The 72,089-nt window shown below is 46.6% G+C and overlaps 1 protein-coding gene and 1 long non-coding RNA gene across 12 annotated transcripts; both read left to right on the plus strand.

The window, feature by feature from the left end:
- Positions 1–16,316: 16,316 nt before the first annotated feature.
- On the plus strand, positions 16,317–23,222 carry LOC123086673 (uncharacterized). Of its 11 annotated transcripts, none has more exons than XR_006441056.1 (5): positions 16,317–16,827; positions 16,890–17,568; positions 17,894–19,764; positions 21,096–21,293; positions 21,416–22,326. It is a non-coding gene; the product is annotated as an uncharacterized lncRNA (long non-coding RNA). The 11 variants fall into 11 exon arrangements; XR_006441061.1 differs by having other exon boundaries at positions 21,189–21,293; XR_006441054.1 differs by having other exon boundaries at positions 17,894–18,034; positions 19,653–19,764; positions 21,096–22,326.
- Positions 23,223–38,132: 14,910 nt separating this feature from the next.
- Positions 38,133–38,634, plus strand: LOC123082189 (uncharacterized). Its single transcript, XM_044504573.1, has one exon. The coding sequence runs from the start codon at positions 38,214–38,216 to the stop codon at positions 38,442–38,444; it is 231 nt and encodes a 76-aa protein (XP_044360508.1). The 5' UTR covers positions 38,133–38,213; the 3' UTR covers positions 38,445–38,634.
- The last annotated feature ends 33,455 nt before the right edge of the window (positions 38,635–72,089 follow it).

The raw sequence follows: 72,089 nt of genomic DNA on the forward strand, positions 1-72,089 counted from the left end.
TCATCGAAGTCAATCCCTTCAACTTGAGTGTATCCTTGAGCAACGAGACGAGCTTTGTTTCTGACAACTTGACCATGCTCATCTTGCTTGTTGCGATATATCCATTTAGTGCCTATTATATTGTGCTTACGAGGATCAGGACGCTTAACCAGTTCCCATACATTATTCAGCTCAAACTGTTGAAGCTCTTCTTGCATAGCTTGAATCCATTCAGGTTCCATGAAGGCTTCATCAACTTTCTTGGGTTCAGATATTGAGACGAATGCGAAGTGCCCACAGAAATTTGCTAGCTGTGTTGCCCTTGAACGAGTGAGTGGACCTGGTGCATTGATGCTATCAATTATTCTCTCAATCTGTACTTCATTTGCAACACGAGGATGTACAGGACGAAGATTTTGCTCTTGCTGATCATTGTCATCGTTAGAAGGATTGTCTTCAGGCTGAGCATTGTCTTCAGGTTGATCAGGTGCGGAGATGATAAGTTCCTCTTCAGGCTGAGCTTCAGATGGTATGATTTCTCCAGTTCCCATAAGTTTGATTGATTCACTGGATGGAACTTCATCTAGCACATTTGGCAGGTGCTCTCTTTGCGAGCCGTTAGTCTCATCGAACCGCACATCCACAGTTTCAACCACTTTATAGTGAAAGAGGTTGAAGACTCTGTAGGAGTGCGAATCCTTTCCATATCCAAGCATAAAACCTTCATGTGCTTTCGGTGCAAATTTTGAAGTGTGATGTGGACCCTTGATCCAGCACTTGGCACCAAATACTCTGAAGTAACTGACATTTGGCTTCTTGCCAGTAAGGAGCTCATAGGATGTCTTGTTGAGAAGCTTGTGAAGATAAACACGGTTGATGATATGGCATGCAGTATCAATGGCTTCAGGCCAGAATTTTCTTGGAGTCTTGTATTCATCAAGCATCGTCCGGGCCATCTCAATAAGTGTTCTGTTCTTGCGTTCCACGACGCCATTCTGCTGTGGCATGTACGGAGCTGAGAATTCATGTGTGATGCCCAAAGTATCAAGTTACGTATCTAGGCTAGTGTTCTTGAATTCAGTGCCATTGTCACTTCTGATGTGCTTTATCTTGACGCCATAGTTGTTCATGGCTCGATTGGCGAAGCGTCTGAAGACATCCTGCACTTCAGTCTTGTAGAGGATTATATGCACCCAAGTATATCTTGAATAATCATCAACAATGACAAAGCCATAGAGACAAGCAGTAGTAGTAAGAGTTGAGTAATGAGTGGGACCGAAAAGGTCCATGTGGAGCAGTTCGAAGGGTTGAGTCGTTGTCATGATTGTCTTCGAGGGATGCTTGGCCCTCGTCATCTTTCCTGCTTCACAGGCACCGCATAAGTGATCCTTCTTGAACTTGACGCCCTCGATGCCTATGACATGCTTCTTTCTTGCAAGAGTGTGCAAGTTCCTCATGCCAGCATGCCCTAGCCTCCGATGCCAGAGCCAGCATTCTGAAGCTTTTGCTAGAAGACATACGGCAAGTTGTGGTCCTGCTGAGAAATCTACCATGTACAAATCATCTTTCCGATACCCTTCAAAAACTAGAGACTTGTCAGATTCCATTAGAACAAGGCAACGATATTTTCCAAACATCACAATCATGTTTAAATCGCAAAGCATTGAGACAGACATTAAGTTGAAACCAAGGGATTCAACAAGCATGACTTTATCCATGTGTTGATCCCTTGAGATTGCAACTCTACCTAGACCCAATACCTTGCTTTTACCAGTGTCAGCAAATGTGATGTGACTTTTGTCAGATGGACGTAAGGTTGAGTCCATAAGAAGACTTCGCTTGCCAGTCATGTGATTAGTACACCCACTATCAATAATCCATTCTGAAGCAGCTGGTGTCGTACCCTACAGTGCAGTTAGGGGGATAGGCTTCACGAAGAGAATTGTGAAGCATAAACATTTGACGAGCAAGTGGATTATGAAAGCTTAGATCAAGGTTAGGACTGATAGGGCAAGTAGCAAGCGACTCAGGAACAAAATACATAATAAGACCATTTGGGCATTTGATCTTGCGCCCTACAAGATGTTTAAGGTCCCAGCAATAGCTTCAGACGATTTTGGTTTTCGGCTGGAGACCTTTCCCTGCAAAAGAGAGTTAAGCTTTCTTAGCCACCCACATCTTCAAGGGTGGCTTCGAAGCAATGAGTCTAAGTGCAGCATCTGAGAACTTTGGCTTTGGAGCCCTAGCAAAAAGTCTTGCAGGTGGACAATAGTACTCATAAGAATAAGCAGAGTAGTTCTTGGTCTTATGAACATGGCGGTTTGATGAAACGCGCTCATATTCATAGGCCTGAGTAAGGTTTCCCTGCAAAACATTTGCGTTAGTGCGACTCAGGTGAGTCCTCTGTCTGTATGAAGCCTTTGGACCGTATGAAGCCTGTGGTCTGGGGTTTGTCTTCTTCATGTGTGGTGTCATGACGACATTCACAGGAAGATTCTCCAAACATCTTTTCGGCACCCAGACTTTCTTCATAGGCGGCCCATTCCTGCAGTTAGTACCAATATACCTGGCAAACACTTCACCATTCTGATTCTTAAACAGTTTATAGTTTGCATCAAAGGATTCATCAATAACAATGGGATTAGCACAAGTGAAGCCAGATAGGGTGGATGGATCCGCTGAAGGTTCCTTTGCAGCAACCCATGTGGTTTTGGGGTACTGCTCAGGTTTCCAGTAAGAGCCATCAGCATTCATTTTCCTTTCGAACCCAACACCCTCTTTCCTAGGGTTTCGGTTCAGGATCTGCCTTTTGAGAACATCACATAGTGTCTGATGCCCTTTGAGACTTTTGAACATCCCTGTTTCAAGCAATGTCTTCAACCTAGCATTCTCATCAGCAATAGCAGTGGCATCCTCAGCAGAGGGGTTAGTTACCACATCAGCAGTTGAAGATATTGCAACAGTAGCAGCAGTAGAACATTCAGCAACAGAAGTAGCGTTATCACGCTCAATGCATTTAAGACATGGTGGTTCAAATCCTTCCTGAGCGGAACTGATCTGTTTGGCGCGAAGTGACTCGTTTTCCTTTTGAAGATCTTCATGAGCCGCTCTCAATTTCTCAAGATCTTGCTTCCTTTGAAGATAATCATAGGAAAGCTTTTCATGAGTTGTTGAGAGCGTTTCATGACGACTTTCAAGTTCCTCATACTTAACATGAAGATTTTTTATGTCTTCAATTAAGGACTGAGATCGAGTCATTTCAGCGTCTAACAGGTCATCGCTTTTGTCTAATAGTTTTTGAATATGTTCCATAGCTTTCTGTTGTTCAGTTGCAATTTTAGCAAGTGTTTTGTAGCTGGGTTTGGAACCACAATCAGAGTCATCTTCACTTGATGTTTGATAGTGAGTGGCGCGTGAGTTTACCTTGGCACCGCGTGCCATGAAGCAGTAGGTGGGAGTGGAGTTGTCCTTGTCATTAGCATCGGCGTTGGTGACGGAGTCATTGTCTTCAGTGTTGAAGATGGACTTGGCAACGTAGGCTGTAGCCAGACTTGCAACGCCAGAATCGGACTCCTCCTCAGACTCCACCTCCGCCTCCTCAGAAGCGGACTCCTCTTCTGAATCCATTTCCTTGCCAACAAACGCACGAGCCTTGCCAGATGAGCTCTTCTTGTGTGATGAAGACTTTGAGGAAGACTTGGAAGAAGACTTTGAGTATTTCTTCTTCTTCTTGTCGTCAGAATCATACTCCTTGCTCTTCTTTTCTTCTTGTTCTCATTGTCCCACTGCGGACACTCAGAGATGTAGTGGCCAGGTTTCTTGCACTTGTGACATGTTCTCTTATTATAGTCATGAGCAGAAGCTTCATCATTCCTTGAGCTTGATCGTGAAGACTTTCTGAAGCCTTTCTTCTTAGTGAATTTTGGAACTTCTTCACAAGCATAGCAAGCTCCTTTCCAATGTCTTCAGGATCATCAGAACTGCTGTCAGATTCTTCTTCAAATGAGGAGACAGCTTTTGCCTTCAAGGCACGAGTTCGCCCATAGTTGGGACCGTAGATGTCTCTTTTCTCAGAAAGCTGAAACTCATGTGTTTTGAGCCTCTCAAGTATGTCAGACGGATCGAGTGTCTTGAAGTCAGGACGTTCTTGAATCATCAGGGCTAGGGTGTCAAACGAGTTGTCAAGTGATCTCAGGAGTGTCTTGACGACTTCATGCTTGGTGATCTCAGTAGCGCCGAGGGCTTAAAGCTCATTTGTGATGTCAGTGAGTCGATCAAACGTGAGCTGGACATTCTCATTGTCATTTCTCTTGAAGCGGTTGAAGAGGTTGCGAAGGACACTGATTCTCTGATCTCTCTGGGTTGAGACGCCTTCGTTGACCTTGGAGAGCCAGTCCCAGACTAGCTTAGATGTTTCCAAAGCACTCACACGGCCATACTGTCCTTTGGTCAGATGACCACAGATGATGTTCTTGGCAGTGGAGTCCAGTTGAACGAACTTCTTGACATCAGCAGCGGTGACACCTTCACCAGCCTTGGGAACGCCATTCTTGACGACATACCATAGGTCGACATCAATGGCTTCAAGATGCATGCGCATCTTATTCTTCCAGTAGGGATATTCAGTTCCATCGAAGACGGGGCACGCAACGGAGACTTTGATTATCCCTGCAGTCGACATAGCTAAAACTCCAGGTGGTTAAACCGAATCACACAGAACAAGGGAGTACCTTGCTCTGATACCAATTGAAAGTGCTAGTGATCGACTAGAGGGGGGTGAATAGGCGATTTTTATGTAAGTCTTCAAAACATGGAAGTTTCGAAGACAAACGATAGAAATAAACCTATTACCATGCAGCGGAAGGTAGACTACACTAAGCAAGCCATAGTCAAGTATTCAATGAAGTGAAAGCACAATGACTAATAGCAGCTAGGCAGTATAGATCAGGTAGGAAGATAGTGTGAAGCCAATCAGAACAATCAGTTACTCAGTGAAGACAAAAGATAATGCAATCATACAATGACTTCACCAAGGCCAACAGTAAGTAAAGGAATGGGAAGGAGGAAACCAGTGACTCGTTGAAGACAATGATTTGTTGGACCAGTTCCAGTTGCTGTGACAACTGTACGTCTGGTTAGGGCGGCTGAGATTCAACTCAGAAGACCGCGTCTTCACCTTATTCCCCTTGAGCTAAGGACACCCAGTCCTCGCCCAATCACTCTGGTAAGTCTTCAAGGTAGACTCCCAAACCTTCACAGACTTCGTTCACCGGCGATCCACAATGACTCTTGGATGCTCAGAACGCGACGCCTAACCGGCTGGAGGATTCACAGTCCTCAAGTGTAATAAGTCTTCAGATCACACAGACAGGAAGACTTCAGTGATGCCTAACACTCTTTGGCTCTGGGTGGTTAGGGCTTTATCCTCGCAAGGAATTCTCTCTCAAAGGCTTCGAGGTGGGTTGCTCTCAAACGACAAAAGCCGTACACTAACTCTGAGCAGCCAACCGTTTATGGTTGTAGGGGGTGGGCTATTTATAGCCACTAGGCAACCCGACCTGATTTGTCCGAAATGACCCTGGGTCACTAAGGAACTGACACGTGTTCCAACGGTCAGATTTCAAACACACGCGGCAACTTTACTTGGGCTACAAGCAAAGCTGACTCATCCAGCTCTGGATAAGATTTGCTCTCATTGTCTTCGCTCGAAGACATAGGATTTTGGTTGAGCATCACTTCAGTCACTCTGACTTTGTTCACTTGGACCCCACTTAACAGTACGGTGGTTCCTATGACTCAACAAAGAAGAAAAGGAGACAACGAAACAACTAAGTCTTCGCGCCCCATAGTCTTCACGCAATGTCTTCTCTTGTCATAGTCTTCAATGTGAATATCTTCACATACCACCATTGTCTTCAATGTCTTCATACATTTTTAGGGGTCATCTCAGGTAGATAAACCGAATCAATGAGGGACTACTACCTGTGTTATCCTATAATTCTCACAAACACATTAGTCCCTCAACCAGGTTTGTCGTCAATACTCCAAAACCAACTAGGGGTGGCACTAGATGCACTTACACATGCAGATCTTTGTGAAGGCTCCACCACTGCGCCAACTCAGCTGTCTGCCTGCCTACATGGCACCGCACGCATCCCCGGCCGAGGTGCGTGTCGAAACGAGGAGGAGCGGTGACGGACGGGACGGGCCTCGCCCCCGTCCCCGATAAAGCAAGAGGACACCTAAGCGGTGCATTAAATGCACCTTGTCTTGTAATACGAGGGATAACCTCATGCCACTGTAGACCTTTCCACCTCCTGTATGCCACTGTGGCAACCCCTTTTTCCTATAAAAGGAGGCCCGAGGCGACAAGGAGAGGGATTCGGCTCTTTGGAACCACACGCTGACCACAGCTAGTTCGAGAGCTCAAGAACTCTCAGAAATACACCCACCAAAGCAGGACTAGGGTTTTACGCATCCTTGCAGCCCGAACCTTGGCAAACGATCCTTGTGCTGTCTACTAGCCCTGCTCTCCTCGCAACCCTGTGCCTCGGCAACCGTAGTAGGGATTCTTGTGATCCCATAGGTGTCATTCCACACCGACATCCTTGGCGCGCCAGGTAGGGGGACGCAATTGTGAGAATCTGGTCTAGTAGTTAGCCTAGCAGTTCTTCGTCGCCATGGCCCCTAAGAAAAAGACGGCCACGGCGGTCGATTCATTGGGAGCCGAACGACCCGTGCCGGTGCGGACGAGCAGCGGACCGGTCGCAGACAGGACCTGGGCCGCGGCCCGCGAGCACCAGCATCGCCCAGGCAGGCGGAGCCTGGCAAGCGGCATCGTTCGCGCGCCAGACGACCGGCTACACGTTGCCGGATCCAAGGACGGAGCCGGGGCCCCTGCAGGCGGCGCGGGGCCCTCCATGGGCGTCGTTGTGCCGACTCCGGGCGGCGCGGCGACCTCCAGGACACCTACACTGGCGACCGCCGCGCATTCTTCCCATGGTGTGCGCGCCGAGCAGCGTCACCATGATGGTGACCCTGGGCACCGCCGTGGGAAGAGCCTTGTGCGTCATCGGTAAGATGAGGGGGTTCAGCACGCTCACCGAAGCGCTGGCGAAAATGGCGCGCATCCGCTGGGTCGTGACGGAGCTCCTTCTAACGTAGTTAGAAGTCGAAGCACACTGCGATCCACGCAGTTGTCGCCGCCGCCCACGCCAGCGGAAGCTTTGGCACGCGCACAGCTGCTCCTCGACTTACCTCCTGCTGCGGAGAAGCTCGACGAGCGGAGGGCCACCATCCGGAGCCTCGTCGATGTCGCAAACAAAGACGATCTGCGACCAGCAGGGCCCTCGGGCCAGCGCTCCACCGAGCCACTACATGCTAGCGCTGGGAGGACCGGGGGAGCTGCAGCCATGGTACACTCCCCTCCTCCTCGCCGGCCGCCGCGGGCGTCGGCCCGTCGCGACGATGCTTGTGAGAACATCTCCATAGCGTCGTCCGATCCGCGGACCCTCCGCGACCAGTGCCAGGTCCTTCGGGAGCGAGCTCATGAAGACGCTTGAACCACCTTCGAGCACCGGCGTGAAACACGCTGCCAGTCGGACAAGCGAGCGGGACCCCCTATGGACCACCCGTCATCAGGGGGCCACGGCGGCCTAGCTTACGAGGTGGGCTGCCCGGCTTTTACTCGTGAGCTGAGGCAGTTCCAGTGACCGTCCCACCGCATATTCAAGCCCGACGTTGGTGAGAAGTACACCGGCAAGACCCATCCGTCTGAGTTCCTCAGCATCTACACCATCGTGATGCAGGCCGCTGGGGCTCGCGACGACAAGGTGCTTGCCAACTATTTCCCGCTGGCGCTCAAGCCCAATGTGATGTCTTGGTTGATGCACTTGCCGGCAGATTCCATTTCTTCCTGGTCAGATCTGTGCCATGAGTTCGTTGGCGCCTTCACAGGAGGCCACCAAGCTCATGGCCAGGCCAGTGATCTGCATATCATTCCCCAGAAGGAAGGGGAGACCCTGCACAAGTACATCCAAAGATTCAGCCGGGTGCAGTACAACATCCTCGACGTTCATCCCGCCGCTGTGATTAGCATGTTCCACCAGAACATACGCAATTGCAAGATGCGCGAGGAGCTGGCGATGACCAAGGTTAAAGATGTGGCCGAGCTCTACGTTCTAGCCGATAGGTGCGCCCGGACTGAAGCGGGAAGGAAGTGCCCCCCCGAAGACGCCGGCACGGAAACCAACTCTACTGATGAAGACGCCGCCACCCCGACGAAGACGAGCCAGCATCGCAACAGGAAACGCAAAGGCAAGGCCATGCCTGCCATTGAGGAATCTGACAATACCGGTGCCGGCAAGAAGGTCAAGGCAGACGCCCCCGGCAAGGAGATTGCCGGGTGCGTCGCCTGCCGGGCCCTGGCGGCTACCGACAAGCCAGGAAGCTCTGGCAAGCAATACTGCAAGATCCACCGCACCAAGGGCCACGACCTCCAGAACTGCCGACAAGTCGAGCTGCTTGCTGAGAAGCAAAAGGCTGAGTACGAAAGGCGGGACAAGGAGAAATACCAGGACGGTGCTGAGGGATCCGGCAAGAAGCGTGGCGGCAAAGGAGGCCACCCGGGCAAGGACAACCAGCAAGAGAGGCCCGCCCGGGGCCGCAACAAGAAACAAGAAGACGACGGTCATGGCGAGGACGACAAATCTGGTGAGCAAGGGTTCCAGAAGGCTACGGAAGCCATGTGCGTCGATGGCGGTGCCTCGCTGCATACCTCTCACCGCCGGCTCAAGCAGTGGGCGCGTGAGATTACAGCAGCAGAGCCGTCGTTCGACGCTCAGAAGCCGCTGAAGTGGTCCAGCACGCCCCTCATCTTTGACGCCGAGGACCACCCTGACCGCACTACCGCGGTCGGGTGTTTTCCATTGTTGGTCTCGCCAAAAATACGCAAGCTCAGGGTGAACAAGATGTTGGTTGACGGCGGGGCCGGCCTGAACCTGATCTCGCCTGCCATGATCAAAAGGTTGCAAATCCCTGATGGAGACCTCGAGGAAACGGGCACATTTCAAGGGGTCAATCCAGGGAGGAGCCAGCCGAAGGGAAAGGTCACACTTCCCGTGGCATTTGGAGGAGAGTTGAACTACAGGATGGAGAGGATCGTGTTCGACGTGGCCGAGATCCCCTTGCCCTACAACGGGATCCTCAGCCGCCCGACATTGGCCAAGTTTATGGCGACGTCACACTACGCCTACAACATGCTGAAGATGCCCGGGCCGTTGACCATCATCTTCGTCCCCTCCGACAAGAAGGACGTGTTGATCTGCACCGACTAACTCTACTGGGAAGCAGTTGCAGCAGCTACCGTCAAGGCACCTGCTCCTGCCGCTGACGGCCCGGGAGGGAAAAAGGAGCCCGGCAAGACCTCTTGCACCCACTCCGGCAAGCGCACCTCCTCGGTGTGTTGTGCTACCGTTGAGGACGTGCCAGAGAACTCTACCGACAAGAGCAAGAGATCCAGAGCCGAGCCGCCGCAGACCAAGAAGGTGCCCGTCGGGGAGGATGGCATGGGAGGGGCCTTCATCATAGGCTCCACCCTCATCAGAAAATAGGAAGGCGCGCTCATCACCTTCCTGCGAGCAAATGTCGACGTGTTTGCATGGCAAGCGTCTGACATCCCCGGTGTTCCCAGGGAGGTGATTGAGCACCACCTAGTTGTCTGCCCCCACGCGCGGCCCGTCAAGCAGAAGGTCAGAAAGCAGGCTTTGGAAAGGCAGGAGTTCATCACAGAGGAGATCAGGAAGTTGGAAGCGGCAGGTTTGGTGAGAGGGGTGCTTCACCCGACGTGGTTAGCCAATCCAGTAGTGGTGCGCAAGGCGAATGGGAAGTGGAGGTTGTGTATTGATTACACAGATATTAACACGGCTTGCCCTAAGGACCCCTTCCCGTTGCCGTGCATCGACCATATTGTTGACTTCACGGCCGGGTGTGATCTGTTATCATTCCTCGATGCCTACTCAGGCTACCACCCAATCTTCATGACAAGAGAGGATGAAGAGAAGACGACATTCATCACCCCATGTGGTACGTATTGCTTTTTACGGATGCCTTTCGGGTTGAAGAGTGCCAGCTCAACGTTTGCAAGAGCAGTCCAAATTGATTTTGAACCTCAGCTCCATAGAAATATGGAGGCCTACATGGATGACATAGTGATCAAAACCAAGGACGGGCCAACTCTTGTGCAAGATCTGGAAGAGACATTTGCTAACCTACGCAAGATCAACCTCAAGCTGAACCCTGAGAAGTGCGTCTTCGGCGTTCCGTCCGGCAAGCTTCTCAGATTCTTTGTGTCGCAGCATGGGATCAAGGCAAACCCAGACAAGATCAAGCCTATTGAGCAGATCGAGGCGCCCAAGCGGATCAAGGATGTGCGTTGGCTCACCGGCTACGTTGCCGCCATGAGCCGGTTCATCTCCAAGTCCGCCGGGCGCGCACTTCCCTTCTTCAAAATCTTGAAGAAGACAGGCCCAATAGAGTGGACACTAGAAGACGAGGCAGCACTGTAGGATATGAAGAAATACCTTTCCTCCACGCCGATACTGGTTGTGCCTAAACCACAAGAGCCGTTGTTGCTGTATCTGGCGGCGACGAATCAAGTGGTCAGCATCGCACTGGTGGCATAGAGGGAGGTCGACGAGGAGGCAGCAATGGCGGCAGAACCAGCGGATGGCAAGCCAAAGATTCCCCCCGCAGGGCCTGGTGCCGACAAGGCACGGCCCCCGGCAGAGTCTGGTGCCACTAAGGCAATGCCCGCGCAGTCGAGTGAAGTGGTGCCAAAGAAGAAGATGATGCAGCACCCGGTTTACTTTGTCAGATCCCTCTTGCAGAGGACTAGGTCGAGGTATTCTGGCAAAAATTGCTCTTTGGCCTCCTTATGGCCTCGAGGAAGCTGCATCACTACTTCTAGGCCCACGAGATCACTGTCGTCACCCGCCTCCCATAGCAACGGATACTGCACAACCCGGACACAACCGGAAGGATTTGTGGAATGGGCCTTGGAGCTGTCAAGTTTCGGTTTGAAGTTTGAAAGTACCTTGACAATTCAGAGCAGAGTCTTGGCGGAATTCATCGCAGAATGGACCTCGACGCCCGACGAAGAAGTCCAGGAGACCACTCTTCCCGGCAAGGAAGCAGACCATGACTGGATCATGTACTTTGATGGGGCCTTCTCGCTGCAAGGCGCCGATGCCGGTGTGCTACTCGTCACACCCACCGGAGAACACCTCAAGTACGTGATCTAGATGCACTTCTCCAGGGAGATGTCTACCAACAACACCGCCGAGTACGAGGGATTTCTTGTCGGTCTCAGGACCGTGGCAGACCTCAAGTTTAAGAAGCTCATCATCAGGGGCGACTCGCAGCTCGTTATCAGGCAGGTCAACAAGGATTATCAGAGCCCATTGATGGAAGCCTACGCAGATGAGGTGAGGAAGCTGGAGGAACGCTTTGACGGTATCCAGGCGGAGCACGTCCCCCGAGCGGAGAGTGACATCGCCGATTACCCGTCAAAGCATGCCACATTCAAGCTACCTGTGGAACCAGGTACCTTTTTGCTGCGGTTAACTCAACCATCTGTCGAACCATCAATGGGGTAGAACAAGCAGAGGAAATCAGGTCCCGGCAAGTACTTTCCTACCGAGCCCCTGGGGCCGCCAGCAAGGATGCTGCCGTGGACACTGAGCCTGCACAAAAGCGACTGGCTCCGATAGGGCGTCAAGCCCTGGCCATAGAGACAGTCGCTCTCATGGCGTAAGAAATGCCTTTGGTCCTTACCGTCGAGCCCCAGGCTCCGTCATGGGCGCAGCATACCGTCCACTTCCTCCAAACAGGGGAGCTTCTTGAGGAGCAGGAAGAAGCAGAGAAAGTAGCCCGTCGGTCCGCCCTGTACCAGTTCGTCGATGACGTCCTGTACCGGAGGAGGCCAAACGGTGTGAAACTCAAATGCATCCCCCGGGAGAAAGGACTGGAGCTGTTGGCGAAGATACATGGGGGCATATGTGGCTCCCGCATAGGGTCAAGGCCCTTGCCGGGAAGGCATTCCGGCAAGGTTTCTTCTGGCCCACCGCCCTCCAGGATGCGACGACACTAGTAACCAAGTGTGAAGCGTGCCAGTTCCATTAAAAGAAGCTTCATCAGCCGGCTCAAGCCCTTCAAACAATCCCTCTCTCCTGGCCATTCTCGGTCTGGGGGCTCGATATACTGGGCCCTTTCCCCCGCGCTGTCGGGGGCTTTGAGTACTTGTACGTTGCAATCGACAAGTTCACAAAGTGGCCGGAAGTGGAAGCAATGAGGAAGGTGACTGCTCAGTTAGTTGTCAAGTTCTTCAAAGGACTGGTCTGCCGTTTTGGTGTGCCAAACAGAGTCATCACCGACAACGGCACGCAGTTCACAAGCAACACCTTCATGCATTACATCCAAGACCTCGGCAGCAAGGTCTGTTTTTCTTCCATGGCACATCCACGGAGCAACGGCCAAGCGGAGAGGGCAAATGCTGAAGTGTTGCGAGGCCTGAGAACGAAGACCTTGACAAGCTGCACAAGAGTGGAAGGCGCTGGATTGTTGAGTTGCCGGCGGTTCTTTGGTCGATCAGGACAACGCCAAATCGAGCCACTGGCCAGACACCTTTTGCCCTGGTATACGGGGCAGAAGCAGTTCTCCCCATGGAACTCATATACGGGTCACCTCGAGTGCTCTCTTATGATGAGCTTGAGCAAGAGCCGTTGCGCCAAGATGACGCGACGACGCTCTTTGAGGAAGATCGTCTTCGGGCGGCTGTGAGAGCGGTACGCTACCAGCAAGCCTTGCACCACTATCATAGCCGCAAGGTTCATGCCCGAAGCCTCGAGGAAGGCGACCTTGTTCTTCGACGTGTTCAGTCGGCCAAGAATTTCAACAAGTTGACGCCGAAGTGGGAAGACCCTTATTGGGTAATGCGAGTCACCAGGCCCGGCGCAGTCCGCCTGGAGACCGAAGATGCCGTCCCAGTGAGCAACTCCTAGAACATCGAGCATCTTCGCAAGTTTCACCCATAAGGCGCGGCTTGCCGGGCCTCCTGGCAAGCCACCTTTTGTACAAGCTTTGCCGACAAGGCATGTGACCCTTTGTACAAAGCCAGGCGTAGACCCTAAGCATAAATAAATGAAGCGCTGGCGCCCTAAGTTATAGCATGCATGCTAGGTCGAGTCTCTTCCTTGGTCAGGGTTGGTAGAGCTTAGCGGCGACTAACCCCTAGCCTAGAGGTCGAGTGTGCGTCTGTCTGTTCCTTTTTTGTCCTCCTTTGGTTCGCAGGACACGTGAGCACTTCTGATGAGCTACTCGGAAAGAAGGAAACGGACTGACGCCCCGACCCCGGCAAGCCAGAGTTGCCGGGGGCTGCAAGCACAAGGATCCAACCGTGGCAAGATGAGATTGCCAAGGGCTGCAGATCCAGATAAGTCTTTTATCCTCTGTCATGCATTTTGGAACCGGACTGGGGCATGTGAAACCTCGTTTTTATCTCTAGGCTGTCGTGCTCCCCTTTTTCCTATACCTAGGGATTATTCCCTAGGTCCGGATTTGGTCGTAGACGCGGCGGCAAGGGGGTGGGACGAGGAGCCTAAATCCCACTTCATCCCTGCCACCGCCAAGAGCGTGAGAATGGTTGAGTGGAGTGGGGGGCGGCAAGGCCGGTTGCCAGGCGAAAAACGTTTATCTTAAAACAATAATAAGGATTCGCTCCTTGTCACGGGATTTACCCACGAACGAAAAACTCGGCAATCATCCTTTTTTCATTAAAAAGATCCCATATAGGTACAGTTCGTGCGAGATGAAAAACATGAGCAAGGGGATTACAAGTTTTAAATTTAACAAAGGCCCGCAGGCTTACAAACTAAAAAAGAGATAAGATGCCCGTAATCCCTTTCTTGTCCCTCTCCTCAGGAGGCAGGTCAAGGAGGCGAAAGGGCAAAAGGGACGCCTAGGCGAGCTACGAGCAGCAGAAAGCACCAAGAGAACATCTCGGTGGCCACCCATGGGCGGGCTGGTGATGACGCTGCCGGAAAAGGAGCTGGAAGACGAGGCGGCAGGACCGAAAATACGCGATGAAGGCGTCGGTGCCCGCGTACTCCGAGTTGACGGCCTTGCCGCCCGCCCTCTTCCTCTTCCACAGCCTCCAGACGCCAGCCGCCCAAGGAGACAGCCCCGCAAGGTTCAAGGAGCTGGCCCTGCCCCCGGACAGCTTCTGCCGAAGGAGCGTCCAGGTGCAGATGCTATTGCCGCACCTGCCCAGGCGCGGGGCGTCCGACGCCTAGTCAGACTCGTCCCCACTGTCCGCCCCGTTGTCCTCCTCATCACCGTCGCTCGAGGACGAGCTTCCATCGTCAGAATCTCCATCAGAGGAGCTCTCCACACAACATTTCAAACGAGTTCCCAAGTCTCCGAAGACCTTGACGGAGAGCAGGTCGTCCTCCATTAACTTGAAGTAGAGGACGAGCCCCGCCGTCAGGCTATGGATGCGGGCGAACGTCTTCCATCCACGGTGAAGATACATAACTCGAGGAGCCGGGAAGTCGACGTCGACCCACGTGCCCCCGTTCCCGCAGCCCCTCATGTGCAACCTAAGGGTCTGGGGCGGGGCACGCTCCATCACCCGAGAGAACGGAGTGAGAAGATGAAGACGACGACGTGGGGGGCCGACGGAGCCTGATGAAGAACTCGCAAGGCTTGTCTTCAATGTGGCCCTCCATCGGGAAGGGCATCATTGGCAGGGCGAGGCTGGCGCGCTGCCCCGTCCTCCTCTTCCCCGAGCGCTACGGCCTCTGCCCCGGCCTCGCCCCCTCCCCCTTCCCCTCGCGGTCGGTTGCACCACCACGGGTTCAGGAGGGGGAGGGACGCGTTGTCGAGCGACGACCTTCGCCGCCACCGTCAAAGGACCAGGGTTCCCTTTCTCCATGGCGGATGAGATGAAGGAGCAAAAGCAGAAAGAGATAGAAGATGGAATAATGTGGGGTGCCGTTTCCCCTTTCTCCTCTTTATAAAGGAACGGGGTTGAGACTCGGCCGTCCCGCTCGGCCAATCCAGACACCGGAGGCGCGGGGAATCAGGACCGACCCGCCGCCCAACCAGCGGCGGCCCAGTTTCTCGCCTCCACCATTTGCCACCACAAGGACGCGTGGTAGACGTGCAAAACTAAGGGGACGGGTGAGGCAACCTCTCCCCACCCCGTGATCGTGAGGAGTGGACGTCTTGAAGACCGCACCCCGACTCCGCTTAGTAAATGAGCCGCGCCTCCACGCCTCCCTCTTTTTATGGGGAAGACGCGAGCCGCCTCTTTACTGCGATGTGACACATGCGTGTGGAAACCGTCCCACGCATGCCGCCCATGTCACGCACACCCTTCTACGCCACGCCTCGCGCGCGGGTCATGGGAGGCGGAGCGCGCGAAGAATCTTACCACGGTAAAAACCACCCCACCTGCCCGCGCACCGTTTTGGGCCTGGCCCAACAACGCGTCGCGCTTATGTGTGGCCCAGACCAGGGGGCTCCTGTTGGTGTACAAAAATAGGGGCGCATCTTTGTACCCCTATTCCTGTGCACGAGCAGTCAGAGCCGCGCCCACGGCCACACCAAGCAGAACGAGGGAGGTGAGCCAAGGTAAAATCGAAGCCCAAGGCAATCAAAGCAACGCCAAGGCCAAGACCACAAAGAGCAGAGGGACGAAGCAAGTTCCCCCGGCAAGACCCTTGCCGGGTGGCCTCAACGACCCCGGCAAGACTCTTGCCGGGGCAGCTCGCCCCACACCAACAGAGCGAGCCACTCTTGAGCCCACGGCCCCCAGTGCCATCATCAGCGTGGGGCCAGGACTCGGAAAGGCACCCTTGTGGTGGCATATAGATCTTTATGAAGACATATTCAAGATCAAATCAGAAGACGATGATTCTCGGCAAGATCCTTGCCAAGGAAGGCCACCAGACCCCCGACAAGATCCTTACCAGGGACGACAACACGCCACGGCGAGACCCTTGCCGGGCCACCCGGCAAGGCCCTCGCCAAAGACGCCGGCAAGGCCATCGCCAAGCCCACGTCGACCAAGCTTCCACCGCCGTTCACATGCAGATGCCAGCCCAACCAGCTGGGCGGGCACCTGCGTGGCAACATGCAGCTCCCAGACCAACTCATCAAGCGCCAGCGTGGCGGCATGTAGATTTTTGTGAAGGCTCCACCACTGCGCCAACTCAGCTGCATGCCTGCCTACATGACACCGCACGCATCCCCGGCCGAGGCGCGTGTCGAAACGAGGAGGAGCGGCGACGGACGGGACGGGCCTCCCCTGCCTACATGGCACCGTACGCGTATTGGGGAAAAGAGAGGGAGAGAAATGGAGCTCGTCCTCCCGCACATGCCGCCTCCTCATCTCCCCCGCGCCGCCGCCGCCGCCCCCCGCGCCGCCTACTCGCCCTCATCTCCTACCCGTCTGGCTCGTCGGAGCAGCGGCCGGCAGAGAGCTGCGGTGGTCCGCACTGGAGAAGCAGCAGCGGCCGACGGCGGCGGACACGATGGCCGTCACGGGCAGAGCAGCGCGAACCCGGCGCGGCTGCCGGGCACCATCTGGAGAGCCGGTGGCCGGTGGTGCGCGATCTGGGCGATTTGGAGGCGAGGCGACAAAGTTGACTAGGACGTCGACGGAAATCTTCATCGTGCCGCTTGGAGAGGTGCTCGTCCGGCTCGTCGACGATCCCCTCTTCTCGACGGATCCGCGATGGAGGTGCTCGAGGAGGAGCTTCTTCTCTGGATGCCATGGAGATCGTCAAGGTGCTCCCCCACTCCCCCTCCCTCTGTCTGGGTATTTGTACTGACCGCCTCCGTCCTCGCAGCGCCTGAGATCACCGGCCCGAGCAAGGTGCCACCGAGCACTGCTCCTAGGTCCTCGCAGCTAAGACACATACCCTCTACAGTTAGATTGGTACAATGATCTCTGACTTGGTGACTTGTGCTACATCTGAATTTTGCAAGTAATTGAAAATCTGATCTCTCCTGTTGTACTGCGAGCTAGAAAGGTGGGTATCTTAATTCAGAATGTTATTAGAATCTTATGGACTGCCATTTACTTGCACAACATATGCAGTCATCTTATTTGATCCTTCACTGTCATATCACGTCAGGCTGGGGGAATTGTAACAGGAAAAAACCTGGGTTGTCTCTCCTGATTGCAATGATTTTAGCCCACAATTTTCATTTGATTGATGTTCTGAAGTAGCTTACTCAAGTCCAGGTTCTCCAATGATGTGCAGAACTCTTGCAGGCACCTTTGTAATTGCAAAAATTAAGACAAGCTATGAAGGGACCTTTTCTTGATCCCTTCATAGCTTGTCTTAAGTTTTGTTATGAATCTGTTCTTGCACTAATATCATATCATCCTAAATGTGAAACCCAGCTACATGAACTAAAATTTCTCATATCGAAAGAGTCGAGAAGGGAAGCTACTCAATATTATGTTAGGCACTTTGTCATGGTTCGTCCTCAGAAGCTTCTATACATCGCCATTGGTAGCTGGTACGCATTTCGGATCTTTGTTATGGAGGGAATTCTCTCGCTGATCTTTTCCATTTGATGTAATTCATATGGTCATATACTCTGGTTTAGTGGTTGAAATTAGGACTGCTAAATATACTTAACTCGGTTACTCATTAGGAGTGCCAAATATACTTTATCATGCAGAACTTCTTGCCATAATACAACTATGTAATATATATACGATAATATGATAGTTCGTCCTGATGTTTACACTCGCATGATGGTTTCCTTTAGTGTTGTAATTGAAGTTATCATCAGTGTCTTGGTTATACTGAAGTTTGCCATCTTTCTGAAATATATGCAGTTGACTGTTGCAAGGACACGAACCATATCACAGTTGCAAGAGAGAATTCGATATTATCATCGGGTTTGAAGGAAAGATGTTGCATGGCCCTCTTGTTTCAATTGTGTCCTGGTAGTGATTTAGAGGGCACTGACATCAAAGGTAATGAATCTCCATTTTGGTTTTTGGTATTCTTCTCAGGTATATAATAAATTGTTCGGTTCCTCCAATTTTCTTCTTGTTATTTTTCTGAACACAGTCGCCCCTTCCCCAGTTCTGTAAGGATGTGCGGTTTCTGTTGATGACCTCGTGGTTGATTGCAGCTTGACGGAACACAGTTTCATCAATAAATATGTCCGTGTTGCTACCCTGAGAGTTAGCTTGTTTGGTAGTTGACTCATGATAGTTCTTTTCCTTTTAAACTGTTTTTTGATCAGTAGTTGATAAACCATGTGCAAGATTGGGAGATTAAATAAAGAGCTAGGCTGAGGTTTCACCGCTCAGCCTATCAGTTTGTGTTTGGCTGACAGAAACAATATTGTTTGGTTTATACAATGATTACCTGACAAGTTCATCTTCCTCTTTGCAAATATTACATAATAAGTAATGGGACTGCTATATTTAATTCTTTCATGGCAATCAGGCTAGGCACATACAAGAGCGCACACCTCCGCCTTAGGAGTAAGAGGCGTGTGACATGTGTTTTAGTTTCTAATAGAAACACAAAATATGTCTATTTCGCTCGTTAGATAATTGTTTTTCATTGTGTGCGCGCGTTGCACACTCATGTCATGACCGTGAATGGAAATGCACAAAGCAAATGCATTATGACCCGATGTTGTAATTTATAGCACCTATTGGTCTGGTAAGATATGCGTTGTTGCAAATACAGAAATCCAACACAATAATGTGCGGGAGAATAGCGCCTCCTTGCGCATTCCACCTCATCGTTTTTTACTGTGCTAGCGAGAGAGAGAAAAACTGAGAGGGTAAAAAGGGGTGGACACTACCTAGCGGGGACGCAATTGGGCGAGAGGAGGAGGCGCTTCTCCTGCTAGATCCGTGGCCATCACGTCGCCATCGACATCCACCCTCCTCAACAGATCGATCGACCGGACGTCGCCGTGATGTCTCTCTTTGTTGCGGATTCATGTGTGTTGTATGTTCAATCCAACCCTTACTGCAGGGCCTAGCGAAGGGAATGAAGAGGCACACCCTCAGCCACGACTCTGTCCTTCAGCTACAAAAGCTAGATAGATTGTAATCAGTTGCGTGATTGAAACAACATTTAGGTCATCACAAAGGGCTCAAAATGTTATTAAGCCAAACCATTGATTTTGTGTTATTACAATATTATGTATTAGAGATGTGATGTGATTCGCCATGTCCAGCTCATCCATTTGTATCTAAGTTCAACTGGCTAAAAAAGAAGCTAGATTTGGTACAAGTGTTTTTTGGGAGATATGTCCATGATAATCGTAGTAATCTTAGTTCTTGGCCTTTCATTTGGGAAAAAAGCTAGATCTATTCATGATAATCGTAGTTCTTACCTTTCATTATTTATCTTTAGGTATGCAAAGAGGTTGGCTTTGGTACAAGTCTTTTTTGGTAGATTAGTTACACTGAAATTCGATAAACATTTGCTGAATATACAGTATCACATGAATCCTTGTATTAGCTTGTTTCCAAATGCTCAGATTTATGAGAGGAGGATTTTAGATGGTTCAAATGTCCTGCCTCCTAGCTATAACAAGGATTATACATGCCTCTTGTTTGGCAGCTACACTCTTATAAATGACAGGATGGAAGGGAAGACAAGGAGGGCACAGGAAACAGTCGACAAAACATGGTTGAAGTTGTTGTTCTGCACCTCATCCAAACCATCTTTAGATGTATGTCTTGAGCTGAACCCTCACTTTTCTTGCAACCTTGGTATATCATGCCTCGATGTCCTTGGTAGTTATTAATTTGTTTCTATATTAAGTGACTTCGCTGATATAACATGGCATCTTTAGAAGCTTATAGGGTCTTCCTTTCTTGTATTACATGTCGCATAACCTTCATTGATAGAAAGGTGATCACACAATACTTTGTGTTCAACAATCCAGTTGTTACCTGTGTATATCTTGTGTTCTGTTAACTCCATCAATCTGAGTTTATGAAAATCCAGTTCCCTGTGTATATTTGTCAGCAAGTCCACTGTCATCTATTTCCTTGTTTAATAGATAATGTTACATATTTTTTTGCAAAACTGAGAACATTAAGTAGATGACATGAAAGATGAAACATAGCTCTATGAGAGTTGTTGGCCACTACATGTACTCCCTTTTTGGTAGTATTTTCTTTTACCTTCAGAGCTGAAAAGTGATGTTGTGCTAGTTGTAAGCTGACACAGAATCAACTTCAGTTTGCTAAAGAAAATTCTCCTTTTCTTTTTGTTTAATGCCGATCTTTATAAAGCACACGTGATGATGTTTAATCAGTTTGACTTTGACCATACTTTCATGTGATCCCTCTAGGTGTGCTTTTCTTTTCCTCCTTATCATTTTATTAGTAGTTTAGGTTGTAGATTTTTCCTGTTTTTGACAGTACCTTGGGTGGCTGCCAAATTTGCACCATTTTGTAGCATTTTTGAACCCATGCTCGTGAATTTTTTTTAAGTTGGTTTGGTTATGCACATTTAGTGTACTGTAATGCAAACCACATGTATGCATATTAGTCTGATATGACTCATGCTTGTTGTCCAAGGAGTACTGAGTTTATTGCATATACAGTTTCTTTATAACATGTGGCTTTTTGTGTGGTCATGAACAAATGTGTGTCTACTTCTTGGAGTCATCCATGTGGTTCACTTGTCTCTGTTATGTTGTTTGTAATTAAGATTTGCAAGGGCATGTGCTATTTTGCCTCATGCATCTCTCTCGCGTCCCTCTCGTCGTCGGCTTTGTGCCTCACGATTCCCGATTAGAGAAGATTGGGAGAATGTCATTATGTCAGTTCAATTGGAGAATAGAATGGTGGTGATTACTGATTAGGACAGAATGTCATTATCTCAGTACAATTAGAGAACAGGTGGATTGTGCATGAACCGATTAGTTGTGGAGTTTTAGGAAACAAAAGAGATGTCTTTTTGTGCCTGCTTGTGAGTTTTTGTGGTATGAAAAACATGTACGATGAACTTCTTTACTGAAATAATAGTTATATGTTTCTTTTCTACATCTAGAAATGCTCTTACTATGCACTAGAAGGCGCATTGAGAAGGCGCAGATCTACTCGATGCACGCTTCTGATGGATCGGTGCCTTCACCTCTTATAGTTTGTTCACCACATGATATGCCAAACACAATTTTTGATGGAATCTGGATGGTGTTGCACCTCGGCTTAGCGATGAACAAGGCGGTGCGCTCATGTTGTCTCCCTGGTATGGCCCCTCTCACTTCTGCAGCATTTATCTCAACTTATAAATATCCCGCGTTCTTAAGCTTTTGGCCATACTCAATTCTTTTACCTATTTTCCATGGAAACATCCGATCGGCATATCAGGGCTTGTTAATCTTGCAATGAGGCGCAGACCAATGGGCACTACAGCAGTATAATGGGAGACAGAGGTCCTGATAGAGTATAAGTAGTTCATTAATTGAATATATTCAGGGGTGATATGCCTTGCATTATGTTTGGCGCATGCATGTGTGGAACACTGTATGTCCAGTTGCTGATGATAAAAAACCAAGGTAATTGTAACTAAGCTAGATGAACTTACTGGCAAAGTAGATCATCTGAAAGGATGGCAACCACACAACCTGATTTCTGTGCTAAGCAAGCTTTATCAAACCCTTGAATGCAATGTATGAGATCTGTCCGGCATATAAACAATGCACTTGCTGCAATAAAATAAATCTCTTAAATATTCTTAAAGGATGTAAGAAGAAGAACCTAAAATATCAGTCTTTGTGTTGTATCCAAGTCATTGGATTGGAAATGGTTAGAAAACTATCAGATGATTTTAATTGCACACTGTCCAATAGACGTAACAAGACTAGGTACTTAGGTTGGTCAATATAACTCATTTTGTCATTCTATCGACTATAACTATTAATTATGATTCATTTCAATCATGTTTATACACAGCAAGCTTGTGCTGATAAAAGTCCTATGTCAGCTGATGGAGCACTTGCAGGTTCAAGTTTGTTTAAGATCATCGTGGAGTCACATTTGAAGGGTACAAACCTTTTCATTTGAAGTTGCCCTGCCCTCGAAGACATTGATAATTATGCTTATAGAGTGTTTCATCTGTTGTTCTCATGTTGTGCTACATACTGACTGCGCTTCTTTTCTTTTACATAGTTGCTGTTGATTCTGCATTTGAGGATAATGATGATGCTGAATACTTTCGTGTTTCTGTTTCAAGTATGTTGAAATTTTTAATAAATATTTCCTATTCAGAGCACCCTCCACTTCGTGGCTCCTTCATTTATACTAATGAAGTACTTCTTGGTGCACAATGTGATGAGCAATTGGCCTTGTATGCTCTGATTGCACGCGTAGCTGCTGACACCACCATACCCTTGAGCAATTGTTTTGTGAGTGATTTGCATGGCTAAGTCAGGTCTCCTTCTTAGCTTCATCTTGTGACTTATCTTGGTTCAAAATTACCTATGTGTCCCTGCTATAATAGCCTTCTTTCCATGATAATGATCCCACTCATACATTGGAGAAGATGTATTGGCTGTTTTCTTAGCTGAAAACAATGAGAGAATCTATCACTATGGCATTTCAATTAAATAAATTAATGTCTGTACATCAAGATTACCAGCCATGTCCTAATTTATTCAGGCGAAGGAGAAACACTGCTTGTAGATAATTCAAAGCTTCCTTCTTTGTACTTATGTTTTCATTTTTTTATAAACTATTTGCAGTTCCATCTACTTCTCATAGTTTCTGCAATTTTCAAATTTGAATTGTGTTATAGGCTTTAGTTCTTGTAACATATGGTACTCGATTGATCATCGTGTATATTGTGTAAACATAAAATGATGCACTGAATGCACTATGCTCTTTCCAATTGTTAATTGTGTTTTTCTCTATCCGCTAAGATAAAAATCACAACTCTCAAAGTTTTAACAATTAGTTATTTTTGTCACAGATTTCTGAGGCTTTACATTATGGATTCACCAATGCAGTTGAAGTAGCTCAACATCCTGTAGTTACATTTTTTCATGGTAGTAATGTTTGCTTAATGGTGGCTTAATAGAGCTAGATGTTTGCTAGAATACATTAAACGCCTCATTTTATACCTGGTAATGTATGTGTCATCGCATGTTCATACAAATGTAGTGTGCTAATGAGTTCACATGTCATGGAGCTGACAAAAACGACTGCCAGATGAGTGTGTCCTACCCTGGCCTGGCCAGTACATAGTAGAAGGACAGTACATGATATATATAGGAAAGTGAAAGATGCGCATCCCACCCGGTACCGCCCCAACTTCCTCTCAGGCGGCGCATGTATACACTAGGAAATATGCCCGTGCGTTGCAACGGGAGAAAAATAATATCTCAGCATTCCTCATATCCCCACACACACTCTTCCACGTCCTCTATGTGAACACATCGCCTGATCTATATTGTCGCTTATCCTCCTTGCCATCATCGGCGATGGTAGTTCAATCTTGTGTCTCTGAAACGACATGTGCGGCGGCCGTCAATAATGGGAGGAGATAGTCGGCAATAGTGCATGGCCGTGTCGGTTGGGTGTCGTCGGTTAGCTCCTCACCCATTGTCACCTCCTGCAGCGCATAAATTTTATTTTGTTTGACTGGCATAATTGGCACATAACCAGACATGAATGTCCCTTCATTAATAGGGTTTATTCTTTTTGGCTATTTTTGCGCAAAACCAACATATTATCTTTTATTAGCACATGCCCACAATTTTTTGCAATTATAGATTATAGCCAACAAGCATATTGTCTTTTATTGGCACGTGCAAGTTACCTCTGGCAATAATTTGTGGAGTGTCGCGTTCTGCACATGATTCTCGAGACAACTTTCATATTCTCACACAACCTTCTTATTTAACGACTTAGGGACATATAAAAACTTGTGTGATGTAGTATAAAATTCCAAGGTGAGATTGTTCCTATCATAATTGCAAGCTAGTTGAGTTGGCTTTGTCCGTCGGTACAATAGGGAAGGTTCATAGTTCAATCCCCTCGCGCCCTTAATTTTTTGCTGCTTTTCAGTGTGATAGAAAAAGAAATGCATCGTAGGCCCAGTTGGGGATAAATAAATAAAAATGGGAAACTACGTGTGGAATGGGTGAAACAAAATCTATACGTATATTTTTGCTTTTTCTTGGGGCAGCTGTGTGGGAGCTACTATATGATGCTAGTTGTGTCAAATAGCGCGTGGAAGGCACAGCCGATCGCATTTGGGCCAGCTACTGCCAGGCACTGATATGATCTGTGTTTGCAAGGCACGAGTAATAATCCAAAAAACGACTAGTTGAACAATCGAACACATGGCCTTAAAGACTCGACCAGATGTTGTTGGCCATGGCAACAAATGCCTATTGCTAACCAATGGCCGACGCGAATATTAAAGAACATACTGCAACATTAGATTTTTTTTTGATTTTTTAAATATGAATTGCCAAATATTTTTGGAAAATATAACATTTTGATATTACAAACAATATTTATAATATTCCACCCATTTTGGAAAAACATGAACAAAATTTGAAGCAACATCATTTTCTGAAGACATGAATCTTTGATAACAACACAATCATTTTTTGAAGTTCTACCGACTTTTGAAAATGGAACATGTTTTGAACATTCAGAACAATGTTATAAAATGTGTTTTTAAACACGGACATTATTGAATTTCGGAACATTTTACTAAAACAAGAAAAAAATTTGAATTTTGAATATTTTTTAAAATGTATTTTTTGGGAATCCCGAACAATTTTCAAAAATACAAAAAAAATATGTCCTAAATTTCGAAAGAAAATCAGAACGAGAGAAAAATATATTTTTTCCAAACATTTTTAAAAACGGGAACACAATATTTAATTGTAATATTTTCCAAAAATTTTACAAAAATAAAATGCTGATTTAAAAAAAATTATTACAAAATAAGTGAAAATAAAAATAAATTTGGAAGAAAAAACGAAACAGGCTTGCACAGATTTGGGGTCCGTGTGTGAATCTCTGACTATCTACCGCGTAGGGCGACAAATAGAGTTTTTGCATCTTCATGAGCGAGCAAATAAGTGGGCTGGCTTGGCTGGGCCACAGGGTCTGCGGCCCAAGTCGAAAATCTGGATTGTAATATAAAAAACAGACAGACAGACAAAAATTTAGTACCACCTCGGATAGAAAAATAAATTTCGACGGTGAACAGATGAAAATTTTGGCAAAACGCACCTTGCTTTATTACTAGGTATAGATGGAATCGATTTAGATGAAGTTGTTGGGGAACATAGTAATTTTAAAAAAAATCCTACACACAGGCAAGATCATGATGATGCATAGCAACGAGAGGGGAGAGTGTTGTCTACGTACCCTCGTAGACCGAAAGCGGAAGCGTTAGCACAACGCGATTGATGTAGTCGTACGTCTTCACGGCCCGACCGATCAAGCACCGAAACTATGGCACCTCCGAGTTCTAGCACACGTTCAGCTCGATGACGATCCCTGGACACCGATCCAGCAGAATGTCGGGGAAGAGTTCCGTCAGCACGACGGCGTGGTGACGATCTTGATGTTCTACTGTCGCAGGGCTTCGTCTAAGCACCACTACAATATTATCGAGGACTATGGTGGAGGGGGACACCGCACACGGCTAAGAGATCAATGATCAATTGTTGTGTCCATGGGGTGTCCCCCTGCCCCCGTATATAAAGGAGCAAGGGGGGAGGCGGCCGGCCTAGGAGGAGGGCGCACCAAGGGGGGAGTCCTACTCCCACCGGGAGTAGGACTCCTCCGTCCCTTATTGGGGTAGGAGAGAAGGAAAGAGGGGGAGAGGAACAAGGAAAAGTGGGCTGCACCCCTTGTCCAATTCGGACCAGAGGGGGGGCGCGCGCCTCCTTTCTTTTGGCCTCTCTCCTCTATTCCCGTATGGCCCAATAAGGCCCATACACTCCCCGACGAATTCCCGTAACTCTCCGGTACTCCGAAAAATACCCGAATCACTAGGAACCTTTCCGATGTCCGAATATAGTCGTCCAATATATCGATCTTTACATCTTGACCATTTCGAGACTCCTCGTCATGTCCCCGATCTCATCCGAGACTCCGAACTCCTTCGGTACATCAAAACTCATAAACTCATAATATAACTGTCATCGAAACCTTAAGCGTGCGGACCCTACGGGTTCGAGAACTATGTAGACATGACCGAGACACGTCTCCGGTCAATAACCAATAGCGGAACTTGGATGCTCATATTGGCTCCCACATATTCTACGAAGGTCTTTATCGGTCAGACCGCATAACAACATACGTTGTTCCCTTTGTCATCGGTATGTTAATTGCCTGAGATTCGATCGTCGGTATATCAATACCTAGTTCAATCTCGTTACCGGCAAGTCTCTTTTACTCGTTCCGTAATACATCATCCCGCAACTAACTTTTTAGTTGTAATGCTTGCAAGGCTTAAGTGATGTGCATTACCGAAAGGGCCCAGAGATACCTCTCCGACAATCGGAGTGACAAATCCTAATCTCAAAATACGCCAACCCAACAAGTACCTTCGGAGACACCTGTAGAGCACCTTTATAATCACTCAGTTACGTTGTGACGTTTGGTAGCACACAAAGTGTTCCTCCGGTAAACGGGAGTTGCATAATCTCATAGTCATAGGAACATGTATAAGTTATGAAGAAAGCAATAGCAACAAACTAAACGATCAAGTGCTAAGCTAATGGAATGGGTCTTGTCCATCACATCATTCTCCTAATGATGTGATCCCGTTAATCAAATGACAACTCATGTCTATGGCTAGGAAACATAACCATCTTTGATCAACGAGTTAGTCAAGTAGAGGCATACTAGTGACACTCTGTTTGTCTATGTATTCACACATGTATTATGTTTCCGGTTAATACAATTCTAGCATGAATAATAAACATTTATCATGAAATAAGGAAATAAATAATAACTTTATTATTGCCCCTAGGGCATATTTCCTTCACTCTCCCACTTGCACTAGAGTCAATAATCTAGTTCACATCGCCATGCGATTTAAGATCAATAGTTCACATCGTCATGTGACCAACACCCAAAGGGTTTATTAGATTCAATAATCTAGCTAGTTCACATCGCTATGTGATTAACGCCCAAAGAGTACTAGGGTGTGATCATGTTTTGCTTGTGAGAGAAGTTTAGTCAACGGGTCTGCCACATTCAGATCCTTAAGTATTTTGCAAATTTCTATGTCAACAATGCTCTGCACTAAGCTACTCTAGCTAATTGCTCCCACTTTCTATATGTATCCAGATTGAGACTTTGAGTCATCTGGATCAGTGTCAAAACTTGCATCGACGTAACCCTTTACGACGAACCTTTTGTCACCTCCATAATCGAGAAACATATCCTTATTCCACTAAGGATAATTTTGACCAATGTCCAGTGATCTACTCCTAGATCACTATTGTACTCCCTTGCCAAACTCAGGGCAGGGTATACAATAGGTCTGGTACACAACATGGCATACTTTATAGAACCTATGGCTGAGGCATAGGGAATGACTTTCATTCTCTCTCTATCTTCTGCCGTGGTCGGGTTTTGAGTCTTACTCAACTTCACACCTTGTAACACAGGCAAGAACTCCTTCTTTGACTGTTCCATTTTGAACTACTTCAAAATCTTGTCAAGGTATGTACTCATTGAAAAACTTATCAAGCGTCTTGATCCATCTCTATAGATCTTGATGCTCAATATGTAAGCAGCTTCACCGAGGTCTTTCTTTGAAAAACTCTTTTCAAACATTCCTTTATGCTTTGCAGAATAATTCTACATTATCTCCGATCAACAATATGTCATTCACATATACTTATCAGAAATGTTGTAGTGCTCCCACTCACTTTCTTGTAAATACAGGCTTCACCACAAGTCTATATAAAACTATATGCTTTGATCAACTTATCAAAGCGTATATTTCAACTCCAAGATGCTTGCACCAGTCCATAGATGGATCGCTGGAGCTTGCATATTTTGTTAGCACCTTTAGGATTGACAAAACCTTCTGGTTGCATCATATACAACTCTTCTTTAATAAATCCATTAAGGAATGCAGTTTTGTTTATCCATTTGCCAGATTTCATAAAATGCGGCAATTGCTAACATGATCCAGACAGACTTAAGCATAGATACGAGTGAGAAACTCTCATCGTAGTCAACACCTTGAACTTGTCGAAAACCTTTTGCGACAATTCTAGCTTTGTAGATAGTAACACTACTATCACCCTCTGTCTTCCTCTTGAAGATCCATTTATTTTTTATGGCTTGCTGATCATCGGGCAAGTCAACCAAAGTCCACACTTTGTTCTCATACATGGATCGCATCTCAGATTTTATGGCCTCAAGCCATTTCGCGGAATCTGGGCTCATCATCGCTTCCTCATAGTTCATAGGCTCGTCATGGTCAAGTAACATGACCTCCAGAACAGGATTACCGTACCACTCTGGTGCGGATGTCACTCTGGTTTACCTACAAGGTTCGGTAGTAACTTGATCTGAAGTTTACATGATTATCATCATTATCTTCCTCACTAATTGGTGTAGTAGTCACAGGAACAGATTTCTGTGATGAACTACTTTCCAATAAGGGAGCATGTACAATTACCTCATCAAGTTCTACTTTCCTCCCACTCACTTCTTTCGAGAGAAACTCCTTCTCTAGAAAGGATCCATTCTCAGCAATGAATAACTTGCCTTTGGATCTGCGATAGAAGGTGTACCCAACATTTTCTATTGGGTATCCTATGAAGATGCACTACTCCGATTTGGGTTTGAGCTTATCAGATTGAAACTTTTTCACATAAGCATTGCAACCTCAAACTTTAAGAAACGACAGCTTAGGTTTCTTGCCAAACCATAGTCATACGGTGTCGTCTCAACGGATTTAGATGGTGCCCTATTTAATGTGAATGTAGCTGTCTCTAATGCATAACCCCAAAACGATAGTGGTAAATCGGTAAGAGACATCATAGATCGCACCATATCTAATAAAGTACGGTTACGATGTTCGGACACACCATTACACTGTAATGGTGTTCCAGGTGGCGTGAGTAGTGAAACTATTTCACATTGTTTTAACTCAAGGCCAAACTCGTAACTCAAATATTTTACTTCTGCGATCATATCGTAGATACTTTTATTTTTGTTACGATGATTCTCCACTTCACTCTGAAATTCTTTGAACTTTTAAAATGTTTCAGATTTGTGTTTCATCAAGTAGATATACTCATATATGCTCAAATCATCTGTGAAGATCAAAAAATAATGATACCTGCCGCGAGCCTCAATATTCATCGGACCACATACATCAGTATGTATGATTTCCAACAAATCTGTTGCTCACTTCATTGTTCCGGAGAACGGAGTCTTAGTCATCTTGCCCATGAGGCATGGTTCGCAAGCATCAACTGATTCATAATCAAGTGATTCCAAAAGCCCATCAGCATGGATTTTCTTCATGCGCTTTACACCAATATAACCTAACCGGCAGTGCCACAAATGAGTTGCACTATCATTATTAACTTTGCATCTTTTGGCTTCAATATTATAAAAATATGTATCACCACGATCGAGATCCAACAAACCATTTTCATTGGGTGTATGACCATAGAAGGTTTTATTCATGTAAATATAACAACAATTATTCTCTAACTTACATGAATAACTGTATTACAATAAACATGATAAAATCATATTCATGCTCAATGCAAACACCAAATAACACTTATTTAGGTTCAACACTAATCCCGAAAGTATAGGGAGTCTGCAATGATGATCATATCAATCTTGGAACCACTTCCAACACACATCGTCACTTCACCCTTAACTAGTCTCTGTTTATTCTGCAACTCCTGTTTTGAGTTACTAATCATAGCAACGGAACTAGTATCAAATACTTAGGGGTTGCTATAAACACTAGTAAAGTATACATCAATAACATTTATATCAAATATACCTTTGTTCACTTTGCCATCCTTCTTATCCGCCAAATATTTGGGGCAGTTCCATTTCCAGTGACCAGTTCCTTTGCAGTAGAAGCACTCAGTCTCAGGCTTAGGTCCAGACTTGGGCTTCTTCACTTGAGCAGCAACTCGCTTGCCGCTCTTCTTGAAATTCCCCTTCTTCCCTTTTCCCTTTTCTTGAAACTAGTGGTCTTGTTAACTATCAACACTTGATGGTTTTCTTGATTTCTACCTTCGTCGATTTCAGCATCACGAAGAGCTTGGGAATCGTTTCTGTTATCCCTTGCATATTATAGTTCATCATGAAGTTCAACTAACTTGGTGATGGTGACTAGAGAATTCTGTCAATCACTATCTTATCTGGAAGATTAACTCCCACTTGATTCAAGCGATTGTAGTACCCAAACAATCTGAGCACATGCTCACTGCTTGAGCTATTCTCCTCCATCTTTTAGCTATAGAACTTGTTGGAGATTTCATATCTCTCAACTCGGGTATTTGCTTGAAATATTAACTTCAACTCCTAGAACATCTCATATGGTCCATGACGTTCAAAACGTCTTTGAAGTCCCGATTCTAAGCCGTTAAGCATGGTGCACTAAACTATCAAGTAGTCATCATACTAAGCTAGCTAAACGTTCATAACGTCTGCATCTGCTCCTGCAATAGGTCTGTCACCTAGCGGTGCATCAAGTACATAATTCTTCTGTGCAACAATGAGGATAAATCTCAGATCACGGATCCAATCCGCATCATTGCTACTAACATCTTTCAACTTAGTTTTTCTCTAGGAACATATCAAAATAAACATAGGGAAGCAACAACGCGAGCTATTGATCTAAAACATAGATATGCTAATACTACCAGGACTAAGTTCATGATAAATTTAAGTTCAATTAATCATATTACTTAAGAACTCCCACTTATAAATACATCCCTCTAATCTTCTAAGTGATCACGTGATCCAAATCAACTAAACCATAACCGACCATCACGTGAAATGGAGTAGCTTTCAATGGTGAACATCAATATGTTGGTCATATCTACTATATGATTCACGCTCGACCTTTCGGTCTCAGTGTTCCGAGGCCATATCTGCATATGCTAGGCTCGTCAAGTTTAACCTGAGTATTCCGCGTGTGCAAAACTGGCTTGCACCCGTTGTAGATGGACGTAGAGCTTATCACACCCGATCATCACGTGGTGTTTGGGCACGACGAACTTTGGCAATGGTGCATACTCAGGGAGAACACTTTTATCTTGAAATTTAGTGAGAGATCATCTTATAATGCTACCGTCAATCAAAGCAAGATAAGATGCATAAAAGATAAACATCACATGCAATCAATATAAGTGATATGATATGGTCATCATCATCTTGTGCTTATGATCTCCATCTCCGAAGCACCGTCATGATCACCATCGTCACCGATGCGACACCTTGATCACCATCGTAGCATCGTTGTCGTCTCGCCAATCTTATGCTTCTACGACTATCGCTACCGCTTAGTGATAAAGTAAAGCATTACAGCGCAATTGCATTGCATACAATAAAGCGACAACCATATGGCTCCTGCCAGTTGTCGATAACTCGGTTACAAAACATGATCATCTCATACAATAAAATTTAGCATCATGTCTTGACCATATCACAACACAACATGCCCTGCAAAAACAAGTTAGACGTCCTCTACTTTGTTGTTGCAAGTTTTACGTGGCTGCTACGGGCTTTAGTAAGAACCGTTCTTACCTACGCATCAAAACCACAAAGATAGTCTGTCAAATTGGTGCTGTTTTAACCTTCATAAGGACCGGGTGTAGCCACACTTGGTTCAACTAAAGTTGGAGAAACTGACACCCGCCAGCCACCTGTGTGCAAAACACGTCGGTAGAACCCGTCTCGCATAAGCGTACGCGTAATGTCGGTCCGGGCCGCTTCATCTAACAATACCGCCGAACCAAAGTATGACATGCTGGTAAGCAGTATGACTTATATCGCCCACAACTCACTTGTGTTCTACTCGTGCACAACATCAACGCATAAAACCTAGGCTCGGATGCCACTGTTGGGGAACGTAGTAATTTCAAAAAAATTCCTACGCACATGCAAGATCATGGTGATGCATAGCAACAAGAGGGGAGAGTGTTGTCTACGTACCCTCGTAGACCGAAAGTGGAAGCGTTAGCACGACGCGATTGATGTAGTCGTACGTCTTCACGGCCCGACCGATCAAGCACCGAAACTACGGCACCTCCGAGTTCTAGCACACGTTCAGCTCGATGACGATCCCCGGACACCGATCCAGCAGAATGTCAGGGAAGAGTTTCGTCAGCACGACGGCATGGTGACGATCTTGATGTTATATTGTAGCAGGGCTTCACCTAAGCACCACTACAATATTATCGAGGACTATGGTGGAGGGGGCCACCGCACACAGCTAAGAGATCAATGATCAATTGTTGTGTCCATGGGGTGCCCCTGCCCCCGTATACAAAGGAGCAAGGGGGGAGGCGGCCGGCCTAGGAGGAGGGCGCACCAAGGGGGGAGTCCTACTCCCACCGGGAGTAGGACTCCTCCTTCCCTTGTTGGAGTAGGAGAGAAGGAAAGAGGAGGAGAGGAACAAGGAAAAGTGGGTTGCACCCCTTGTCCAATTCGGACCAGAGGGGGGCGCGCGCCTCCTTCCTTTTGGCCTCTCTCCTCTATTCCCGTATGGCCCAATAAGGCCCATACACTCCCCGGCGAATTTCCGTAACTCTCCCGTACTCCGAAAAATACCCGAATCACTCGGAACCTTTCCGATGTCCGAATATGGTCGTCCAGTATATCGATCTTTACGTCTCGACCATTTCGAGACTCCTCTTCATGTTCCCGATCTCATCCGGGACTCCGAACTCCTTCGGTACATCAAAACTCATAAACTCATAATATAACTGTCATCGAAACCTTAAGCGTGCGGACCCTATGGGTTCGAGAACTATGTAGACATGACCGAGACACGTCTCCGGCCAATAACCAATAGCGGAACCTGGATGCTCATATTGGTTCCCACATATTCTACGAAGATCTTTATCGGTCAGACCGCATAACAACATACGTTGTTCCCTTTGTCATCGGTATGTTACTTGCCTGGGATTCGATTGTCGGTATCTCAATACCTAGTTCAATCTCGTTACCGGCAAGTCACTTTTACTCGTTTCGTAATACGTCATCCCGCAACTAACTTTTTAGTTGTAATGCTTGCAAGGCTTAAGTGATGTGCATTACTGAAAGGGCCCAGCGATACCTCTCCGACAATCGGAGTGACAAATCCTAATCTCGAAATACGCCAACCCAACAAGTACCTTCGGAGACATCTGTAGAGCACTTTTATAATCACCCAGTTACGTTGTGACATTTGGTAGCACACAAAGTGTTCCTCCGGTAAATGGGAGTTGCATAATTTCATAGTCATAGGAACATGTATAAGTTATGAAGAAAGCAATAGCAACAAACTAAACGATCAAGTGCTTAGCTAATGGAATGGGTCAAGTCAATCACATCATTCTCCTAATGATGTGATCCCGTTAATCAAATGACAACTCATGTCTATGGCTAGGAAACATAACCATCTTCGATCAACGAGCTAGTCAAGTAGAGGCATACTAGTGACACTCTGTTTGTCTACGTATTCACACATGTATTATGTTTCCGGTTAATACAATTCTAGCATGAATAATAAACATTTATCATGAAATAAGGAAATAAATAATAACTTTATTATTGCCTCTAGGGCATATTGCCTTCAGAAGTGTCTTCGGATAGGCGCACACTGCCGATCTTAATGTTTGCCTTCGGTTCTTACTGTTTCGATCTATAATACACCTGCGAATAACACAATCCAACCGAAGATAATTTACCAGGAAATTAATATACAAGGAACATATCTAATTGAAAAGATATCACCTGATCATCCCATCGATCCACGACGATCACCCAGCAGGCTCTCAATAAAAGCACCAATGTCGGTTCTATATCCGACGTATCTCGTAGTAGGGGTCCTAAGGTAGGCGTCTTGGAGCGATGGTAACATGGCCACGTGATTTTACCCAGGTCCGGGCCCTCTTGATGGAGGTAAAACCCTACATGCTGCTTTTGATTATATTGATATGGGTGTAGTACAGGGTACATGTATCTACCACGAGATAGTTCTAATGAATATGAGATCGTCTATTGACTAGCCTGGCCTCGGTTTATATAACACACCAGAGGCCTAGGGTTTAGGAGAGTCCTCGTCTTGTGCGCCAAGTCTCGTGGGATCTTCCTTGTATGCGGCATGGGCTGCCCGAAGTAGCCCATGAGTGAACCGCCATGGGGGGTCCTCGGTCCAATCTAGCTGGTCGAGAGACGACGTGGTGAGTACCGCCTAGTCCAGGACACCGTCACTAGGCGCGCGCTCCAAGTGGGAGGAGTCCCAGTTGGGCTCCTAGTCCAATTCACCCCCTTCCTTCTATTGGAGGGGGAAAGGGGAAAGGAGAGGGAGGAGGAGAAGGAAAGGGGGGCGCCGCCCCCTCCCCTTGTGCAATTCGGACTCCTCCCTTGGGAGGGCATCACCCCTTGTGGGCTGGCCTGCCTCCCTCCTATAGCCCATATGACCCATTTCTTCCCCCAGGGGGTTCCGGTAACCCCCCCCGGTACTCTGATACGTACTCAATACATTCCGAAACACTTCCGGTGTCTGAATACTATCGTCCAATATATCAATCTTTACCTCTCGACCATTTCGAGGCTCCTCGTCATGTCTGTGATCTCATACGAGACTCCGAACAATCTTCATTCACCAAAAGACATAACTCATAATACAAATCATCATCGAACGTTAAGCGTGCGGACCCTACGGGTTCGAGAACTATGTAGACATGAGCGAGATAGGTCTCTGGTCAATAACCAATATCGGAACTTGGATGCTCATATTGGTTCCCACATATTCTACGAAGATCTTTATCGGTCAAACCGTAATGACAACATACGACATTCCCTTTGTCATCGGTATGTTATTTGCCTGAGATTAGATCGTCGGCATCTTCATACCTAGTTCAATATCGTTACTGGCAAGTCTCTTTACTCGTTCCGTAATGCATCACCCCGTAAGTAACGATAATTAGTCACATTGCTTGCAAGGCTTATCATGATGTGCATTACAGAGAGGGCCCAGAGATACCTCTCCGATACTCGGAGTGACAAATCCTAATCTCGATCTATGCCAACCCAACAAACAACTTCGGAGATACCTGTAGAGAAACTTTATAATCACCCAGTTACGTTGTGACATTTTATAGCACACAAGGTATTCCTCCGGTATTCGGGAGTTGCATAATCTCATAGACAAAGGAATATGTATAAGTCATGAAGAAAGCAATAGGAATAAAACATAACGATCATTATGCTAAGCTAACAGATGGGTCTTGTCCATCACATCATTCTCCTAATGATGTGATCTCGTTCATCAAATGACAACACATGTCTATGGTTAGGAAACTTAACCATCTTTGATTAACGAGCTAGTCTAGTAGAGGCATACTAGGGACATTGTGTTTTGTATATGTATTCACGCATGTATCAAGTTTCCGGTTAATACAATTCTGGCATGAATAATAAACATTTATCATGCTATAAGGAAATATAAATAACAACTTTATTATTGCCTCTAGGGCATATTTCCTTTACATCCAAGAGGCCATCTCCAAGTATGGCGGGCACTTGAAGCATCTCATCGCTCGGTGGCCTAGTGGTGCACAAATGACCGGGCAAGTAAGTTGATCACTACCCGGATATGCTTTAGTTTTGTTGATCACTAGCTGGACATGTAATTTTTTGTTGCTCACTAGATGGATATGCATTATTTCACTTTGTAGCCTACTCGTGCTTGTGTGGTGTACTAGAAGTTGGAGAAGAAGTCCTTCACTATCATGCATTGTTGGTTGAAATTTAATGGGCAACCGAAGTGGAACCTTTTTATTGCCAAGACCACCGTCCAAGCCAATGAGGAAGAAACAAGTGACCCTACCGGCCCAACCCAAGAACCGCCAAAGAAGGTTAGAAGAAACTTATGGGGCAAGAAGTGGGAGAAGGAGAGGGCGAAGCGAGAAGGTGCGGCGGCAAAGCTGACTGAGAGGTTCAAGGAGATCTTGGAAAAGAAGGAGGAGGCATGCGTGAGGCACTCGGACATCAAGGAAGAGAGGAAAGCAGAGAAATTCCATCAGTTGATGGAGGCGACGGAGAAGAAGATCAAGCTCGAAGAGAGGAGGACCATGATCGAAGAGAGGAAGGCGGTGCTCGAGGAGAAGAAGGTCGCGCTCGAGGAAAAGAGGGTGAAGATCGCCGTAATGCGGAGGACGCCAAGATGTTGACCTTGAATATCGACTCTTTGAATGCTGACGCTAGAATTATCGTGCAATCCATCCGCTACCAGATGTTGGAGCGGCAGAAAGATGAGTTGGCGGCAGTGGAAAATGAGGACGCGGCGGAGGCGGACGCGGAGGCTGCCTATGCGGCGGCGACGACACCTCCTTGATAAGGGGGCAGCTTGCTGAGACGGCCGGTCCGGCAAGGCAGAAATGCACAGACTGTTGTACTGATATTCTTTTGGATCCAGGCGTGTAAAATCTAAGCATATTATCTCTTTTTGGTTGTGATAGGGGATGCGATCCGGCACAGATGTGATCCGGCGCGTTGTGTGGATCAACGTACATGTAAAATCGAATTCACTTCGATTGGATGGCGTCCTCCCGCATCCATGTCCGTGGACTGGGCCCTCCTTTTTCGGTAATACACTTAAGAGCGTATCTTTGCATTGATAGAGGGGAAGAACATACAGGGTCACACCGCGTTCACGTACACAGGAAGGCGTGTCCGTGGCGATCAAGCGAGCAGAAAGCAAAAGAGGATGCTCAGCGTCGTATACAGTTTCAGGCTACAGGGATGAAATCGGTAAGTCCTTTGGCTCCGACATTTGCCCTGGAGCGAGCCTCATCCTTGATACTCCCTCCTTCCATATATATAGGGCCTAATACATTTTTTGAGGCTGCCTTTGACTATTTGATAAGATTAATAATATATGAGATGTATAATGTGAAAATTATATCATTAGAAGCTTCATCCACTTACGAATTTGATGGTGTACTTTGTGTAAGTTGCATGTTATATATTATTGCTCTAAATTGTGGTCAAAGTTAGCCTAGAAAAATGTAATAGGCTCTATATAGATGAAAGGAGGAAGTAGCAGCGATGACTGTCGAGGTGGCGGGAGTAATCTTGTCGAAGATGACTATGTTACGATGGCGCCAAAGTGCCCAGGCTGTGAGGCCGGCCATGGTACTGAGGCCGCAGCGATCGCCAGCTGGCAGATTGGGCCCTCCTATTCGCGTCCGTGGACGAATGCAGGAAGAAATTTGCGTGTTACCGTTGATGATGCCCTTACATCAACTTTAACAAAGATGGATATATGCATCACAATAATGCAGAGCCTCGGAGTTTCTACCTAATTCAAAGAAAATGTAACATGCGCGTTGTAGCAACACTTGGGTAGAGGTAATGCATAAACTTGGTTAAACTTTATAAAAATTAACTACAGTGAAATGAAAGCTAATATGTGAGTAGTTCTTTCAGACACATATACAGTTGCGGACGCGGACTACAAAAGTATGGCCAACCAAGTGCCCCATTGTTTGTTTGTCTATCTATATCCATGAACGTGGCATAGACACCTAACCGCCCAAAGCGCATACGCATGTCGGCATCCACGTAAACCAACACCCGTGGCACACGGTCGACAACACGTTCACACCTCCTCACAGATCAACCATGACAGATACCGTCAACCATCCAACAAGCCTACGCCCCTGTGCATCGTTCCCCAAGACGCTCTAGCCGCTCAGTGGGCACGCAGCAGCAAGTCGGCTGCACTCACACGCCGACAAGCCGTCCCATCCGGACGCCACGTACGCGATGTGGCGCGACGCACCCACCGTCCCAGCGTGGTATAAGATGGCCACCATGCGCTAAAGTTACCAGCACACGACACCATCCTCACACCATCTCTCCATCTGCTTGTTCTCACGCCTTAAGAAGTTTTGCGTAGTTACGCCCGACCGGCCGCAGGATGTGGATGAGGAAGAAGAAGGCGGCGACGACGACGAGGCCGGCGGCCAGAAGGAGGGCGCCGACGTCGCTAGGGGCGCTGTGGCGGCGCGTGGTCGGGCCGGCCCGCGGCGGCAAGGCCAAAAAGACCAAGACCAAGAAGAGCAAGATCGGGTCGCTCTCGCGCGCGTTCCGGGTCTTCTCCTGCGTCCGCGGCCATGGCAAAGGGAGGATGGCTGCGCGCCGGTATTGATGGGCCTGCGGCGCGCACGCCCACCGTCCGGGCGTCGAAAGAGTTGCAACTAGCGGCTGCGAGTCTCGGTTGTAGCTGCGGGTCACAAATTTCATGTTAATAACTTTGTACTATATCTTGTATCCACGTGTTGTGGCTGTACTGCCTTCTGTTTTGTGAAAGAAAAAAACATGTGTTTCCGTTCCAAAAATGGTATTCAAATTGAAGTGCGGTTCGTTATCTGATTTCGAAATAGTTTGTGCGGGGGAAGTTCTGCGCGCATGGCGGCGGCGGTGTTGGTCGACGACACTGTTCATAGCGGTAAATGGTCCATGGAGCAATCGTGTCCGTCTTTTATATCAAAATAATATTTAGACTAGCCATAGGTGAAGTAATTTCAGCAGTAACATCGAGTCCAACTCAACAAATTTGCTTATGTGGCAATGAGTTAATGAGGAGAGAGGTAGTTTGAATAACTTAACTAGTTACTGTAACATTACATGTCCCAATGCAATATGAGTCTATAACCTAATAAATAAGGCTTTGCATATTACCATACTTATGTTGCTATCCATTATGAAAGGTAGTAACATAGTCTAGAAATATATGCGTATGTTACTAGTGTATGTTATTTTTCATTGTGGCTAGTTTTAGTGTCTTTGTACAACTATACATCCATTCTGTAAAATAATATTTCCTTCGGCCTAAAATAAGTGTCTCAATTCTAGTACAATTTTGTATCAAGGACCAATTTTTTTGGCAGCTTAAAAAAGTCACCTCCTCCCTAATTTTTTTTCATAAACATCTTTCTTATTCATTAAGGCTTGTAAACTAGTTGTGAGATAATTAATTTAAAAATCTCGACAAATTCAGGAGGCACCTTATTTTTTAAACTGAGAAGAGGGAGCTCATTATTTAAGCCGTCCAAAAAAACTAACGCTAAAGTTTATATAAAGTTAAGACAATTATTTTGGGAGGGATTGAGTACTTAATAATAGTAACCCATGTCGAAATAATACTTAAAAATGGTAACTCATTAACCCATGTCAAAAGTTTCTTCCTGAGCACCCTCTTCCCTGACCGTCTGCAGCCACTCCGGCTCCAGTGGCCATCCCTCCCCCCTCCGATGCCATCGTCCACCCCTCCTCTCTCTCTCTCTCCCTCTCTTTCTCGGACGCCCAGATGGCTTCATGTGTTTCCCTCTCCGTGTATTCGGCCTCCTCGAGCTCCCCTCCACCTCCGCGCCCCCCTCTCCACTCCATCGTCGTCGTCCCCGGCGTGGTAGGCACGGCCTTGGGTCCCATCACCCATAGTGGTGTTGACACCTCGTGGAGGCCGCCGGCTGCTGCGCCAGAGTGGCGGACCAAGTCGAATCGCCGCTAGCGGGACCCCGTGTCCCTGCCATCGCCTGCCCAGACGGGAAACCGCGGCCCCACCATTCCCAGCTCCAAGCTGCCGCAGATGAACATCCCGGCCTGTCTTCATGGCTGCTACTACAACTGCGGCGACGGGGGGCATATTACAGACGACTGCTGGAAGGAGACAGTCTGTGTTCACTGTGGGGGCGAGGGGCACATCGCCCGGGAATGCATGATGCCTTGTAGCCCATCGCCGGTGGGTAGGCCTGCGCTTCCATCACCGGTGGTTCGCCCGTCTTTGGGCCCAACCCAGGCATCGGCCCTTTTCCCCAGGAACGTCGTGTCGCCACTCCAGCAACCCCTGCCTCCCAGCTTCGCTCGGCCAATGTCCTGCTCCCTCTCCCCTCCCCTCCCCCCATCTGGTCCACCACCACCAGGCACGGTTTAGATCGCGCAGACGTGGAGCCAGGTCACCATGGCTTCATTGGTGGCCAGCATGCCAGGGACGGACTTCTAGGTTCCGTTCACCGGCTCCGCGACGACTGCTGCGGTGTACTCTGTGGACTCGGTGGTTGATGACCCACAAGTGTAGGGGGTCTATCGTAGCTTTTCGATAAGTAAGAGTGTCGAACCCAACAAGGAGAAGAAGGAAATGATAAGCAGTTTTCAGTAAGGTATTCTCTGCAAGCACTGAAATTATCGATAACAGATAGTTTTGTGATAAGGTAATTTGTAACGAGTAGCAAGTAATAGAAGTAAATAAGGTGCAGCAAGATGGCCCAATCCTTTTTGTAGCGAAGGACAAGCCTGGAAAAACTCTTATATGAAGGAAGGCGCTCCCGAGGACACATGTGAATTATCGTCAAGCTAGTTTTCATCACGCTCATATGATTCGCGTTCGGTACTTTGATAATTTGATATGTGGGTGGACCGGTGCTTGGGTACTGCCCTTACTTGGACAAGCATCTCACTTATGATTAACCCCCATTGCAAGCATCCACAACTACAACAGAAGTATTAAGGTAAACCTAACCATAGCATGAAACATATGGATCCAAATCAGCCCCTTACGAAGCAACGCATAAACTAGGGTTTAAACTTCTGTCACTCTAGCAACTCATCATCTACTTATTACTTTCCAATGCCTCCCTCTAGGCCCAAACAATTGTGAAGTGTCATGTAGTCGACGTTCACATGACACCACTAGAGGGATGACAACATACATCTCATCAAAATATCGAACGAATACCAAATTCACATGACTACTTATAGCAAGACTTCTCCCATGTCCTCGGGAACAAACTTAACTACTCACAAAGCATATTCATGTTCATAATCAGAGGGCTATTAATATGCATAATGGATCTAAACATATGATCTTCCACCAAGTAAATGAACTAGCATCAACTACAAGGAGTAATCAACACTACTAGCAACCCACATGTACCAATTTGAGGTTTGGATACAAAGATTGGATACAAGAGATGAACTAGGGTTTGAGATGAGATGGTGCTGGTGAAGATGTTGATGGAGATTGACCCCCTCCCGATGAGAGGATCGTTGGTGATGACGATAGTGGTGATTTCCCCCTCCCAGAGGGAAGTTTCCCTGACAGAACAGCTCTGCCGGAGCCCTAGATTGGTTCTGCCAAGGTTCCGCCTCGTGGCGGCGGAGTTTCTTCCCCAAAGCTTGCTTATTATTTTTTCTCGGACGAAAGACCTCATATAGCAGAAGATGGGCATCGGAGGGCCACCAGGGAGCCCACGAGGCAGGGGGACGCGCCCAGGGGGGGTAGGGCGCGCCCCTACCCTCATGGCCAGGGTGTGACCCCCCTCTGGAACTTTCTCCGCTCAGTATTTTTTATAATTCTGGAAATAACTTCCGTGAAGTTTTGGGACTTTTGGAGATGTTCAGAATAGGTCTCTAATGTTTGCTCCTTTTCCAGCCCAGAATCCCAGCTGCTGGCATTCTCCCTCTTCATGTAAACCTTGTAAAAAATAAGAGAGAATAGACATAAGTATTGTGACATAATGTGTAATAACAGCCCATAATGCAATAAATATCGATATAAAAGCATGATGCAAAATGGACGTATCAACTCCCCCAAGTTTAGACCTCGTTTGTCCTCAAGTGAAAGCCGAAATTGAAAAATATGTCCACATGTTTAGAGATAGAGGTGTCGATAAAAATAAAATACGGACATGAGGGCATCATGATCATTCTCAGAATAGCAACATATATATATATATATATATATATATATATTGACATATGATCTCTTATGCTAAAGTAATAATTCAATCACAATTTCAAGTATGAATCATAAACTTCATTGAGAACCAATAAACTCTAATCTCAGCCATTGAGGCAATTGCAATTTATCATAACATAGGAAAGAGTCAATATAAGAGCTTTTCAGCAAGTCCACATACTCAACGATCTTTTAGTCTTTCATAATTGCTAACACTCACGCGATATTTATGGTTATGAAGTTTTAATAGGACACAGAGAAAGATAGGGGCTTATAGTTTTGCCTCCCAACTTTTTATCTCAAGGGTAATGTCAACAATAATAGTTTATGAAAACTCACATCCAATTAGCTATATATATATATATATATATATATATATATATATATATATATATATATATATATATATATATATATATCAGGACCTTTCCAACACATTGTGCTTGCCAAAGGATAAAATGTAAAAAGGAAAGGTGAATATCACCATGACTCTTATATAAGGTAGAAGATAAAAGTAAAAGATAGGCCCTTCGCAGAGGGAAGCAGAGATTGTCATGCACTTTTATGGTTGGATGCACGAACTCTTAATGCAAAAGAACGTCACTTTATATTGCCACTTGTGATATGGACCTTTATTATGCAGTCCGTTGCTTTTATTTCTTCCATATCACAAGATCGTATAAAGCTTATTTTCTTCACACTAATAAGTCATACATATTTAGAGGGAAATTTTTATTGCATGCACCAATGACAACTTACTTGATGGATCTTACTCAATCCATAGGTAGATATGGTGGACTCTCATGGAAAAACTAGTTTTAAGGGTATTTGGAAGCACAAGTAGTATCTGTACTTGGTGCAAAGAAATTGGCTAGCATGAGAGGGAAAGGCAAGCTCAACATGTTGGATGATCCATGATAACATAATTTATCTCAGATGTAAGAAAACATAACCCATTACGTTGTCTTCTTTGTCCAACATCAACTCTTTAGCATGTCATATTTTAAAGAGTGCTCACAATTATAAAAGATGTCCAAGATAGTATATTTATATGTGAACCTCTTTTTTTATTACTTTGTATTAATTGCAACGATGACCAAAACTATGTTTGTCAACTCTCAACAACTCTTATTCATCATACTCTCTATATGTGAGCTCATTACTCTCCATAAGATCCATATGATCTCTTTATTTCTTTTTATTTCTTCTCTTTTATTTTATTCCCTCAAGATCATAGCAAAATAATCAAGCCCTTGACTCAACACTAATCTTTATTATATATATCTCACGGACTCGATTACATGGGAAGATCATAAAGCAAAACTCACAACTAGATCATACTAAAACTTTATTCTACTAGATCAAGATATTATCAAAAGGGTCGAACTAAGAAAAACGGTAAAGATAAAAGTGATGGTGATACGATACCGGGGCACTCCCCCAAGCTTGGCAGTTGCCAAGGGGAGTGCCCATACCCGATGCTCAGTTCTTATTCGTTGGTGAAGAAGGTGTTGGTGATGATGGATTGTCGCACATCAAGCGTAGGAGATCCTCCAATTTGTGGATAATGCCCTTGAGTGCGATGATATGCTCCTTCAACAAAATATTTTCACTTGTGAGATACTTGTTTTGAATATGAGCTAACTCAATCATCTTGAAAGCCTCAATCTCCGTTGGAGTAAAGAGAGTGTGGTGAGGTGGAAGGATGTCTTCTTCTGCTACTGCCGGAACTTGGTCCCCCATGGCCTTCTTGATCCCATCATCCTTGTTGATCTCTTCGGGTTCTTCTCTCTTCAGCTTTATCTTCATTAGACAAGCATCGTTACCCTCATTGTTGGAGGAGGAGGGAGACGACATGATGCTTGGCCTTGACAACCCTGGCAGAAAACAGCTCGAAACAAGAACATGAGATTTTTGCGTGATACGATGGTAAAAACCTTCAGGAGATTATATAGTGAATTTTTACCGACCAAAAGAAGTATCGTGCAAGAAAACGGAGTCCAGAGAGCACACGAGGTGCCCACGAGGCAGGGGGCGCGCCCTCCACCCTCATGGAAGCCTCGTGTCCTTTCCGGTCTGCTTCTTATTTTCCTATTTTCTTAAACATTCCAAAACGGAGAAAAATTGCCATTAGAACTGTTTTGGAGTCGGTTTACTTACCGTACCACGTACCTGTTCCTTTGCGGAGTCTGAAACGTTCCGGAAAGTGTCCCTTATGTATTCCTCCGGGGTTACGATTTCAATAATATTAGTTTCAACATTTATGGGATTACCTGAGATATAATGTTTGATTCTTTGACCGTTCACCAACTTCGGATTTGTGCCTTCGAAGTTGTTGCTTTTTATGGCACCGGAACGATAGACCTCCTCGATAACGTAAGGACCTTCCCATTTAGAGAGAAGTTTACCTGCAAAAAATCTTAAACGAGAGTTGTATAACAATACATAATCACTTACGTTAAACTCACGCTTTTGTATCCATTTGTCATGCCATCTTTTAACTTTTTCTTTAAACAGTTTGGCATTCTCATAAGCCTGGGTTCTCCATTCATCAAGTGGGCTAATGTTAAAAAGCCTATTCTCACCACCACAAGTCAATAAATATCTAGGGACTCCAAACCTCGGAAAAATAACTTCCTTAAGCATCTTAATAGAGGTGTTATGATCAACATTACTAGTTGGAATAGCTTCTACCCGCTTAGTAACATAATCAACAACAACTAAAATATGTGTATACCCATTAGAGGAAGGAAACGGTCCCATATAATCGAAGCCCCAAACATCAAATGGTTCAATAACAAGTGAATAATTTATAGGCATTTCTTGACGTCTACTAATATTACCAATTCTTTGACATTCATCATAAGATAAGACAAACTTACTGGCATCCTTGAAGAGAGTAGGCCAATAAAAACCGGATTGCAATACCTTGTGTGCAGTTCTATCTCCAGCATGGTGTCCTCCATAAGCCTCGGAGTGACACTTACGTAGGATCTATTCCTGTTCATGCTCAGGTACACAATTTCTAATAACACCATCTACTCCTTCTTTATAAAGGTGTGGGTCATCCCAAAAGTAATGTCTTAAATCATAGAAGAACTTTTTCTTTTGCTGGTATGTGAAACTAGTTGGTATAAATTTAGCAACAATGTAATTAGCATAATCAGCATACCATGGAGCAGCACAAGAAGCATTTATGACAACTAATTGTTCATCAGGAAAGCTATCATCAATAGGCAGTGGGTCATCAAGAACATTCTCTAACCTAGATAAGTTGTCTGCAACGGGGTTCTCAGCTTCCTTTCTATCAATAATATGCAAATCAAATTCTTGTAACAGGAGAACCCATCTAATAAGTCTAGGTTTAGCATCTTTATTTTTCATAAGATATTTAATAGCAGCATGATCAGTGTGAAAAGTTACTTTAGAATCAACAATATAAGGTCTGAACTTATCACAAGCAAATACAACTGCTAAAAATTCCTTTTCAGTAGTAGCATAATTTCTTTGAGCACTGTCTAGAGTTTTACTAGCATATTGAATAACATTTAATTTTTTATCAACTCTTTGTCCTAGAACAACACCTACAGCATAATCACTAGCATCACACATGATTTCAAAGGGTAAATTCCAATTAGGTGGCTGAACAATGAGTGCAGAAATCAAGGCTTTCTTAAGTATTTCAAATGCTTCTACACAATCATCATCAAAGACAAAAGGAATATCTTTTTGTAATAGGTTAGTCAGAGGCCGGGAATTTTTTGAGAAGTCCTTAATGAACCTCCTATAAAAACCGGCATGATCAAGGAAACTTCTTATACCTTTGATGTCCTTGGGACACGACATCTTTTCAATAGCATCAACTTTAGCTTTGTCAACTTCAATACCTCTTTCAGAAATTTTATGCCCCAAGACAATACCTTAATTAACCATAAAGTGACACTTCTCCCAATTCAAGACAAGGTTTGTTTCTTCACATCTCTGCAAAACTTGATCAAGATTGCTCAAGCAATCATGAAAAGAGGATCCATAATCAGAGAAATCATCCATGAAAACTTCACAGATCTTTTCACAAAAGTCAGAGAATATAGCCATCATGCATCTGTGAAAGGTAGCAGGTGCATTACATAAACCAAAAGGCATACGTCTATAAGCAAAGGTACCGAAAGGGCAAGTAAAAGTAGTGTTTTCTTGATCATCAGCTGACACAGGTATTTGAGGGAAACCAGAGTAACCATCTAGAAAGCAAAAATGTGTATGTTTGGATAATCTTTCTAGCATTTGATCAATGAAAGGCAAAGGGTAATGATCCTTTTTAGTAGATTTATTTAATTTGTGAAAATCAATTACCATCCTATAACCTGTAATAATTCTTTGCGGAATCAATTCATCTTTATCATTAGGAATGGCAGTAATACCTCCCTTCTTAGGGACACAATGGACAGGGCTTACCCACTGATTATCAGCAACGGGATAAATTATACCTGCTTCAAGGAGCTTTAATATTTCCTTTCTTACCACTTTCATCTTACGATTTAGCCTTCGTTGGTGATCAATAACTGGTTTGACGTCTTTCTCCAAATTTATTTTCTGTTGACATAGAGTGGGACTAATGCCCTTAAGATCATCAAGAGTATATCCAATAGCAGCACGGTGCTTCTTCAGATTTTTCAATAATCTCTCTTCTTCATGCTCTGAAAGGTTAGCACTAATAATAACAGGATATATCTTCTTTTCATCAAGATAAGCATATTTAAGAGTATCAGGCAATGGTTTAAGCTCAAACACAGGATCACCCTTGGGTGGAGGAGGATCCCCTAGGATTTCAACAGGTAAGTTGTGTTTCAGAATAGGTCCCTGTTTAAAGAATACTTCATCTATTTCCCTTCTTTCATTCATGAACATATCATTTTCATGGTCTAGCAAATATTGTTCTAAAGGATCAGTAGGAGGCACGACAATAGAAGCAAGACCAATAATTTCATCTTTACTAGGCAATTCTTTATCATAGGGTTGATACGAAATTTAGCAAAATTAAAATCATGAGACATATCCCCTAAACCAACAGAAACAATATCCTTATTGCAGTCTATCTTAGCATTAACAGTATTCAAGAAGGGTCTACCAAATATAATGGGACAAAAATCATCTTGTGGAGAACCGAGAACAAGAAAATCAGCAGGGTATTTAACTTTCCCACACAAGACTTCAACATCTCTAACAATCCCAACTGGTGAAATAGTATCTCTATTGGCAAGCTTAATTGTAACATCAATTTCTTCTACCACAGCAAGTGCAATATCATGCACAATTTCTTGGTATAAGGAATGAGGTATTGCACTTACACTAGCACCCATATCACATAAGCCATGATAACAATGATCTCCTATTTTAACAGAAATAACAGGCATGCCTACAACAGGTCTATGTTTAGGTTTAGCATCAGGTCTAGCAATTCTAGCAGCTTCATTACAGAAGTAAATAACATGCCCATCAATATTATCGGCCAAGAGATCTTTAACCATAGCAATCTTAGGTTCAACTTTAATTTGCTCAGGGGGTTTAGGTGTCTTAATATTACTTTTGTTAACCACAGTTGAAACTTTAGCATGATCCTTTATTCTAACAGGGAAAGGTGGCTTCTCAATATAAGCAACATGAACAACAGGATCATCATAAGTGATTGTCTTTTTTTCAATTTTAATAGGTGCAACTACTTTTACTTCAATGGGTTATATTTCAACCACTTCTCATTAGGGAGATCAACATGAGTAGCAAAGGATTCACAGAAAGAAGCTCCTATCTTAGAGTCAAGTCCATATTTAGTGCTAAATTCACGGAAAACATCGGTATCCGTAAAAGATTTGACACAATCAAACTTAGGTGTTATACCTGACTCCTTACCTTCGTCGAGGTCCCAATCTTCAGAGTTGTGTTTAATTCTTTCCAATAAATCCCATTTGAATTCAATAGTCTTCATCGTAAAAGATCCAGTACAAGAAGTATCAAGCATAGAGCGATTACTGACAGAAAGCCGAGCATAAATTTTTTGAATAATCATTTCTCTTGAGAGCTCATGATTGGGGCATGAATATAACATTGACTTAAGCCTCCCCCAAGCTTGAGCGATGCTTTCTCCTTCGCGAGGCCAATAATTATATATATAATTACGATCACGATGAACAAGATGCATAGGATAAAACTTCTGATGAAATTCCAATTTCAATCGCTTGTAGTCCCATGATCCCATATCATCACATAGCCTATGCCATGTCAATGCCTCTCCCTTCAAAGATAAAGGGAAGATCTTCTTCTTTATAACATCATCGAGCATACCTACAAGCTTAAATAATCCACAAACTTCATCCACATAGATTAAGTGTAAATCAGGATGCAATGTTCCATCTCCTGCAAAAGGATTAGCTAGCAGTTTCTCTATCATACCCGAAGGAATTTCAAAGTAGACATTTTCAGTAGGTTGAGGAGCAACTCTTTGCTCTACTGGTCGAGGTGAAGATACCCCGAACAAGCCCCTCAAAGGATTATGTTCCATAGTAACAAGTGACAGTAAATTTCAGCACACTATATAAATTGTTCCTTACCAAATTCCACCTACCAAAGGCGCTTCACTCCCCGGCAACGGCGCCAGAAAAGAGTCTTGATGACCCACAAGTGTAGGGGGTCTATCATAGCTTTTTGATAAGTAAGAGTGTCGAACCTAATGAGGAGCAGAAGGAAATGATAAGCAGTTTTCAGTAAGGTATTCTCTGCAAGCACTGAAATTATCGGTAACAGATAGTTTTGTGATAAGGTAATTTGTAACGAGCAGCAAGTAATAGAAGTAAATAAGGTGCAGCAAGATGGCCCAATCCTTTTTGTAGCAAAGGACAAGCCTGGACAAACTTTTATATGAAGGAAGGCGCTCCCGAGGACACATGGGAATTATCGTCAAGCTAGTTTTCATCACGCTCATATGATTCGCGTTCGGTACTTTGATAATTTGATATGTGGGTGGACCGGTGCTTGGGTACTGCCCTTACTTGGACAAGCATCTCACTTATAATTAACCCCCATTGCAAGCATCCACAACTACAACAGAAGTATTAAGGTAAACCTAACCATAGCATGAAACATATGGATCCAAATCAGCCCCTTACGAAGCAACACATAAACTAGGGTTTAAGCTTCTGTCACTCTAGCAACCCATCATCTACTTATTACTTCCCAATGCCTCCCTCTAGGCCCAAACAATGGTGAAGTGTCATGTAGTCGACGTTCACATGACACCACTAGAGGAATGACAACATACATCTCATCAAAATATCGAAGGAATACCAAATTCACATGACTACTTATATCAAGACTTTTCCCATGTCCTCAGGAACAAACGTAACTACTCACAAAGCATATTCATGTTCATAATCAGAGGGGTATTAATATGCATAATGGATCTGAACATATGATCTTCCACCAAGTAAACCAACTAGCATCAACTACAAGGAGTAATCAACACTACTAGCAACCTGCAGGTACCAATATGAGATTTGGATACAAAGATTGGATACAAGATATGAACTAGGGTTTGAGATGAGATGGTGCTGGTGAAGATGTTGATGGAGATTGACCCCCTCCCGATGAGAGGATCGTTGGTGATGACGATGGTGATGATTTCCCCTCCCGGAGGGAAGTTTCCCTGGCAGAACAGCTCTACTGGAGCCCTAGATTGGTTCCGCCTCGTGGCGGCGGAGTTTCTTCCCCAAAGCTTGCTTATTATTTTTTCTCGGACGAAAGACCTCATATAGCAGAATATGGGCATCGAATGGCCACCAGGGAGCCCACGAGGCAGGGGGCACGCCCAGGGGGTAGGGCGTGCCCCCACCCTCGTGGCCAGGATGTGGCCCCCCTCTGGATCTTTCTCCGCTCAGTATTTTTTATAATTCTGGAAATAACATCCGTGAAGTTTCAGGACTTTTAGAGATGTGCAGAATAGGTCTCTAATATTTGCTCCTTTTCCAGCCCAGAATCCTAGCTGCCGGCATTCTCCCTCTTCATGTAAACCTTGTAAAATAAGAGAGAATATGCATAAGTATTGTGACATAATGTGTAATAACAACCCATAATGCAATAAATATTGATATAAAAGCATGATGCAAAATGGACGTATCAGTGGTGTGCGGTTTCTTGGAGGATTCGGAGGGTCTCAAGCGTGTGGAGCATGAACTGTCCCGTGCGGTCGTGGTGACCATCACCTGCATGAGGCCGCTGGTGGACTTGGCATCGGTTGCTGTTGCTCTTCGCATTGAGTTTGGCATCGACCCAAATGACATGTCCATCCACCCCTTCTACCCTGAGGACTTCCTCATCATCTGTGAGCATCCGATCATCTGGCAGCTTATTGTGGATCGTGGCCATGCTCCTGGCCTGGGGTTCTCGCTCTCACTACGGTCGCGGACGCGTCAAGCTCAGGCATCTGAAGCTTCGTCGCCCTTCATTGTTCCTCTAGAGCTCATTGGCATGTTGGCCCATGCGTGGACAGCCGTACGATAGAGGTGGTTCTGAGAGGCTGCAGCTTCATGGCTCGTGTGGCAGAGCGCACTGTGCAGCGTTTCGACATGGCCAGCTTCCAGGTCTGGCTCAACATGGCAGATCCGTCCTTGATCCCGACCCATTGCCTCCTGTTCGTCCCGGGGCCGGCTGATATTCTTCGGCAGGGCGGATCATCTGGTACATTGGATGCCTTGTGTTACCCAATCACAATGAGAAGGCTTGCGCCACCGGCGGAGCTCCGCGGTAGATGTGCCCCCACCACTGCCACTATTGCCTCTGACAGATGATGACTTGCATGACCATGGTGATGCCAGCAGTGTTGGGCCTATGAGGTGTGGATGTATGCAGATGGCCGTCACCAGGGATAATGGAGGCTCGCCAGTTTCCTCGATGGTGTCGGCACCACCTACAAGGCAGACGACTGTTCAATTGGCGAATGCTGGACATGTTGGTGGTTAGGATCACTCGCCGCCGTCATCCTATTGCGTTGTTGCTTTGGGTAATGACCAAAGCGGTGGGGGCCAATCGTGGAGCGCCCGCTGTTGCTTTTGACCAGTCCTGTCAGGGATTCTGAGGTGCACAATGCGGTGGGCGTGCAAGGGCCGTTGCAACCCGCGTCGTCTTGCGGTTTGCGAAGTAGAGAGGAGCCGTTGGCGCGCATGGAAGATCCGGCAAATATTCTGGTGTCCCCACCGCCAGCCACTCTAGGGCGATGGAAGGATCGAGAGTCCGGTCAAGACATGCCCATGGTAGCTGCCGCTTTTTGGTGCCATCGCAGGCTGCAGCCGGCGCGGTCTAGGAGGGGATGGATGAGGCCAATGGGAGGCCAGTGCAGACACTTCTGGTGGGGTCCTTGCCGCTACTGTTGGATGGGACGATCGAGCCATGTCGAACTGGGAGTGGGGAGCATAGCGATCATGTGATATCCCCCGGGCAAGACCAAATGCTGCTTTGCCCTATGGATGATGTTGATCCTGAGGGGCAGTGTCTGGTGAGTGCAGCGACAACTTTGCAGCGGAGAAGTGGAGCCCGCGTCCTCGTCCCCAGTACATGTGGGGAACGCCTTCCTCGTGACCCTATCAGATGGAGTGGAGGCGGCCTCTTGTCCAGCCTCGGTTGGCACTTTCTATCACCTCATGCACGTTGGGCAGCAGTGCAGCCTACTAGACGAGCTGTGCGGCGAGCTGAGGTGGGTTTTAACGCCCATTTTGGCTGGGTTCCCTAGAAGACCGGCAACTGCAACTAAACCACGACCACGACAGAAGCTGATACATCTTCAACGTATCTATAATTTATGAAGTATTCATGCCATGTTTACAACAATTTTATATGGTTTTGGTATGACTTGAATGGAATTAATTCGGACTGACGCTGTTTTCAGCAAAACAATCATGGTGTTGTTTTTTATGCAGAAATAAAAGTTCTCCAAATGCAGTGGAACTTTTTGACATGTTTTTTGGTACTAGAAGCTTCATGGGAGGACCAGAAGGTGAAGGAGGTGGCCACTACTCACCAGGGTGCGCCCGAGGCCTTGGTTGTGAGCTGGTGCCTTGTGAACCCACCTTAGCCCATCTTAGCGTTGGACCTGCCCCCCTCTCACCTGCCTCCGATACTCTCTAGATTCTTCTCATGGAGAAAAATACCATATTAAATCCGTGTGATGATTTGATTCCTGTAGATATTGATTTTCTGCGAAACCAAAAACATGCAGAAAACATCAACAAGCTATAGGCACTAAATTAATAGGTTAATCCATAAAAACAATACAAATTATGATAAAAAGTATACAAAAATGATATTATAATATCATGAAACAATAAAAAAGATACATTTAAGACGTATCAAGGGCCAGAGCCCTGACTCGCCCGCGCGCACCATCCAAAGCCGTGCTCAACCATTGGCAACAACATGGGAGGCAACCATGGGAGGAGCAGACCAAGCCCATGCTGCCACGTCAATCCGGGGAGGAGCTTTGCCAGATCAGAGCGAACGGTCCGGGCTGTGTGCGGGAGAGGGGGTGTCACCGGAGCGCCGCTGCCACAGATCCGACGGGCAGGGGCCGAGCGCCATCACTGAAGGATAGGGAGGCGGCACGGGACGAGGGTGCAGTGGTAGAAGGGTGCGAGTCAGATCAAGGATTGGATGGGGGGCTCTGCCGCCTGGGAGGGGGACCCTCCTCCCGCTACCAACACCGGGCGCGACACGGCTTTGCCGGTCGGCCAACGACGGTGCTACGGGAAGCGGTGGTGGAGAAGGGACCTCGGGCGGCGGCGTGGGTTTTCTCTATGTGGCCAGACGCGAGGCAGAAGCAGGAATTGTGTTTCGCTCCCAAGAAACTTGATAAAACCTACTCCTTCTGTTCACTTTTATAAGACCTTAAAGACATTTCAGACAATGTATAAAACAGTCTATTTTAAGTTGTCTAGAATGACTTACAAAATAAACAGAGGGAGTAGTATAAAGCAGACATCATTTCTAAACTATGAAAATGGAACGCGCGTGGCACACCATAGCAGCTTGCAGGTTCGTAGGTGCAGCTCATGCGCATCAAATCGTTCTGACGAAGCCACCGACGCCACGTATAGCTCCGAGGGCATCCGACGCGTACACACGCGTCGGACAGCTGCACAGACGCTTCTATCCGCAAGCACACGTGCCGTCCCGCGAAGCACCGTGCCCCGCGAGTGTATAAAAATGGCCATGGAGCCGAGCACATATCCCACACCAGACACCACCATCGATCTCCCATTTGTCCACTCGTGCACTCGCCATCTTGAAGCCTTTCACCGTACAACCGGAACTCCGCAAGAAGGCTCGACTTGACTAGCTAGCGCGCGATGCCGTCGCTGTGGCGGAGGAAGAGGGCGGCGACAACGACCCCGGCGGTCCGGACGAGCCGGCGGATGCCGTCGCTCGGGGCGCTGTGGCGCCGCCTGGTCCGGGTGCTCTCCTTCGGCCGCGCTGGCCGCGGGAGGACCGCCGTGCGGCTGTGATCAGCTGGAGCACGCTAGGTGCTGACCGGCGCATGACGATGACGACGAGTCCGCCGTATATGCACTGGTGCACCGGTAGTTGTGTCAAGAGTGTTGCAGTGGCTAAGAATTTTTCGTGCCTAGCTGCGAGACTAAAATGTATGTTAACTTTGTAGTAATTTCGTATGCAAACGCGTTGTACTTGTACTCCCTCTGTTTATTAGTACTTTATAAAGAAAAGAAACATCTACGATTTATTCCCTCTGTTTCAAATTACTTGTCACAGGTATGGATATATCTAGATGTATTTTAGTTCTGGATACATCCATTTCTGTGATAAATAATTTGGAACAGAGGGAGTACCTTTCAAGAGGACTCAGCACGTGCCAATTCTACATTTTCTAAATGATCTTTGAGCAAACTGCACCTGCACAAGTAATTAAAATTGTCATTTTTTCGTCTGTTTGCGGAAGTGGCAATTATGTAAATTTGTCTTTTGTTTGTTTGTTAGGGAAGTGGCTATCTCTACTACTATTAAAAGAGCCAATAAGAGACAGACGAAAACTACCCTCCAACATTCGGCAAATAAAAAATTGTCCACTAGCAAAAATTAATGCTTATATGCTTACAAGAAAAACATCAGGTAATCTCCGAATGATTTATTCAACTGCACAAAAACAAAACAAAAAACTGAGCCAGCCCTCCATGCATTCAGATTGAACTACGCCCTACACAGTCGGTGACAGACGCGACGACGAGTACGCCCTACACAGCCGGCGACGGACGCGACGACGAGTACTTCGTACTCGTCATCAGCCCATCACAGGTCTATGCTCTTTTGGATTTCGTGAGGCTTTTACATGCTACCACCATTCAATGCTACCACCATTCAGGCTTGGTGACGCTTTAAAACGTCACGCTTTTACATGCTGCCACCATTCAGGCTTGGTGACGTTTTAAGACGCCGCCGCCCAGGCTATCTTGCCTTATCACCGTTGAGCTCATACCACGATGTCATGATCCACGAACTCCTCTGCAATGCAGGTGCACCCTCACTTCATCTTGTTTTCATCCTGCGATATATACTAAAACACATCAGCGGCGGTCAGTTTGTAATTTAACCAATACATAAAAGCACTGAAGAACCATTGTTACATATCAAATTTGTTACTCTTTGTAAATTGCAGACGAATAATAAGGCACCTATGAAAACTTATCCCTTACTGAAGATGAATTTCATAAGAAAATTAGTCAGAACTTTCAGAAAAAATTAGTACTTTTAGATCTAAAAGTCCTCAGTCAGATGCCACTTCAAATATAATTATATTATAACAATTTACCATTCGCAGGGTTCAAGAACTTCGTATGGTCCTCAGTCAGATGCCACTTTAAATATAATTATATTAGGTAAGTGTTTACAGCCGGTACGCCGGCTGAAAATTGCGCCGGACGCACCCCCGTCTTGTGAGGTCCCGTCTCATGGGGCCCCGCACCGCTCTGCCCCTTTCCCTTATCTTCTTCCTTCGATCTAGAGTGTTCTGGCCACAATTCCCCACCGCGGCTACCCACCACTCCTTCTCCTTCTTCCACCTTCCCTCCCTATCGGTGCTGCCCACCTCTCCCTCTCCTTCCTCCACCTCCCTCACCATTGGCGCTCCCCACCTCTCCTCCTCCTTCCACCTCAAGCCGCCAGCGCTGCCACAAGCGGGCGGGGCTGCGACGACTGTCCAAGGGCAACTGCTGCGAAGCTTCAGCACCGGTGCTACGACGGGGCGTCAACCGGTGTTGTGGACGGGAGAAGCCTTCGGCACCGTGGACAGGAGAGCCCACCGATGGTTGGACTTCAACGACGCCCATTGCTGGAACCGGCTCATGGCGGTGCTGGAACCAGCACTGATTTTTGCTACCATCGACACTTTGGTTTGCTAGCACCGACATCAACTTTTTGCATTTTGCTACAATTGGTGTTTTGATTTGCTGGAACCAGCTTCAATTTTTGGTACAACTGCCACATTCGCTTTTTGCTGGAAGAACGCCCATTTTTGCTACTTTGCTACAAATGGTGTTTTAATTTGCTGCAATCAGTTTTAATTTTTGCTACCACCGATGTCTTTGATTTTGCTAGAACATCCTTCCACAAAGGCCCCATTTTTGCATTTTTGCTTCCACTGTTTTTGGTTTTGCTGGAACTAACACAAAGATTTGCTACTACCGCTGTTGGCTCCGAGCCATGGTTTTTTGCTGGTGAGGTTTTTTTGCTGGAGCCATCATTTAATTGTGCTGGAACCGATATTTTTTGTTGCAACCGCCTTCGCGTTTTGCTACGACCAGCAAAGCTTTTTGCTACATCCATGCATGGCTCCAGAGTCGGCGAGAAACACAGGAGACGACGACGGCGAGGGGCGGCGACCGGCTGCAAGGGCGGGGACCGGCGAGACGCGAGCGCCCTGCTGCAGGCCGCGGTGGCAGCGCTGCGTTCCCACGAGGAAGGAGGAACCGAGATAAAAAACGGAGCGCGATGGAACTTTTTTTTCCTGTTGCGAGACCCAGATCGAATGGGTCAAATATGCTGAATCAGACGCTCGTGCGATGACCGGTCCAACTGTTCGGCCGGTGCACCGGTGCCTATCAGCGCCCATTATATTATAACAATTTACCATTCACAGGGTTCAAGAACTTCGTATGGTTCCTACCACTCTCAACGAAGGCCACTCTCATCGAAGGAACCGGCTCCTCTACCATGCCGTGCCCGCTGGGCACGGCAGAGTGCCGTGCCTTCTTACGCAACAACATGTCCATATGGGCCAGAAAGGCCTCCTGATGCATCACGCGGCAGCAGGTCAACAATTAACTATTTTCTTTTGCTAAAAAACTAATTAACTACGTACTTCTCAGCTCCTAAGAAAACTATTTCTCTTGTCTGGAAGAAAAACTATTTCCCCTATGAAATACTAATTTACTGTTCTTGTCTCAAAAGACTAATTACCTACTCCCTCCATTTTTAAATATAAGTCTTTTTAAACATTTTAATATGGACTGCATACAAAACAAATTAAGTGAATATACACTCTAAAATATGTCTATATACATTCGCATGTAGTTCGTATTAAAATCTTGAAAAGACTTACATTTAGAAACGGACAGAGTATTAATTAATGTATATGAGCAACATTTTAAAATTAAAATGAACTCATACTAGAAAAATGCTTTTATTTGTATTGGTATTGTTTCGTTTCATTTTTTTAGCCAACATGTTCAAGCATACATGTGTTAAAGTTTCTTCCTTGATGACTGGGGGCGGCGGGGGTTGGTGTAGTGGTGCTGGATGCCGCCGCGCCCTTGATCGTCGGGCATTTGACGCCGCTCCGGCGTGAGTAGTTCTCGCCGCCTGCACACCTCCACCGCACGCACCTGCTGCGATCGCGGCACCGGGATCCGCTACGGATCCAGATGCGAGTCGTGCGGTAGGGTCACATCCGGGTACGACAGCAGTTTTCTATACTGGTAGTGCCATCGCGCCTGGTGCACCGGAATGTGCGGCCGCTGCCTGGTGGGGCGGGCAGGCGCTGGCGGCGGCGGAGGAGGAAGCGTCGGGGGTGAGCTTCCCCTTGTTCTTAGCGGAGCCGCCGAAGAAGCCCATGGCTAGGGTCACGCGTGAGCCCCCCCCGCCCCCACCCACACACACGCTAGATTTAAAAAGGACGACCCTCGTAGTTTCTAGTCGCTGACGCGTGGGCCCGCGGTAGGTGGCCGCATTAAATATGACCGCGTGCGGTTGGCTGACCGACGTGTGGTGCTGCGGCGGAGACCGAGGGGACGCACGACACGTCTTTGGGCCTAAAATGCGTCTGCGCGGACACGAAGCAGGCGCATTTTGCATTTGGGTCGGCCCGTTGGGCCGACATTTTTGGCCGCGGCGATCCAAATGGACATGGGCGGTCAAAATGGGTCGTCCCGTTGGAGTGGTTCTTAGTATTTTATAGAGGAAATAGTTTGTTAGGGGTTGGGAAATAGTTAATTACTCCCTCAGACTCACAATATAAGAGCGTTTTTGACACTACACTAGTATAAAAAACGCTTTTGTATTATGAGACAGAAGGAATAGTTTTTTAAGGAACGGGAAATAATTGAAGAAATGAGGGTATGAAAATAGTTAATTAGTTGGCCTGTGTAGCCCTGTGATGCATCATGTTTTTTTTAAGAAACTTTAATGCATAAGATGAACGGCTGGGCTGTTAAGATAGATTTTCGGCCAGGAGTGAGGCCCTTCTAGCCCATATCAATGCACACACACTGGGTGTATGAAGGCACGACACTCTGCCGTGTCCATCGGCACGGTAGAGGAGCCGGTTCCCCCAACGGGACGCTCACATCGTTCCAGGATATAACCAACACCCACTTTTTGGGTATTTAAACCAATCACTCGATTTTCTTATTTATTTTGCTCAGTTGCTGAACTGTGTCATGACTTGCAGACCATAAAGAGATAAAAAGGCAGATGGAAAGAGAGTGGTATGCAAAAAATAGGGATGAGATAAATAAGAGACGGCATGAAGCCTACAAACAAAACAAAAATGGTGCAACGGACATCAATGGACTAGAAAACAAAACACACACACAGTCAGCTGTATCACAAGGTAATGATTGTCGACTTTGGTGATGTATAGCCCAATGGTATTGCCATATAATGATCTACTCTTTGTCTATTTAGACCATAATGGGCTGGAGATACGGGGGAAAGGGAGCAGTATGCACACAATACAGATGAACTATTAAGGGGACAACCCAAATCCAGCGAGAATAATAAGCATATTGATGCCGTCGCCGATGGCAGTAACATTATCTCAAAGGTGCGAGCTACCGGACAAACGACAGTCACACAACTGCAGACCATAACATGTGCAGAAGAGTCTACACCAAATTCAATGCAGCTCAACGAGAATATTTATGACGACAATGAGACCGATTGATTGCACAGAAATGATGCATACCAGATGCAGCGACATTCACGACGATTGCCATTCACCCAATTGTCAGGGGAGGAGAACCCCCAACTCAATACAACCGTGAACCTACATAACCCAGAGGAGTCTTTACAAAACAAAGGTTAGTTCATTGAAATATTTATGCTACAATATATAATAGTTCATTTAGCTACAATAATGTCATGATGTTCCAATACAATATATAATACAATAAAATGGGCCCTCTTTTGAGTGAATGTACTGAGTTGGGGGGTTCTCTTTTGTTCATTCAGGTCTATTGTTGCTACAATAATTTCAATAGTGTTCATTTCTTCTGTATTTGGGCCCTCTTTTGTTCATTCAGGTACAAAGTCTATTTATGGAACCAAACAACTTGTATCGATCCAGCCAACTTACAATAGTCCAGGAATGGAAACGATCCCTGACGCGGGTTGTGCCACTCAGAGTCTAATTGATATATTTTTACTAACACCTGGTTCATAACTTCAATTCACCTCTGATTCTTACTCATTTTCCCATATAAAATGTTATTAGGCGACAACCACGACGAAGATCTATATGGAATACTAGAGCCTGATGCACACACGATTAATATTGATGGTACGCATAATATCATTTTAAGTCTCCTCTCCCCCGGTTACCTTTGTTTCATGTCCTAAGCGTTATCTAAAACACCTTTTGCATTATCGAATGTGTTGGCGGCTAGACTGCTTGGCAGGCGACAACCTTGGAGATGATGACCCTGATGAGGAAGCTAGGATGTTCGCCCAACCAGGTGAATTGTTGCTATCATGATCTACCAACAGAATATATCATACAACAAAATGGTTTGTTTTGTAAATTAATTTAGTGCAAATGTCTACACTTTTCCAGATGTTGATTTTCAATCCTACCTTGTGCATCGGAATCATGGTGATGGAACTCGCACTAATGACACTCATGATAGAGTATACATGAACCTGCCCAAAAAGCACCATGTCCTTAGAAAAGTTAGCGACTGCTGCCACTGTGGAGCATTGCGGTTTCAATATGAGGGGCCTGCATTTTGTTGCACAAAGGGCAAACTGGGTGTGTTTACTCCAGAAGTTTCTGACGAGTTGAAACAGTTGTTTACAAGTCAATGGGATGAGGATGCTAAATATTTCAGAGAGAATATACGTTATTTCAACTCTCACTTCTCATTCACAACTCTTGGTGTCACTCTTGATCATCAAGTCAGCACTGCCGCAGGAACCGGCGTCTACACATTTCGTGCGTGTGGCCAGTTGTACCACGCTCTTGATGACCTGATGTCCGCTGAATATGGCCCTCGGCATCTGCAGCTATATATTTACAATACAGATGAAAATTTGATTCACAGGGTTAAGAGGTCTCCAGATCTTAGGCTAGATCTCATATAGAAGATTCTGACAATACTACAACATAACCCTTATGCTCAAGCTTTTAGAAGCATTGGTGCTGTTCCGAATCTGGATGAATATAGGATCTCACTGAACACAGATATCAACCTTGATCAATGAAGGTACAATGCCCAACTACTTCCCAAGTAGCAGCAATATGGGTTGAAGGAAGTGACCCTCAAAATACCTTTGATAGGAGTGTTGTCGTGTTCGGCAAAGGAGCTGTTCCGTGTATATTAGAGCATACTATGGCTGCTATGACCCTTTGTCATATCCACTATTCTTCCCACGTGGGGAGATTTGTTGGAATCGTTGGATGCCATATATTGGGCTCCCCGATGCCACAACCCAAGGTTCAGTGCATGATTCTGCACCACAAAGTAACCAAGCCATTGACTTTGATTCAGGTATGATGTTCATAGCAGATTTATATACATATTGGTCAAATTAAAGCTTAGACAGTCCTGCATCTTTCAGACAACAACATGATGGGAGAACAAGTTGGTCATACCACACAACTTGAAGACCAGGCCAGTGATTTACCTGCAAGTATTGCACGTAGTTGCTGTTTTTTATATTCTTATGATTCTATCTATCATACCAACTTTTTTTGTTAATCAACTTTTAGATGACAACGATGATAACCTGGAGGAGTTTGGAGACAATGAGATTAATGCCACAAAATCCAGGAAACTTGTTAGCGCGACGGAGTACTATTGCTTCAAGCTACAGGTCCGAAAAAAGCTTTTTAACATCATCTTATTCGGGGGGTGACTTTTCCAACAGTGGGCTGTTGACATGTACATCAAGATTGAGACAATGAGGCTTGACTGGTACTCATGGCCAGAAAATCAAAAGGTTATACGTGCTGACCTATACCAGGTAACATGCTTCTGTTAATACCAATAAATCACATTATATATGCTGCACTCTTTGCTTCAACCTTGTACACTACTTAGCGTCAAATATTGATTCATTATAGGGTCTTGTTGACACCGTCTATGCCGGCGAGTCACGTGGTGATCGGATTGGCAAGGGAATAGTGCTTCCACGTACATTTCCTGGTGGTGACCGTGACATGCAGCGCAGGTTTCTGGATGCAATGACAATAGTACAACAATGGGCTAAACCGGATTATTTTATCACCATGACATGCAATCCCTACTGAAGGAGATAACTAAGGAAATGTCGCCTGTACAACTGCCGCAAGACCGTCCAGACCTTGTGGCAAGAGTATACAGAGCTAAACAGCAAAGTATGATGGACCTACTAATTAAGGGTAAACATTTCGGAGAAGTTGCGGCTTATGTACATGTCACCGAGTTTCAGAAACGAGGTCTCCCTCATGAGCATATACTTTTAATCATGAAAGCCAAAAGAAAGTTAAGGACCCCAGATGACTATGATCGGGTGATATCTACAGAGATACCCGACAAGAAGAAATATAATGTTCTCCATGATCTGGTAGTCAAACACATGTTGCACGGACTATGTGGTGCATTGAAAAAGAGTTGCCCTTGCATGATAGATGGACAATGTCGGTTTCATTACCCATGAGATTTCTGTGATGCCACATTACAAGGGAAAGATTCATATCCATTCTACAAAAGGAGGGACGATGGGGTTCGAGTTAGGATCGAAGGAGCAGATTTGGACAACATATGTGTGGTCCTTTACAACCCCTTCCTGCTAATGACATACAACTATCACATTAATGTCAAAGCATGCTCGAGCATCAAGGCAGTCAAGTACTTGTTCAAATACATCTACAAAGGGCATGATAAGGCATCATTTGCATTCGAGCAGGATATTATCAATGATGGGGGAATCATCAACGAATCCGATAGTATAGGGATGCACGCTATATATCTCCTCCGGAAGCTATTTATAGGATATTTGGCTTTAAAATGTTTGGTGTTGGTCCATTTGTGTTGCAGCTCCAACTTCATCTACCAAACATGCATACAGTTGCAGGGCTTATGAAAATCTAGAAGATGTTGTCGCTCGGCCATCTTCTTCCAAATCCATGCTTACCGAGTACTTTGAGATGAACCAAAAGTATCCAGAGGCACGGAAATGGCTGTATAGAGAGATCCTAGAACATTATAGGTGGATTACCGGTAATAAGAAGTGGCAACCGAGAAAAAATAATAGACCACAGATTGGAAGACTGGTGTATGCACACCCTGCTGAAGAAGATAGGTACTACTTGCGGGTGCTCCTCAGCCATGTCCGAGGTGCCACTTCATTTGATGATTTAAAAATAGTGAATGGCAATCCATGCAGTTCCTTCAGAGAGGCGTGTGAGCACTTAGGACTCATTGAGCATGACAGGACACTTGATGATTTCATGACAGAGGCAACAACATTTCAGATGCCTTCTGCTCTTAGACGGTTGTCTGCAACTATACTGTTATTCTGTGAGGCAACATAAATCCGTCAGTTATGGGACAAACACCTAGCATCGATGTCTGAAGATTACCGCCGTACTCAATCGAATGAGGCATCACTTGAGCAGATGGTCCTTAGGGATATCAGGGATCTGATGCAATCCATGGGGAAGGATATTAAAATGTATGGGCTTCCGGATTTGGTTGACACAGATGGTTCTTCAAACGCCGAGTATAGGGAGGTAACAGAGGAGAGGCAAGTCAAAGCAGATAAAGAACATCTAGATCTATTCAACTGCGTGAACAATGAGCAACTGGCTAGTTTCAATGACATAATGGATCATGTGATGAACCAAAAAAGCCAGATATTCTTTGTTGATGGTCCTGGAGGCACTGGGAAGACGCACTTGTACAAGGAATTTCTTGCGAGGGTTCGTTTGATGGGCCTAATAGCGATCACAATTGCTACGTCCGGTATTGCAGCATCGATAATGCCCGGAGGCCGGACTGCACACTCCAGGTTCAAAATTCCAATCAAGCTCACTTACAGCAGCATGTGTAGTTTCACAAAGCAGAGTGGTACGGCAGAGTTGCTTAAACAGGCATCCTTGATAACTTGGGATGAAGTTGCTATGACAAAGCGTCAAGCAGTTGAGATGCTTGACAGATTGCTAAAGGATATAATGGAATGTCCTCTACCATTTGGTGGAAAGGTTGTCGTCTTTGGTGGGGATTTTAGGCAGGTCCTCCCCGTTGTGACCCGAGGGACAAGGGCACAGATCACGGATCACGGATGCTACACTTTTGAGATCCTATTTGTGGGAGAAGATCCACAAGATACGCCTCACGCATAATATGCAAGCAAAATCGGACCCTTGGTTCTCCTAATACCTCCTTAGGATAGGCGATGGAATGGAAGAAACAATTGGCGACGACTATGTGCGTCTCCCTGAAGACATTGTGATTGCTTATACCGAGGATGAAGAACCTGTTAACAAGCTCATCGAAGATGTCTTCCCATCCCTGCACACCAATGCTATGTCCAGAGAGTATATGAGCCCACATGCAACCCTCTCAACCAAAAACAAGCAAGTGGATGACCTGAATGACAAGATGATCTCTAGGTTTCTGGGCGAATAAAAGGTGTACCACAGCTTTGACTCTATCGAGGATGACTTCCAGAATAATTACACGATTGATTTGCTGAACTCGCTCACCCCAAACGGGTTGCCCCCGCATGTGTTGAGAGTAAAAATGAACTGCCCGGTCATTTTGCTATGGAACCTCGACCCTCATAATGGGCTATGTAATGGAACACGACTTATGATCAGAGCTTTCTAGGATAATGCAATCGATGCGGAGATTGTTGGTGGTCAGCATGCTGGAAAGAGGGTGTTCATACCTAGGATCCCTATGTTACCCTCGGAGGACACCTCACTTCCCTTCAAGCTTAAGAGAAAACAGTTCCCCATCCGCCTGAGTTTTGCAATGACCATTAACAAGGCACAGGGTCAAAGCGTCCCAAATGTTGGTATTTACCTTCCAGAGCCTGTATTCTCACATGGCCAGCTATATGCTGCATTGTCAAGAAGTGTGTCAAGACAGACAACGCGGATTTTAGCCAAGCCTAATAGGGAGGTTGATAAATCTGGGAGAAGCACCAAAAACATTATGTACAGAGATGTTTTAGAGGGGTGAGGTTCGTGCGATCGTTCGTGTTTTCTTTGCACCTTTTTCTTTTCTATAACTAATTCTGTACCTAGCACTTATCTTTTTTCTTTACTTCCAAGTCTTTATCAGATCACTGCATATAATAATCATGAAAGAAGAAGGATGTCGATTTGACCTTCGACTCTGCATATCTGTGTCATTTATTTGTGTGATTTAGTTATTTGTAAATAAAAAGCAAAGCAGCACACCCGAAGTATTGTAACTTTATGATGGCTGGATTTACTAGCATTTATCTTTTTTTTACTTCGAGGTTTTTATCAGATCGCACTATATAATAATCATGAAAGAAGAAGGATATCGATGTGACCTTTGACTCTGCATATCTGTGTCATTTATTTGTGTGATTTATTTATTTGTAAATAAAAAGCACACCGGCACACCTGAAATATTGTAACTTTATGATGGTTGGATTTACTAGCACTTATCTTTCTCTACTACTATTAAAAGAGGCAACAAGGGGCAGACGAAAACTGCCCTCCGACGTTCGGCCAAAAAAATTGTCCATCTCTACTACTATTAAAAGAGCCAACAAGGGGCAGATGAAAACTGCCCTTCGACGTTCGGCAAAAAAATTGTCCACCTAGGAAAAAATAATGCTTATATGCTTACAAGGGAAACATCACGTAATCTCCGGATGGGTTGTTCAACTGCACAGAAGCAAAAAAAAATTTGAGCCGGCCCTCCAGGCATCCAGATTGACCTATGCCCGACACAGCCGACGAGGCACCCGGCGACGGACACGACGACGAGTATGCCCTACGCAGCCGGCGAGGCAGCCGGCGACGGATGCGACGATGAGCACTTTGCCATCACAGGTCTATGCTCTTCTAGACTTCGTGAGGCTTTTACATGCCGCCACCGTCCAGGCTTGGTGATGCTTTAAGATGCCGCCGCCCAGGCTGTCTTGCCTTATCGCCCTTGAGCTCATACCATGGCGTCACTGAGGGAGTCCTGGATTAGGGGGTCTCTGGACAGCCGGACTATATCCTTTGGCCGGACTGTTGGACTATGAAGATACAAGATTGAAGACTTCGTCCCGTGTCTGGATGGGACTCTCCTTGGCATGGAAGGCAAGCTAGGCAATACGGATATGTAGATCTCCTCCCTTGTAACCAACCTTGTGTAACCCTAGCCCCCTCCGGTGTCTATATAAACCGGAGGGTCTAGTCCGTAGGACAACAGACAATCATACCATAGGCTAGCTTCTAGGGTTAGCCTCTACGATCTCGTGGTAGATCAACTCTTGTAATACTCATATCATCAAGAACAATCAAGCAGGAAGTAGGGTATTACCTCCATCAAGAGGGCCCGAACCTGGGTAAACATCTTGTCCCCCGCCTCCTGTTACCATCCGCCTTAGACGCACAGTTCGGGACCCCCTACCCGAGATCCGCCGGTTTTGACACCGACATTGGTGCTTTCATTGAGAGTTTCACTGTATCGTCACCATAAGGCTTGATGGCTCCTTCGATCATCGGTAGCGATGCGGTCCAGGGTGAGGTTTTCCTCCCCGGACAGATATTTGTATGTGGCGGGTTCGCACTGCAGGCCAATTCGCTTGGCCATCTAGAGCAGATCGAGAGCTACGCCCCTGCCCATCAGGTTAGATTCGAAAACTTGAACTACACGGCCGATATCCGCGGAGACTTGATCTTCGACGGATTCGAGCCCATGTCAGGTGTGCCGCACAGTCACGACGAGCATGACATAACTCTGCCGTCGGACAGTATTCGGGAGATCACATCTGCAACTACTCCGGCTGTCAATCCGGAGCAAATCGCACCATCCGAGAGCAGAGGGATAGACCACACCACAGAGGTCGCGCTCTCAGCGGCGATAGAGCCGGATGCTGACTTCACCCTTTACGGGAGCCGTGTCACCGAACCACTGGATTCATCCCCGGCCACGGACTCCGAGCCGCTTACATCCGTGCCCGTCGAACCCGACCGAGCGCTGATCATGGAGTTCACCTCCGCGGATATCTTTCAGCACTCACCTTTCGGCGATGTGCTAAATTCATTAAGGTCTCTCTCCCTATCAGGAGAACCTTGGCCGAACTATGTCCGACTAGAATGGGATGCGGACGACGAAGAAATTTGCTGCCCACCCACCACCCACTTAATAGCCACTGTCGACGATTTAACCGACATGCTCGACTTTGACTCCGAAGACTTCGACGGTATGGACGACGATGCAGGAGACGAACAGGAACCACCGCTCACAGGGCGCTGGACCGCCACCTCAGCATATGATATATACATGGTAGACACCCCCAAAGAAGGCAATGGCGACGAGACAGCGGAGGATGACCCCTCCAAGAAGCAACCCAAGCGACGATGTCAGCGGCGCCGCTCTAAGTCCCGCCATAGCAATAGTAGTGATACCAGCATAGGAGATAATAACACTCCAGATAGTGCCGAAGACAACAACAATCCCCTCCAGCACGATGCAGAGCCGGAGGACGAACAAGCTAGCCCTCCAGAGCGGGCAGCAGATGGAGAACTGGAGGAGGACAATTACACGCCTCTCTCCAAAGACGAGGCGAGCCTCGGCAACGAAGAATTTATCGTGCCTGAGGACCCTATCGAGCAAGAGCGCTTCAAGCGTCGTCTTATGGCCACGGCAAATAGCCTGAAGAAAAAGTAGCAACAGCTTCAAGCTGATCAAGACTTGCTAGCAGACGGATGGACCGAAGTCCTTGCGGCCGAGGAGTACGAACTCGAGCGCCCCTCCAAGAGTTACCCAAAACGCAGGTTGCTACCTCACCTCGAGGAGGAAGCAATGAAACCTCATTCACTAGTGTACGATACGGCTGATCGGCTATTGCTTGGCCGAGCTAGAGAGGCGTTTCAGCCTGAAGTTCAGCCTGCACTCCGCCGCCACTCAATCAAAAATACTAAGGCCCGGGGCAACACAGGGGACCTGCGAGACGTATTGGACAGTAGGGAAAAAATCGCAAGGTCAATATACGGGTCACGGGCACGTGCGCCAACATGGGACGATGATCATCGCGTCGGATACACCAAGAGTAAATCTGGCCGGGCCGAATACAACAGACAAGACTCGTATGAACTGCATCGGGATATAGCCCGGCACAGAGGCGCCGCACACCCCCTATGCTTTACTAATGAAGTTATGAATCACGAATTCCCGGAGGGTTTCAAACCCATAAATATCGAATCATACGATGGTACAACAGATCCCGCTGTATGGATTGAGGATTTTCTCCTTCACATCCACATGCCTCGCGGTGATGATCTACATGCCATCAAGTACTCCCACTAAAACTCAAAGGACCAGCTCGGCATTGGCTCAATAGCTTGCTAGCAGACTCCGTAGGCAGTTGGGAGGATCTGGAAGACGCATTCCTGGATAACTTCCAGGGCACTTATGTGCGGTCACCGGATGCTGATGACTTGAGCCATATAACCCAGCAGCCAGGGGAATCGGCCAGACAATTCTGGACACGGTTCCTGACTAAGAAAAACCAAATTGTCGACTGTCCGGATGCAGAGGCCCTAGCGACATTCAAGCATAACATCCGTGACGAATGGCTGGCTCGCCACCTAGGCCAGGAGAAGCCGAAATCTATGGCAGCCCTCACAACACTCATGACCCGCTTTTGTGCGGGCGAGGATAGCTGGCTAGCTCGCAGCAACAACACATCGAGGAATCCGGGAACTTCGGATACCAAAGATGCCAACGGTAGGCCACGTTGTAACAGACCAAAGCGCCGCAATAACGGCGATAACACCGAAGATACGGCAGTCAATGTCGGATTCAGAGGCTCTAGATCCGGTCAGTGGAAAAAGCCATTTAAAAGAAGTACTCCGGCTCCGTCCAGTTTGGATCGCATACTGGATCGCTCATGTCAAATCCACGGCACCCTCGACAAGCCAGCCAATCACACCAACAGAGAATGCTGGGTGTTCAAGCAGGCCGACAAGTTAAATACCGAAAACAAGGACAAGGGGCTGCATAGCGATGACGAGGAGGAGCCCCGGGTCCCTCCCCACAAGTGAAGACGGTGAACATGATATACGCAACCCACATTCCCAAGAGGGAGCGGAAGCATGCACTAAGGGACGTCTATGCGATGGGGCCCGTCGCCCCAAAGTTCAACCCATGGTCTGCTTGCCCGATCACCTTTGATCGCAGGGACCACCCCACTAGTATCTGTCATGGTGGATCCGCCGCATTGGTCCTAGACCCCATCATCGACGGATTTCACCTCACTCGAGTCCTTATGGACGGCGGCAGCAGCCTGAACCTGCTCTATCAGGACACAGTGCGAAAAATGGGTATTGATCCCTCGAGGATCAAACCCACCAAAACCACCTTTAAAGGCGCCATCCCAGGTGGAGGCCCATTGCACATGCTCAATCACACTGGAAGTGGTCTTCGGATCAACGAACAACTTCTGAAGCGAGGAGTTAATCTTTGATATCGTCCCATTTCGCAGTGGCTACCACGCACTGCTCAGACGAACAACATTTGCAAAATTTAATGCAGTGCCGCATTATGCATACCTCAAGCTCAAGATGCCAGGACCTAGGGGGGTCATAACAGTAAATGAAAACACAGAACGCTCGCTCCGCACGGAAGAGCACACTGCGGCCCTTGCAGCAGAAGCACAAAGCAGCCTTTTAAAGCAAACCACTAATTCGGTGTCACAGCCCCCGGACACTGTCAAGCGAGTCCAGAATAAGCTGCAACAGGAACGCCTGGCACGTTCAGAGCTCGCCTAGCAATTCGGCCCCCGTCACAGTCCCAGTCAAGCGACGAAATCCATGCCGCGCGTACATAACTACGCACTGAAAATACCATGGATATAGACGGGGGCACGATCAGGGCACGTCCCACAATGCGGCTTAACCGCACTAGGGCCCGTATACCTTTATTACTTCTTTTCTCTTTCAGGACCTAACCCCCTGGAAGCCCTTTCCGGCAGTACGATTGGCAGACACATTATGGGAAGCAACAACCAAGGCGGCAAGAAGCTAAGATAAATACGGGAACCCCCAGGTGGTCTCTAATAATCGATACACCCACTTTTTGCTATCCACGTGCAGCTTTCCCTGGATAGGACATTTCGAATTGTCCTACTTTCTGCTTATTGCACTACTTGTACCAGTATGCTTCGACGTATTCTTTAAATAACAATGCATACCATTATTCTATTATTGCATTTTTTTATCCTTTTCTCTCTTATATGTCCATTCACGACAATCTGCACCCGTACATTCGGGTACGGTCAGTACGCCAGGGGTTTTCGTCTACCCCATAATATGGCACAAGAAGTCCGAACACTTTCGACAGTGCGGCACCGCGAACTTATAGCATTATATGCATCAGCTCCGAATCATGTCTTTGGTTAAATGTTGGGTTTGCCCGGCTCCCATGCTTTGGTACCTTACGTTCCGCTATATCGGCTAAGGTAGCGGTGGGAGAACTACTGTGATTGCATCCCGGTTCTTCCGGACAAGCGCCTCAGTAGAGAAAGCCGAAAACTGACTGTCATGATAAGGCGAGAGACTGGTCGCTATTCGAGAGGTCTCAAGTCCTTAAAGAATTTTTCCACTTCGGGCGAGGAGCCAGCCTTGTCCGGCTTAGGCGAGTATAGCGCCCCATATTCGGCCTTCTGAACACTAGGGGCTTCACCAAAGTTTAAAATTGTTGACTTCTATGGCTAAGTGAGAGTGATAAAACCTTATAGTCCGATTGCCTGGTTCGTTGCGCTGAACACCTCCCTTGAAGGACCCAAAATTGGGGTAAAGAGTGCTCAGGTTTATCCCGAACACCCCAGTACTAGTTACATGGGGGTAGAAGCCGACGACTGGCCAACTCTCAGATATTATAAACGACCCCACAAAAGGTAATATTTTAAAACACAGAAAGCGTTGCATAGCGCAGATGAACTTGTTTCACATTACAGGACCACATGAGCGTGATCATTCAAAAATTACATCCCTGGCACATTCATCCGCCACAAGGCGGGAACCCTTCAGGACACTCTCATAGTACATCTCGGGGTGGCAATGCTCATTGCCCTCCGGGGACCCCTCCTTCACCAGCTTCACGACGTCCAGCTTCGCCTAGTGCACATTTGCCCGGGCAAAAGCCCTGCGCGCACCCTCGATGCAGGCTAACCGCTTTATGACTTCAAGCCATGGGCAGGCCTCCACAAGCCGCCTCACCAGACCAAAGTAGCTACCGGACTGGGGCTCACCAGGCCACACCCGGACTATAAGGCCCCTCATGGCCTGTTCGGCCGCCTTGTGAAGCTCGACCAATTGCTTCAGCTGGTCGCTCAAGGGCATCGGGTGTTCGGTCCCAGTATACTGAGACCAGAACAACTTCTCCGTCGAGCTCCCCTCCTCAGCTCGGTAAAACTCCGCGGCATCTAGTACACTGCGGGGAAGATCTGCGAACGCTCCTAGAGAGCTCCGAACTCGGGTAAGAAAAAGGAAAGTTTCCTTCACATGCTTGCTTTGCATAATGAATGCCTTACCCGCTGTTATCTTCTTCACCGCATCAATTTCCTGGAGGGCTTTGTGGGCTTCAGCCTTGGCGCTCCAGGCGCTTTCAAGCGCCTGTGCGAGCTCAGACTCTCGTGTCTTAGAGTCGAGCTCCATGGACTCGTGTTTTTTGGCGAGAGCCTCGAGCTCTTGCTGCACCTCGCCCACTCGGGCTTCTTGCTTCTCCCGCTCGATGCGTCCCTTGGCCGCTTTGTCTTCGGCCTCGGACAGCACCTTCTTTAGGGTCGCCACCTCGGTCATGGCCCCTGGCAAATTCATGGTGGTCCTATTATTTTACAACAGAGCTTCTTTTCCAAAGTGTAGACAAGGTATTGGTTACCTTTGCTCTCCTCGAGCTGCCTCTTGGTAAGGCCAAGCTCGTCCTCGGACCGCTCCAGGTCCTGCTTCAGTGTAGAGACCTCCACAGTACGTGCGACAGCGGCCAGCAGGGAAGCCTGCACTTACACATAGACATATTCTTATTAGACTCCTGACTCGTCATTTGATCCTCTATTCGGCCTTTCTTCTCGAACACCAAACAGAGTATCAGGGGCTACTATCTATGCGGTAATATTTTCTTTTATATATATATTGATTGCTTACCTCAAAGCCTGTTAGGAGGCTGGCGCAAGCTTCGGTCAGCCCGTTTTTTGGCGGACTGAACCTTCTCGATCACCGCACTCATGATAGTGTGGTACTCTTCGTCGATGGAAGCGCTGCGAAGCGCTTCCAGCAAGTTGTCCGGTGCCTCTGGATGGACAGAGGACACCGGCACGAGTGGTTGGCCCCCCTTAATAGGGGACCGCCTGCCGGAGTCCGGAACCATCGAAGGTTCCGGCGCAGTGTTCGGTTGGGGGCCGAACTCGGAGCCCGTAGGAGCCTCGCTCCCTTGGTACCCAGGGTCCAGGAGGTCGCCTCGAGACGCCTCCAGGACCACCTCCCCTTGGCTCAGTGCCTTTTGAGACAACACCTCGGCGTTGTCCATACGGCGAGGGGTGGAAGCGGTCGGAAGAGAACCACTGTTCATATCCAACGAGTCCAATGAGCCGCTCGACGAGGATACGTCGAGATGAGCTCGGGACGGACTGTATAATCATGTTCGACATGAGGAGAAGCGGTGCAATAAAACATACCATGAAGTGCTATGGTGTTCGGACACTTACGACTTCTCCAGGGGCTTGACCCTGGGTAGCCACTCGTCCCCGCTGTCGGCGGCCGTCGTGGAACAGTCCGGAGCACGGGTCCTTCCTTTCTTGGACCCTTCGGCCTCCCCGCTTGGGTCGGCCTTCCTTTTCTTGTCTCCCCCATCCGGGGGGAGAGAACTTTCCTCCCCCTCCTCGTTTTTATGGGAGGAGGGCGCGTCAGAGTCATCGTCGGATGATTTCGATACAACCTTGCGCCGGAGACCCTTTCGGGTTCCCGTGGCCTTCTTCTTGGTCTTCTTCGCCGGCACCTCGTAAGGTGTCGGAGTCAGCATTTCTGTCAGGAGAGCATCTGCGGGATCTTCAGGCAGA

This window comes from Triticum aestivum, chromosome 4A (genome assembly GCF_018294505.1).
Source record: "Triticum aestivum cultivar Chinese Spring chromosome 4A, IWGSC CS RefSeq v2.1, whole genome shotgun sequence".
Classification (NCBI taxonomy): domain Eukaryota; kingdom Viridiplantae; phylum Streptophyta; class Magnoliopsida; order Poales; family Poaceae; genus Triticum; species Triticum aestivum.

Excerpts from the sequence above, each read along its gene's own strand:
- LOC123082189 (XM_044504573.1), top strand. The coding sequence starts at position 38,214 with ATGTGGATGAGGAAGAAGAAGGCGGCGACGACGACGAGGCCGGCGGCC.